Source organism: Giraffa tippelskirchi, chromosome 4 (assembly GCF_054371585.1).
Source record: "Giraffa tippelskirchi isolate mGirTip1 chromosome 4, T2T-mGirTip1v1.2.pri, whole genome shotgun sequence".
Classification (NCBI taxonomy): Eukaryota; Metazoa; Chordata; class Mammalia; order Artiodactyla; family Giraffidae; genus Giraffa; species Giraffa tippelskirchi.
Genome location: NC_137278.1, coordinates 102,634,527 through 102,702,613, shown reverse-complemented (window position 1 = coordinate 102,702,613; position 68,087 = coordinate 102,634,527).

The following is a 68,087-nucleotide window of genomic DNA, read 5'->3' as shown; positions in this document are numbered from 1 at the left end:
GGAGGGAGGAAAGGCAGCCCCAGAGATTGGGTTTTTAGGCCTCCCTCGCACAGCAAGTGTGGGGCTCTGCAGACGCCAGTGCAAGAGGCCTGCAAACAGGCACTCACTTCCCGAGCCGAGAAAGGCCTAGTTTCGCGAGCTCTCTCCTGCAGAGCTAACGTGACGGAAGAGCTGTGTGGAGGGAACCTTGGTGTTCTGGGCAGTGTGGGAACCCTAGGCATGCACGTACACCTAGCGGACATTGCCCCTGAAAACTGACTTCCCAACTACCACTTCCCAGCCAGATTTGACTTTCAGCCAGAAGGCGGCCGGGCAGGCTCTCTTCCTTGGAGGGAGGAAAGGCCGCCCCAGAGAGTGAGTTTTCAGGCCTCCCGCGCGCAGGCAACGCGGAGCTGGGAAACGCCCGGTCCAGAGGTCTGCGAGCAAGTCCTCACTTCCCGAGTCAAGAAAGGCCTAGTTTCGCGAGCTCTCTCCTGCAGAGCTAACGTGACGGTAGAGCTGTGTGGAGGGAGCCTTGATGTTCCCGGGCAGTATAGGGGCTGTACACATACACGTGCACCCAGCGGCTATGGCCCCTGAAAACTGATTTCCCAGGCAGCACTTCCCAGCCCAATGTTACTTTCAGCTTGAAGGCGGCCGGGCAGGCTCTCTTCCTTGGAGGGAGGAAAGGCAGCCCCAGAGAGTGAGTTTTCAGGCCTCCCGCGCGCAGGCAACGTGGAGCTCTGGAAACGCCCGGTCCATAGGTCTGCGAGCAGGTCCTCACCTCCCGAGTCAAGAAAGGCCTAGTTTCGCGAGCTCTCTCCTGCAGAGCCAACGTGAAGAAAGAGCTGTGTGGAGGGAGCCTTGATGTTCCCGGGCAGTGTGGGAGGCCTAGCTGTAAACGTGCAGCCAGCGGCCATGGCCCCTGAAAACTGACTTCCCAGGTAGCATTTCCCAGCCCAATGTGACTTTCAGCTTGAAGGTGGCCGAGCAGGCTGTCCTCCTTGGAGGGAGGAAAGGCAGCCCCAGAGATTGGGTTTTTAGGCCTCCCTCGCACAGCAAGTGTGGGGCTCTGCAGACGCCAGTGCAAGAGGCCTGCAAACAGGCACTCACTTCCCGAGCCGAGAAAGGCCTAGTTTCGCGAGCTCTCTCCTGCAGAGCTAACGTGACGGAAGAGCTGTGTGGAGGGAACCTTGGTGTTCTGGGCAGTGTGGGAACCCTAGGCATGCACGTACACCTAGCGGACATTGCCCCTGAAAACTGACTTCCCAACTACCACTTCCCAGCCAGATTTGACTTTCAGCCAGAAGGCGGCCGGGCAGGCTCTCTTCCTTGGAGGGAGGAAAGGCCGCCCCAGAGAGTGAGTTTTCAGGCCTCCCGCGCGCAGGCAACGCGGAGCTGGGAAACGCCCGGTCCAGAGGTCTGCGAGCAAGTCCTCACTTCCCGAGTCAAGAAAGGCCTAGTTTCGCGAGCTCTCTCCTGCAGAGCTAACGTGACGGTAGAGCTGTGTGGAGGGAGCCTTGATGTTCCCGGGCAGTATAGGGGCTGTACACATACACGTGCACCCAGCGGCTATGGCCCCTGAAAACTGATTTCCCAGGCAGCACTTCCCAGCCCAATGTTACTTTCAGCTTGAAGGCGGCCGGGCAGGCTCTCTTCCTTGGAGGGAGGAAAGGCAGCCCCAGAGAGTGAGTTTTCAGGCCTCCCGCGCGCAGGCAACGTGGAGCTCTGGAAACGCCCGGTCCATAGGTCTGCGAGCAGGTCCTCACCTCCCGAGTCAAGAAAGGCCTAGTTTCGCGAGCTCTCTCCTGCAGAGCCAACGTGAAGAAAGAGCTGTGTGGAGGGAGCCTTGATGTTCCCGGGCAGTGTGGGAGGCCTAGCTGTAAACGTGCAGCCAGCGGCCATGGCCCCTGAAAACTGACTTCCCAGGTAGCATTTCCCAGCCCAATGTGACTTTCAGCTTGAAGGTGGCCGAGCAGGCTGTCCTCCTTGGAGGGAGGAAAGGCAGCCCCAGAGATTGGGTTTTTAGGCCTCCCTCGCACAGCAAGTGTGGGGCTCTGCAGACGCCAGTGCAAGAGGCCTGCAAACAGGCACTCACTTCCCGAGCCGAGAAAGGCCTAGTTTCGCGAGCTCTCTCCTGCAGAGCTAACGTGACGGAAGAGCTGTGTGGAGGGAACCTTGGTGTTCTGGGCAGTGTGGGAACCCTAGGCATGCACGTACACCTAGCGGACATTGCCCCTGAAAACTGACTTCCCAACTACCACTTCCCAGCCAGATTTGACTTTCAGCCAGAAGGCGGCCGGGCAGGCTCTCTTCCTTGGAGGGAGGAAAGGCCGCCCCAGAGAGTGAGTTTTCAGGCCTCCCGCGCGCAGGCAACGCGGAGCTGGGAAACGCCCGGTCCAGAGGTCTGCGAGCAAGTCCTCACTTCCCGAGTCAAGAAAGGCCTAGTTTCGCGAGCTCTCTCCTGCAGAGCTAACGTGACGGTAGAGCTGTGTGGAGGGAGCCTTGATGTTCCCGGGCAGTATAGGGGCTGTACACATACACGTGCACCCAGCGGCTATGGCCCCTGAAAACTGATTTCCCAGGCAGCACTTCCCAGCCCAATGTTACTTTCAGCTTGAAGGCGGCCGGGCAGGCTCTCTTCCTTGGAGGGAGGAAAGGCAGCCCCAGAGAGTGAGTTTTCAGGCCTCCCGCGCGCAGGCAACGTGGAGCTCTGGAAACGCCCGGTCCATAGGTCTGCGAGCAGGTCCTCACCTCCCGAGTCAAGAAAGGCCTAGTTTCGCGAGCTCTCTCCTGCAGAGTCAACGTGAAGAAAGAGCTGTGTGGAGGGAGCCTTGATGTTCCCGGGCAGTGTGGGAGGCCTAGCTGTAAACGTGCAGCCAGCGGCCATGGCCCCTGAAAACTGACTTCCCAGGTAGCATTTCCCAGCCCAATGTGACTTTCAGCTTGAAGGTGGCCGAGCAGGCTGTCCTCCTTGGAGGGAGGAAAGGCAGCCCCAGAGATTGGGTTTTTAAGCCTCCCTCGCACAGCAAGTGTGGGGCTCTGCAGACGCCAGTGCAAGAGGCCTGCAAACAGGCACTCACTTCCCGAGCCGAGAAAGGCCTAGTTTCGCGAGCTCTCTCCTGCACAGCTAAAGGGACGGAAGAGCTGTGTGGAGGGAACCTTGGTGTTCTGGGCAGTGTGGGAACCCTAGGCATGCACGTACACCTAGCGGACATTGCCCCTGAAAACTGACTTCCCAACTACCACTTCCCAGCCAGATTTGACTTTCAGCCAGAAGGCGGCCGGGCAGGCTCTCTTCCTTGGAGGGAGGAAAGGCCGCCCCAGAGAGTGAGTTTTCAGGCCTCCCGCGCGCAGGCAACGCGGAGCTGGGAAACGCCCGGTCCAGAGGTCTGCGAGCAAGTCCTCACTTCCCGAGTCAAGAAAGGCCTAGTTTCGCGAGCTCTCTCCTGCAGAGCTAACGTGACGGTAGAGCTGTGTGGAGGGAGCCTTGATGTTCCCGGGCAGTATAGGGGCTGTACACATACACGTGCACCCAGCGGCTATGGCCCCTGAAAACTGATTTCCCAGGCAGCACTTCCCAGCCCAATGTTACTTTCAGCTTGAAGGCGGCCGGGCAGGCTCTCTTCCTTGGAGGGAGGAAAGGCAGCCCCAGAGAGTGAGTTTTCAGGCCTCCCGCGCGCAGGCAACGTGGAGCTCTGGAAACGCCCGGTCCATAGGTCTGCGAGCAGGTCCTCACCTCCCGAGTCAAGAAAGGCCTAGTTTCGCGAGCTCTCTCCTGCAGAGCCAACGTGAAGAAAGAGCTGTGTGGAGGGAGCCTTGATGTTCCCGGGCAGTGTGGGAGGCCTAGCTGTAAACGTGCAGCCAGCGGCCATGGCCCCTGAAAACTGACTTCCCAGGTAGCATTTCCCAGCCCAATGTGACTTTCAGCTTGAAGGTGGCCGAGCAGGCTGTCCTCCTTGGAGGGAGGAAAGGCAGCCCCAGAGATTGGGTTTTTAGGCCTCCCTCGCACAGCAAGTGTGGGGCTCTGCAGACGCTAGTGCAAGAGGCCTGCAAACAGGCACTCACTTCCCGAGCCGAGAAAGGCCTAGTTTCGCGAGCTCTCTCCTGCACAGCTAAAGGGACGGAAGAGCTGTGTGGAGGGAACCTTGGTGTTCTGGGCAGTGTGGGAACCCTAGGCATGCACGTACACCTAGCGGACATTGCCCCTGAAAACTGACTTCCCAACTACCACTTCCCAGCCAGATTTGACTTTCAGCCAGAAGGCGGCCGGGCAGGCTCTCTTCCTTGGAGGGAGGAAAGGCAGCCCCAGAGAGTGAGTTTTCAGGCCTCCCGCGCGCAGGCAACGTGGAGCTCTGGAAACGCCCGGTCCATAGGCCTGCGAGCAGGTCCTCACCTCCCGAGTCAAGAAAGGCCTAGTTTCGCGAGCTCTCTCCTGCAGAGCCAACGTGAAGAAAGAGCTGTGTGGAGGGAGCCTTGATGTTCCCGGGCAGTGTGGGAGGCCTAGCTGTAAACGTGCAGCCAGCGGCCATGGCCCCTGAAAACTGACTTCCCAGGTAGCATTTCCCAGCCCAATGTGACTTTCAGCTTGAAGGTGGCCGAGCAGGCTGTCCTCCTTGGAGGGAGGAAAGGCAGCCCCAGAGATTGGGTTTTTAGGCCTCCCTCGCACAGCAAGTGTGGGGCTCTGCAGACGCCAGTGCAAGAGGCCTGCAAACAGGCACTCACTTCCCGAGCCGAGAAAGGCCTAGTTTCGCGAGCTCTCTCCTGCAGAGCTAACGTGACGGAAGAGCTGTGTGGAGGGAACCTTGGTGTTCTGGGCAGTGTGGGAACCCTAGGCATGCACGTACACCTAGCGGACATTGCCCCTGAAAACTGACTTCCCAACTACCACTTCCCAGCCAGATTTGACTTTCAGCCAGAAGGCGGCCGGGCAGGCTCTCTTCCTTGGAGGGAGGAAAGGCCGCCCCAGAGAGTGAGTTTTCAGGCCTCCCGCGCGCAGGCAACGCGGAGCTGGGAAACGCCCGGTCCAGAGGTCTGCGAGCAAGTCCTCACTTCCCGAGTCAAGAAAGGCCTAGTTTCGCGAGCTCTCTCCTGCAGAGCTAACGTGACGGTAGAGCTGTGTGGAGGGAGCCTTGATGTTCCCGGGCAGTATAGGGGCTGTACACATACACGTGCACCCAGCGGCTATGGCCCCTGAAAACTGATTTCCCAGGCAGCACTTCCCAGCCCAATGTTACTTTCAGCTTGAAGGCGGCCGGGCAGGCTCTCTTCCTTGGAGGGAGGAAAGGCAGCCCCAGAGAGTGAGTTTTCAGGCCTCCCGCGCGCAGGCAACGTGGAGCTCTGGAAACGCCCGGTCCATAGGTCTGCGAGCAGGTCCTCACCTCCCGAGTCAAGAAAGGCCTAGTTTCGCGAGCTCTCTCCTGCAGAGCCAACGTGAAGAAAGAGCTGTGTGGAGGGAGCCTTGATGTTCCCGGGCAGTGTGGGAGGCCTAGCTGTAAACGTGCAGCCAGCGGCCATGGCCCCTGAAAACTGACTTCCCAGGTAGCATTTCCCAGCCCAATGTGACTTTCAGCTTGAAGGTGGCCGAGCAGGCTGTCCTCCTTGGAGGGAGGAAAGGCAGCCCCAGAGATTGGGTTTTTAGGCCTCCCTCGCACAGCAAGTGTGGGGCTCTGCAGACGCCAGTGCAAGAGGCCTGCAAACAGGCACTCACTTCCCGAGCCGAGAAAGGCCTAGTTTCGCGAGCTCTCTCCTGCAGAGCTAACGTGACGGAAGAGCTGTGTGGAGGGAACCTTGGTGTTCTGGGCAGTGTGGGAACCCTAGGCATGCACGTACACCTAGCGGACATTGCCCCTGAAAACTGACTTCCCAACTACCACTTCCCAGCCAGATTTGACTTTCAGCCAGAAGGCGGCCGGGCAGGCTCTCTTCCTTGGAGGGAGGAAAGGCCGCCCCAGAGAGTGAGTTTTCAGGCCTCCCGCGCGCAGGCAACGCGGAGCTGGGAAACGCCCGGTCCAGAGGTCTGCGAGCAAGTCCTCACTTCCCGAGTCAAGAAAGGCCTAGTTTCGCGAGCTCTCTCCTGCAGAGCTAACGTGACGGTAGAGCTGTGTGGAGGGAGCCTTGATGTTCCCGGGCAGTATAGGGGCTGTACACATACACGTGCACCCAGCGGCTATGGCCCCTGAAAACTGATTTCCCAGGCAGCACTTCCCAGCCCAATGTTACTTTCAGCTTGAAGGCGGCCGGGCAGGCTCTCTTCCTTGGAGGGAGGAAAGGCAGCCCCAGAGAGTGAGTTTTCAGGCCTCCCGCGCGCAGGCAACGTGGAGCTCTGGAAACGCCCGGTCCATAGGTCTGCGAGCAGGTCCTCACCTCCCGAGTCAAGAAAGGCCTAGTTTCGCGAGCTCTCTCCTGCAGAGCCAACGTGAAGAAAGAGCTGTGTGGAGGGAGCCTTGATGTTCCCGGGCAGTGTGGGAGGCCTAGCTGTAAACGTGCAGCCAGCGGCCATGGCCCCTGAAAACTGACTTCCCAGGTAGCATTTCCCAGCCCAATGTGACTTTCAGCTTGAAGGTGGCCGAGCAGGCTGTCCTCCTTGGAGGGAGGAAAGGCAGCCCCAGAGATTGGGTTTTTAGGCCTCCCTCGCACAGCAAGTGTGGGGCTCTGCAGACGCCAGTGCAAGAGGCCTGCAAACAGGCACTCACTTCCCGAGCCGAGAAAGGCCTAGTTTCGCGAGCTCTCTCCTGCAGAGCTAACGTGACGGAAGAGCTGTGTGGAGGGAACCTTGGTGTTCTGGGCAGTGTGGGAACCCTAGGCATGCACGTACACCTAGCGGACATTGCCCCTGAAAACTGACTTCCCAACTACCACTTCCCAGCCAGATTTGACTTTCAGCCAGAAGGCGGCCGGGCAGGCTCTCTTCCTTGGAGGGAGGAAAGGCCGCCCCAGAGAGTGAGTTTTCAGGCCTCCCGCGCGCAGGCAACGCGGAGCTGGGAAACGCCCGGTCCAGAGGTCTGCGAGCAAGTCCTCACTTCCCGAGTCAAGAAAGGCCTAGTTTCGCGAGCTCTCTCCTGCAGAGCTAACGTGACGGTAGAGCTGTGTGGAGGGAGCCTTGATGTTCCCGGGCAGTATAGGGGCTGTACACATACACGTGCACCCAGCGGCTATGGCCCCTGAAAACTGATTTCCCAGGCAGCACTTCCCAGCCCAATGTTACTTTCAGCTTGAAGGCGGCCGGGCAGGCTCTCTTCCTTGGAGGGAGGAAAGGCAGCCCCAGAGAGTGAGTTTTCAGGCCTCCCGCGCGCAGGCAACGTGGAGCTCTGGAAACGCCCGGTCCATAGGTCTGCGAGCAGGTCCTCACCTCCCGAGTCAAGAAAGGCCTAGTTTCGCGAGCTCTCTCCTGCAGAGCCAACGTGAAGAAAGAGCTGTGTGGAGGGAGCCTTGATGTTCCCGGGCAGTGTGGGAGGCCTAGCTGTAAACGTGCAGCCAGCGGCCATGGCCCCTGAAAACTGACTTCCCAGGTAGCATTTCCCAGCCCAATGTGACTTTCAGCTTGAAGGTGGCCGAGCAGGCTGTCCTCCTTGGAGGGAGGAAAGGCAGCCCCAGAGATTGGGTTTTTAAGCCTCCCTCGCACAGCAAGTGTGGGGCTCTGCAGACGCCAGTGCAAGAGGCCTGCAAACAGGCACTCACTTCCCGAGCCGAGAAAGGCCTAGTTTCGCGAGCTCTCTCCTGCACAGCTAAAGGGACGGAAGAGCTGTGTGGAGGGAACCTTGGTGTTCTGGGCAGTGTGGGAACCCTAGGCATGCACGTACACCTAGCGGACATTGCCCCTGAAAACTGACTTCCCAACTACCACTTCCCAGCCAGATTTGACTTTCAGCCAGAAGGCGGCCGGGCAGGCTCTCTTCCTTGGAGGGAGGAAAGGCCGCCCCAGAGAGTGAGTTTTCAGGCCTCCCGCGCGCAGGCAACGCGGAGCTGGGAAACGCCCGGTCCAGAGGTCTGCGAGCAAGTCCTCACTTCCCGAGTCAAGAAAGGCCTAGTTTCGCGAGCTCTCTCCTGCAGAGCTAACGTGACGGTAGAGCTGTGTGGAGGGAGCCTTGATGTTCCCGGGCAGTATAGGGGCTGTACACATACACGTGCACCCAGCGGCTATGGCCCCTGAAAACTGATTTCCCAGGCAGCACTTCCCAGCCCAATGTTACTTTCAGCTTGAAGGCGGCCGGGCAGGCTCTCTTCCTTGGAGGGAGGAAAGGCAGCCCCAGAGAGTGAGTTTTCAGGCCTCCCGCGCGCAGGCAACGTGGAGCTCTGGAAACGCCCGGTCCATAGGTCTGCGAGCAGGTCCTCACCTCCCGAGTCAAGAAAGGCCTAGTTTCGCGAGCTCTCTCCTGCAGAGCCAACGTGAAGAAAGAGCTGTGTGGAGGGAGCCTTGATGTTCCCGGGCAGTGTGGGAGGCCTAGCTGTAAACGTGCAGCCAGCGGCCATGGCCCCTGAAAACTGACTTCCCAGGTAGCATTTCCCAGCCCAATGTGACTTTCAGCTTGAAGGTGGCCGAGCAGGCTGTCCTCCTTGGAGGGAGGAAAGGCAGCCCCAGAGATTGGGTTTTTAGGCCTCCCTCGCACAGCAAGTGTGGGGCTCTGCAGACGCTAGTGCAAGAGGCCTGCAAACAGGCACTCACTTCCCGAGCCGAGAAAGGCCTAGTTTCGCGAGCTCTCTCCTGCACAGCTAAAGGGACGGAAGAGCTGTGTGGAGGGAACCTTGGTGTTCTGGGCAGTGTGGGAACCCTAGGCATGCACGTACACCTAGCGGACATTGCCCCTGAAAACTGACTTCCCAACTACCACTTCCCAGCCAGATTTGACTTTCAGCCAGAAGGCGGCCGGGCAGGCTCTCTTCCTTGGAGGGAGGAAAGGCAGCCCCAGAGAGTGAGTTTTCAGGCCTCCCGCGCGCAGGCAACGTGGAGCTCTGGAAACGCCCGGTCCATAGGCCTGCGAGCAGGTCCTCACCTCCCGAGTCAAGAAAGGCCTAGTTTCGCGAGCTCTCTCCTGCAGAGCCAACGTGAAGAAAGAGCTGTGTGGAGGGAGCCTTGATGTTCCCGGGCAGTGTGGGAGGCCTAGCTGTAAACGTGCAGCCAGCGGCCATGGCCCCTGAAAACTGACTTCCCAGGTAGCATTTCCCAGCCCAATGTGACTTTCAGCTTGAAGGTGGCCGAGCAGGCTGTCCTCCTTGGAGGGAGGAAAGGCAGCCCCAGAGATTGGGTTTTTAGGCCTCCCTCGCACAGCAAGTGTGGGGCTCTGCAGACGCCAGTGCAAGAGGCCTGCAAACAGGCACTCACTTCCCGAGCCGAGAAAGGCCTAGTTTCGCGAGCTCTCTCCTGCAGAGCTAACGTGACGGAAGAGCTGTGTGGAGGGAACCTTGGTGTTCTGGGCAGTGTGGGAACCCTAGGCATGCACGTACACCTAGCGGACATTGCCCCTGAAAACTGACTTCCCAACTACCACTTCCCAGCCAGATTTGACTTTCAGCCAGAAGGCGGCCGGGCAGGCTCTCTTCCTTGGAGGGAGGAAAGGCCGCCCCAGAGAGTGAGTTTTCAGGCCTCCCGCGCGCAGGCAACGCGGAGCTGGGAAACGCCCGGTCCAGAGGTCTGCGAGCAAGTCCTCACTTCCCGAGTCAAGAAAGGCCTAGTTTCGCGAGCTCTCTCCTGCAGAGCTAACGTGACGGTAGAGCTGTGTGGAGGGAGCCTTGATGTTCCCGGGCAGTATAGGGGCTGTACACATACACGTGCACCCAGCGGCTATGGCCCCTGAAAACTGATTTCCCAGGCAGCACTTCCCAGCCCAATGTTACTTTCAGCTTGAAGGCGGCCGGGCAGGCTCTCTTCCTTGGAGGGAGGAAAGGCAGCCCCAGAGAGTGAGTTTTCAGGCCTCCCGCGCGCAGGCAACGTGGAGCTCTGGAAACGCCCGGTCCATAGGTCTGCGAGCAGGTCCTCACCTCCCGAGTCAAGAAAGGCCTAGTTTCGCGAGCTCTCTCCTGCAGAGCCAACGTGAAGAAAGAGCTGTGTGGAGGGAGCCTTGATGTTCCCGGGCAGTGTGGGAGGCCTAGCTGTAAACGTGCAGCCAGCGGCCATGGCCCCTGAAAACTGACTTCCCAGGTAGCATTTCCCAGCCCAATGTGACTTTCAGCTTGAAGGTGGCCGAGCAGGCTGTCCTCCTTGGAGGGAGGAAAGGCAGCCCCAGAGATTGGGTTTTTAGGCCTCCCTCGCACAGCAAGTGTGGGGCTCTGCAGACGCCAGTGCAAGAGGCCTGCAAACAGGCACTCACTTCCCGAGCCGAGAAAGGCCTAGTTTCGCGAGCTCTCTCCTGCAGAGCTAACGTGACGGAAGAGCTGTGTGGAGGGAACCTTGGTGTTCTGGGCAGTGTGGGAACCCTAGGCATGCACGTACACCTAGCGGACATTGCCCCTGAAAACTGACTTCCCAACTACCACTTCCCAGCCAGATTTGACTTTCAGCCAGAAGGCGGCCGGGCAGGCTCTCTTCCTTGGAGGGAGGAAAGGCCGCCCCAGAGAGTGAGTTTTCAGGCCTCCCGCGCGCAGGCAACGCGGAGCTGGGAAACGCCCGGTCCAGAGGTCTGCGAGCAAGTCCTCACTTCCCGAGTCAAGAAAGGCCTAGTTTCGCGAGCTCTCTCCTGCAGAGCTAACGTGACGGTAGAGCTGTGTGGAGGGAGCCTTGATGTTCCCGGGCAGTATAGGGGCTGTACACATACACGTGCACCCAGCGGCTATGGCCCCTGAAAACTGATTTCCCAGGCAGCACTTCCCAGCCCAATGTTACTTTCAGCTTGAAGGCGGCCGGGCAGGCTCTCTTCCTTGGAGGGAGGAAAGGCAGCCCCAGAGAGTGAGTTTTCAGGCCTCCCGCGCGCAGGCAACGTGGAGCTCTGGAAACGCCCGGTCCATAGGTCTGCGAGCAGGTCCTCACCTCCCGAGTCAAGAAAGGCCTAGTTTCGCGAGCTCTCTCCTGCAGAGCCAACGTGAAGAAAGAGCTGTGTGGAGGGAGCCTTGATGTTCCCGGGCAGTGTGGGAGGCCTAGCTGTAAACGTGCAGCCAGCGGCCATGGCCCCTGAAAACTGACTTCCCAGGTAGCATTTCCCAGCCCAATGTGACTTTCAGCTTGAAGGTGGCCGAGCAGGCTGTCCTCCTTGGAGGGAGGAAAGGCAGCCCCAGAGATTGGGTTTTTAGGCCTCCCTCGCACAGCAAGTGTGGGGCTCTGCAGACGCCAGTGCAAGAGGCCTGCAAACAGGCACTCACTTCCCGAGCCGAGAAAGGCCTAGTTTCGCGAGCTCTCTCCTGCAGAGCTAACGTGACGGAAGAGCTGTGTGGAGGGAACCTTGGTGTTCTGGGCAGTGTGGGAACCCTAGGCATGCACGTACACCTAGCGGACATTGCCCCTGAAAACTGACTTCCCAACTACCACTTCCCAGCCAGATTTGACTTTCAGCCAGAAGGCGGCCGGGCAGGCTCTCTTCCTTGGAGGGAGGAAAGGCCGCCCCAGAGAGTGAGTTTTCAGGCCTCCCGCGCGCAGGCAACGTGGAGCTGGGAAACGCCCGGTCCAGAGGTCTGCGAGCAAGTCCTCACTTCCCGAGTCAAGAAAGGCCTAGTTTCGCGAGCTCTCTCCTGCAGAGCTAACGTGACGGTAGAGCTGTGTGGAGGGAGCCTTGATGTTCCCGGGCAGTATAGGGGCTGTACACATACACGTGCACCCAGCGGCTATGGCCCCTGAAAACTGATTTCCCAGGCAGCACTTCCCAGCCCAATGTTACTTTCAGCTTGAAGGCGGCCGGGCAGGCTCTCTTCCTTGGAGGGAGGAAAGGCAGCCCCAGAGAGTGAGTTTTCAGGCCTCCCGCGCGCAGGCAACGTGGAGCTCTGGAAACGCCCGGTCCATAGGTCTGCGAGCAGGTCCTCACCTCCCGAGTCAAGAAAGGCCTAGTTTCGCGAGCTCTCTCCTGCAGAGCCAACGTGAAGAAAGAGCTGTGTGGAGGGAGCCTTGATGTTCCCGGGCAGTGTGGGAGGCCTAGCTGTAAACGTGCAGCCAGCGGCCATGGCCCCTGAAAACTGACTTCCCAGGTAGCATTTCCCAGCCCAATGTGACTTTCAGCTTGAAGGTGGCCGAGCAGGCTGTCCTCCTTGGAGGGAGGAAAGGCAGCCCCAGAGATTGGGTTTTTAGGCCTCCCTCGCACAGCAAGTGTGGGGCTCTGCAGACGCCAGTGCAAGAGGCCTGCAAACAGGCACTCACTTCCCGAGCCGAGAAAGGCCTAGTTTCGCGAGCTCTCTCCTGCAGAGCTAACGTGACGGAAGAGCTGTGTGGAGGGAACCTTGGTGTTCTGGGCAGTGTGGGAACCCTAGGCATGCACGTACACCTAGCGGACATTGCCCCTGAAAACTGACTTCCCAACTACCACTTCCCAACCAGATTTGACTTTCAGCCAGAAGGCGGCCGGGCAGGCTCTCTTCCTTGGAGGGAGGAAAGGCCGCCCCAGAGAGTGAGTTTTCAGGCCTCCCGCGCGCAGGCAACGCGGAGCTGGGAAACGCCCGGTCCAGAGGTCTGCGAGCAACTCCTCACTTCCCGAGTCAAGAAAGGCCTAGTTTCGCGAGCTCTCTCCTGCAGAGCTAACGTGACGGTAGAGCTGTGTGGAGGGAGCCTTGATGTTCCCGGGCAGTATAGGGGCTGTACACATACACGTGCACCCAGCGGCTATGGCCCCTGAAAACTGATTTCCCAGGCAGCACTTCCCAGCCCAATGTTACTTTCAGCTTGAAGGCGGCCGGGCAGGCTCTCTTCCTTGGAGGGAGGAAAGGCAGCCCCAGAGAGTGAGTTTTCAGGCCTCCCGCGCGCAGGCAACGTGGAGCTCTGGAAACGCCCGGTCCATAGGTCTGCGAGCAGGTCCTCACCTCCCGAGTCAAGAAAGGCCTAGTTTCGCGAGCTCTCTCCTGCAGAGCCAACGTGAAGAAAGAGCTGTGTGGAGGGAGCCTTGATGTTCCCGGGCAGTGTGGGAGGCCTAGCTGTAAACGTGCAGCCAGCGGCCATGGCCCCTGAAAACTGACTTCCCAGGTAGCATTTCCCAGCCCAATGGGACTTTCAGCTTGAAGGTGGCCGAGCAGGCTGTCCTCCTTGGAGGGAGGAAAGGCAGCCCCAGAGATTGGGTTTTTAGGCCTCCCTCGCACAGCAAGTGTGGGGCTCTGCAGACGCCAGTGCAAGAGGCCTGCAAACAGGCACTCACTTCCCGAGCCGAGAAAGGCCTAGTTTCGCGAGCTCTCTCCTGCAGAGCTAACGTGACGGAAGAGCTGTGTGGAGGGAACCTTGGTGTTCTGGGCAGTGTGGGAACCCTAGGCATGCACGTACACCTAGCGGACATTGCCCCTGAAAACTGACTTCCCAACTACCACTTCCCAGCCAGATTTGACTTTCAGCCAGAAGGCGGCCGGGCAGGCTCTCTTCCTTGGAGGGAGGAAAGGCCGCCCCAGAGAGTGAGTTTTCAGGCCTCCCGCGCGCAGGCAACGCGGAGCTGGGAAACGCCCGGTCCAGAGGTCTGCGAGCAAGTCCTCACTTCCCGAGTCAAGAAAGGCCTAGTTTCGCGAGCTCTCTCCTGCAGAGCTAACGTGACGGTAGAGCTGTGTGGAGGGAGCCTTGATGTTCCCGGGCAGTATAGGGGCTGTACACATACACGTGCACCCAGCGGCTATGGCCCCTGAAAACTGATTTCCCAGGCAGCACTTCCCAGCCCAATGTTACTTTCAGCTTGAAGGCGGCCGGGCAGGCTCTCTTCCTTGGAGGGAGGAAAGGCAGCCCCAGAGAGTGAGTTTTCAGGCCTCCCGCGCGCAGGCAACGTGGAGCTCTGGAAACGCCCGGTCCATAGGTCTGCGAGCAGGTCCTCACCTCCCGAGTCAAGAAAGGCCTAGTTTCGCGAGCTCTCTCCTGCAGAGCCAACGTGAAGAAAGAGCTGTGTGGAGGGAGCCTTGATGTTCCCGGGCAGTGTGGGAGGCCTAGCTGTAAACGTGCAGCCAGCGGCCATGGCCCCTGAAAACTGACTTCCCAGGTAGCATTTCCCAGCCCAATGTGACTTTCAGCTTGAAGGTGGCCGAGCAGGCTGTCCTCCTTGGAGGGAGGAAAGGCAGCCCCAGAGATTGGGTTTTTAGGCCTCCCTCGCACAGCAAGTGTGGGGCTCTGCAGACGCCAGTGCAAGAGGCCTGCAAACAGGCACTCACTTCCCGAGCCGAGAAAGGCCTAGTTTCGCGAGCTCTCTCCTGCAGAGCTAACGTGACGGAAGAGCTGTGTGGAGGGAACCTTGGTGTTCTGGGCAGTGTGGGAACCCTAGGCATGCACGTACACCTAGCGGACATTGCCCCTGAAAACTGACTTCCCAACTACCACTTCCCAGCCAGATTTGACTTTCAGCCAGAAGGCGGCCGGGCAGGCTCTCTTCCTTGGAGGGAGGAAAGGCCGCCCCAGAGAGTGAGTTTTCAGGCCTCCCGCGCGCAGGCAACGTGGAGCTGGGAAACGCCCGGTCCAGAGGTCTGCGAGCAAGTCCTCACTTCCCGAGTCAAGAAAGGCCTAGTTTCGCGAGCTCTCTCCTGCAGAGCTAACGTGACGGTAGAGCTGTGTGGAGGGAGCCTTGATGTTCCCGGGCAGTATAGGGGCTGTACACATACACGTGCACCCAGCGGCTATGGCCCCTGAAAACTGATTTCCCAGGCAGCACTTCCCAGCCCAATGTTACTTTCAGCTTGAAGGCGGCCGGGCAGGCTCTCTTCCTTGGAGGGAGGAAAGGCAGCCCCAGAGAGTGAGTTTTCAGGCCTCCCGCGCGCAGGCAACGTGGAGCTCTGGAAACGCCCGGTCCATAGGTCTGCGAGCAGGTCCTCACCTCCCGAGTCAAGAAAGGCCTAGTTTCGCGAGCTCTCTCCTGCAGAGCCAACGTGAAGAAAGAGCTGTGTGGAGGGAGCCTTGATGTTCCCGGGCAGTGTGGGAGGCCTAGCTGTAAACGTGCAGCCAGCGGCCATGGCCCCTGAAAACTGACTTCCCAGGTAGCATTTCCCAGCCCAATGTGACTTTCAGCTTGAAGGTGGCCGAGCAGGCTGTCCTCCTTGGAGGGAGGAAAGGCAGCCCCAGAGATTGGGTTTTTAGGCCTCCCTCGCACAGCAAGTGTGGGGCTCTGCAGACGCCAGTGCAAGAGGCCTGCAAACAGGCACTCACTTCCCGAGCCGAGAAAGGCCTAGTTTCGCGAGCTCTCTCCTGCACAGCTAAAGGGACGGAAGAGCTGTGTGGAGGGAACCTTGGTGTTCTGGGCAGTGTGGGAACCCTAGGCATGCACGTACACCTAGCGGACATTGCCCCTGAAAACTGACTTCCCAACTACCACTTCCCAGCCAGATTTGACTTTCAGCCAGAAGGCGGCCGGGCAGGCTCTCTTCCTTGGAGGGAGGAAAGGCAGCCCCAGAGAGTGAGTTTTCAGGCCTCCCGCGCGCAGGCAACGTGGAGCTCTGGAAACGCCCGGTCCATAGGCCTGCGAGCAGGTCCTCACCTCCCGAGTCAAGAAAGGCCTAGTTTCGCGAGCTCTCTCCTGCAGAGCCAACGTGAAGAAAGAGCTGTGTGGAGGGAGCCTTGATGTTCCCGGGCAGTGTGGGAGGCCTAGCTGTAAACGTGCAGCCAGCGGCCATGGCCCCTGAAAACTGACTTCCCAGGTAGCATTTCCCAGCCCAATGTGACTTTCAGCTTGAAGGTGGCCGAGCAGGCTGTCCTCCTTGGAGGGAGGAAAGGCAGCCCCAGAGATTGGGTTTTTAGGCCTCCCTCGCACAGCAAGTGTGGGGCTCTGCAGACGCCAGTGCAAGAGGCCTGCAAACAGGCACTCACTTCCCGAGCCGAGAAAGGCCTAGTTTCGCGAGCTCTCTCCTGCAGAGCTAACGTGACGGAAGAGCTGTGTGGAGGGAACCTTGGTGTTCTGGGCAGTGTGGGAACCCTAGGCATGCACGTACACCTAGCGGACATTGCCCCTGAAAACTGACTTCCCAACTACCACTTCCCAGCCAGATTTGACTTTCAGCCAGAAGGCGGCCGGGCAGGCTCTCTTCCTTGGAGGGAGGAAAGGCCGCCCCAGAGAGTGAGTTTTCAGGCCTCCCGCGCGCAGGCAACGCGGAGCTGGGAAACGCCCGGTCCAGAGGTCTGCGAGCAAGTCCTCACTTCCCGAGTCAAGAAAGGCCTAGTTTCGCGAGCTCTCTCCTGCAGAGCTAACGTGACGGTAGAGCTGTGTGGAGGGAGCCTTGATGTTCCCGGGCAGTATAGGGGCTGTACACATACACGTGCACCCAGCGGCTATGGCCCCTGAAAACTGATTTCCCAGGCAGCACTTCCCAGCCCAATGTTACTTTCAGCTTGAAGGCGGCCGGGCAGGCTCTCTTCCTTGGAGGGAGGAAAGGCAGCCCCAGAGAGTGAGTTTTCAGGCCTCCCGCGCGCAGGCAACGTGGAGCTCTGGAAACGCCCGGTCCATAGGTCTGCGAGCAGGTCCTCACCTCCCGAGTCAAGAAAGGCCTAGTTTCGCGAGCTCTCTCCTGCAGAGCCAACGTGAAGAAAGAGCTGTGTGGAGGGAGCCTTGATGTTCCCGGGCAGTGTGGGAGGCCTAGCTGTAAACGTGCAGCCAGCGGCCATGGCCCCTGAAAACTGACTTCCCAGGTAGCATTTCCCAGCCCAATGTGACTTTCAGCTTGAAGGTGGCCGAGCAGGCTGTCCTCCTTGGAGGGAGGAAAGGCAGCCCCAGAGATTGGGTTTTTAGGCCTCCCTCGCACAGCAAGTGTGGGGCTCTGCAGACGCCAGTGCAAGAGGCCTGCAAACAGGCACTCACTTCCCGAGCCGAGAAAGGCCTAGTTTCGCGAGCTCTCTCCTGCAGAGCTAACGTGACGGAAGAGCTGTGTGGAGGGAACCTTGGTGTTCTGGGCAGTGTGGGAACCCTAGGCATGCACGTACACCTAGCGGACATTGCCCCTGAAAACTGACTTCCCAACTACCACTTCCCAGCCAGATTTGACTTTCAGCCAGAAGGCGGCCGGGCAGGCTCTCTTCCTTGGAGGGAGGAAAGGCCGCCCCAGAGAGTGAGTTTTCAGGCCTCCCGCGCGCAGGCAACGCGGAGCTGGGAAACGCCCGGTCCAGAGGTCTGCGAGCAAGTCCTCACTTCCCGAGTCAAGAAAGGCCTAGTTTCGCGAGCTCTCTCCTGCAGAGCTAACGTGACGGTAGAGCTGTGTGGAGGGAGCCTTGATGTTCCCGGGCAGTATAGGGGCTGTACACATACACGTGCACCCAGCGGCTATGGCCCCTGAAAACTGATTTCCCAGGCAGCACTTCCCAGCCCAATGTTACTTTCAGCTTGAAGGCGGCCGGGCAGGCTCTCTTCCTTGGAGGGAGGAAAGGCAGCCCCAGAGAGTGAGTTTTCAGGCCTCCCGCGCGCAGGCAACGTGGAGCTCTGGAAACGCCCGGTCCATAGGTCTGCGAGCAGGTCCTCACCTCCCGAGTCAAGAAAGGCCTAGTTTCGCGAGCTCTCTCCTGCAGAGCCAACGTGAAGAAAGAGCTGTGTGGAGGGAGCCTTGATGTTCCCGGGCAGTGTGGGAGGCCTAGCTGTAAACGTGCAGCCAGCGGCCATGGCCCCTGAAAACTGACTTCCCAGGTAGCATTTCCCAGCCCAATGTGACTTTCAGCTTGAAGGTGGCCGAGCAGGCTGTCCTCCTTGGAGGGAGGAAAGGCAGCCCCAGAGATTGGGTTTTTAGGCCTCCCTCGCACAGCAAGTGTGGGGCTCTGCAGACGCCAGTACAAGAGGCCTGCAAACAGGCACTCACTTCCCGAGCCGAGAAAGGCCTAGTTTCGCGAGCTCTCTCCTGCAGAGCTAACGTGACGGAAGAGCTGTGTGGAGGGAACCTTGGTGTTCTGGGCAGTGTGGGAACCCTAGGCATGCACGTACACCTAGCGGACATTGCCCCTGAAAACTGACTTCCCAACTACCACTTCCCAGCCAGATTTGACTTTCAGCCAGAAGGCGGCCGGGCAGGCTCTCTTCCTTGGAGGGAGGAAAGGCCGCCCCAGAGAGTGAGTTTTCAGGCCTCCCGCGCGCAGGCAACGCGGAGCTGGGAAACGCCCGGTCCAGAGGTCTGCGAGCAAGTCCTCACTTCCCGAGTCAAGAAAGGCCTAGTTTCGCGAGCTCTCTCCTGCAGAGCTAACGTGACGGTAGAGCTGTGTGGAGGGAGCCTTGATGTTCCCGGGCAGTATAGGGGCTGTACACATACACGTGCACCCAGCGGCTATGGCCCCTGAAAACTGATTTCCCAGGCAGCACTTCCCAGCCCAATGTTACTTTCAGCTTGAAGGCGGCCGGGCAGGCTCTCTTCCTTGGAGGGAGGAAAGGCAGCCCCAGAGAGTGAGTTTTCAGGCCTCCCGCGCGCAGGCAACGTGGAGCTCTGGAAACGCCCGGTCCATAGGTCTGCGAGCAGGTCCTCACCTCCCGAGTCAAGAAAGGCCTAGTTTCGCGAGCTCTCTCCTGCAGAGCCAACGTGAAGAAAGAGCTGTGTGGAGGGAGCCTTGATGTTCCCGGGCAGTGTGGGAGGCCTAGCTGTAAACGTGCAGCCAGCGGCCATGGCCCCTGAAAACTGACTTCCCAGGTAGCATTTCCCAGCCCAATGTGACTTTCAGCTTGAAGGTGGCCGAGCAGGCTGTCCTCCTTGGAGGGAGGAAAGGCAGCCCCAGAGATTGGGTTTTTAGGCCTCCCTCGCACAGCAAGTGTGGGGCTCTGCAGACGCCAGTGCAAGAGGCCTGCAAACAGGCACTCACTTCCCGAGCCGAGAAAGGCCTAGTTTCGCGAGCTCTCTCCTGCAGAGCTAACGTGACGGAAGAGCTGTGTGGAGGGAACCTTGGTGTTCTGGGCAGTGTGGGAACCCTAGGCATGCACGTACACCTAGCGGACATTGCCCCTGAAAACTGACTTCCCAACTACCACTTCCCAGCCAGATTTGACTTTCAGCCAGAAGGCGGCCGGGCAGGCTCTCTTCCTTGGAGGGAGGAAAGGCCGCCCCAGAGAGTGAGTTTTCAGGCCTCCCGCGCGCAGGCAACGTGGAGCTGGGAAACGCCCGGTCCAGAGGTCTGCGAGCAAGTCCTCACTTCCCGAGTCAAGAAAGGCCTAGTTTCGCGAGCTCTCTCCTGCAGAGCTAACGTGACGGTAGAGCTGTGTGGAGGGAGCCTTGATGTTCCCGGGCAGTATAGGGGCTGTACACATACACGTGCACCCAGCGGCTATGGCCCCTGAAAACTGATTTCCCAGGCAGCACTTCCCAGCCCAATGTTACTTTCAGCTTGAAGGCGGCCGGGCAGGCTCTCTTCCTTGGAGGGAGGAAAGGCAGCCCCAGAGAGTGAGTTTTCAGGCCTCCCGCGCGCAGGCAACGTGGAGCTCTGGAAACGCCCGGTCCATAGGTCTGCGAGCAGGTCCTCACCTCCCGAGTCAAGAAAGGCCTAGTTTCGCGAGCTCTCTCCTGCAGAGCCAACGTGAAGAAAGAGCTGTGTGGAGGGAGCCTTGATGTTCCCGGGCAGTGTGGGAGGCCTAGCTGTAAACGTGCAGCCAGCGGCCATGGCCCCTGAAAACTGACTTCCCAGGTAGCATTTCCCAGCCCAATGTGACTTTCAGCTTGAAGGTGGCCGAGCAGGCTGTCCTCCTTGGAGGGAGGAAAGGCAGCCCCAGAGATTGGGTTTTTAGGCCTCCCTCGCACAGCAAGTGTGGGGCTCTGCAGACGCCAGTGCAAGAGGCCTGCAAACAGGCACTCACTTCCCGAGCCGAGAAAGGCCTAGTTTCGCGAGCTCTCTCCTGCAGAGCTAACGTGACGGAAGAGCTGTGTGGAGGGAACCTTGGTGTTCTGGGCAGTGTGGGAACCCTAGGCATGCACGTACACCTAGCGGACATTGCCCCTGAAAACTGACTTCCCAACTACCACTTCCCAGCCAGATTTGACTTTCAGCCAGAAGGCGGCCGGGCAGGCTCTCTTCCTTGGAGGGAGGAAAGGCCGCCCCAGAGAGTGAGTTTTCAGGCCTCCCGCGCGCAGGCAACGCGGAGCTGGGAAACGCCCGGTCCAGAGGTCTGCGAGCAAGTCCTCACTTCCCGAGTCAAGAAAGGCCTAGTTTCGCGAGCTCTCTCCTGCAGAGCTAACGTGACGGTAGAGCTGTGTGGAGGGAGCCTTGATGTTCCCGGGCAGTATAGGGGCTGTACACATACACGTGCACCCAGCGGCTATGGCCCCTGAAAACTGATTTCCCAGGCAGCACTTCCCAGCCCAATGTTACTTTCAGCTTGAAGGCGGCCGGGCAGGCTCTCTTCCTTGGAGGGAGGAAAGGCAGCCCCAGAGAGTGAGTTTTCAGGCCTCCCGCGCGCAGGCAACGTGGAGCTCTGGAAACGCCCGGTCCATAGGTCTGCGAGCAGGTCCTCACCTCCCGAGTCAAGAAAGGCCTAGTTTCGCGAGCTCTCTCCTGCAGAGCCAACGTGAAGAAAGAGCTGTGTGGAGGGAGCCTTGATGTTCCCGGGCAGTGTGGGAGGCCTAGCTGTAAACGTGCAGCCAGCGGCCATGGCCCCTGAAAACTGACTTCCCAGGTAGCATTTCCCAGCCCAATGTGACTTTCAGCTTGAAGGTGGCCGAGCAGGCTGTCCTCCTTGGAGGGAGGAAAGGCAGCCCCAGAGATTGGGTTTTTAGGCCTCCCTCGCACAGCAAGTGTGGGGCTCTGCAGACGCCAGTGCAAGAGGCCTGCAAACAGGCACTCACTTCCCGAGCCGAGAAAGGCCTAGTTTCGCGAGCTCTCTCCTGCAGAGCTAACGTGACGGAAGAGCTGTGTGGAGGGAACCTTGGTGTTCTGGGCAGTGTGGGAACCCTAGGCATGCACGTACACCTAGCGGACATTGCCCCTGAAAACTGACTTCCCAACTACCACTTCCCAGCCAGATTTGACTTTCAGCCAGAAGGCGGCCGGGCAGGCTCTCTTCCTTGGAGGGAGGAAAGGCCGCCCCAGAGAGTGAGTTTTCAGGCCTCCCGCGCGCAGGCAACGTGGAGCTGGGAAACGCCCGGTCCAGAGGTCTGCGAGCAAGTCCTCACTTCCCGAGTCAAGAAAGGCCTAGTTTCGCGAGCTCTCTCCTGCAGAGCTAACGTGACGGTAGAGCTGTGTGGAGGGAGCCTTGATGTTCCCGGGCAGTATAGGGGCTGTACACATACACGTGCACCCAGCGGCTATGGCCCCTGAAAACTGATTTCCCAGGCAGCACTTCCCAGCCCAATGTTACTTTCAGCTTGAAGGCGGCCGGGCAGGCTCTCTTCCTTGGAGGGAGGAAAGGCAGCCCCAGAGAGTGAGTTTTCAGGCCTCCCGCGCGCAGGCAACGTGGAGCTCTGGAAACGCCCGGTCCATAGGTCTGCGAGCAGGTCCTCACCTCCCGAGTCAAGAAAGGCCTAGTTTCGCGAGCTCTCTCCTGCAGAGCCAACGTGAAGAAAGAGCTGTGTGGAGGGAGCCTTGATGTTCCCGGGCAGTGTGGGAGGCCTAGCTGTAAACGTGCAGCCAGCGGCCATGGCCCCTGAAAACTGACTTCCCAGGTAGCATTTCCCAGCCCAATGTGACTTTCAGCTTGAAGGTGGCCGAGCAGGCTGTCCTCCTTGGAGGGAGGAAAGGCAGCCCCAGAGATTGGGTTTTTAGGCCTCCCTCGCACAGCAAGTGTGGGGCTCTGCAGACGCCAGTGCAAGAGGCCTGCAAACAGGCACTCACTTCCCGAGCCGAGAAAGGCCTAGTTTCGCGAGCTCTCTCCTGCAGAGCTAACGTGACGGAAGAGCTGTGTGGAGGGAACCTTGGTGTTCTGGGCAGTGTGGGAACCCTAGGCATGCACGTACACCTAGCGGACATTGCCCCTGAAAACTGACTTCCCAACTACCACTTCCCAGCCAGATTTGACTTTCAGCCAGAAGGCGGCCGGGCAGGCTCTCTTCCTTGGAGGGAGGAAAGGCCGCCCCAGAGAGTGAGTTTTCAGGCCTCCCGCGCGCAGGCAACGCGGAGCTGGGAAACGCCCGGTCCAGAGGTCTGCGAGCAAGTCCTCACTTCCCGAGTCAAGAAAGGCCTAGTTTCGCGAGCTCTCTCCTGCAGAGCTAACGTGACGGTAGAGCTGTGTGGAGGGAGCCTTGATGTTCCCGGGCAGTATAGGGGCTGTACACATACACGTGCACCCAGCGGCTATGGCCCCTGAAAACTGATTTCCCAGGCAGCACTTCCCAGCCCAATGTTACTTTCAGCTTGAAGGCGGCCGGGCAGGCTCTCTTCCTTGGAGGGAGGAAAGGCAGCCCCAGAGAGTGAGTTTTCAGGCCTCCCGCGCGCAGGCAACGTGGAGCTCTGGAAACGCCCGGTCCATAGGTCTGCGAGCAGGTCCTCACCTCCCGAGTCAAGAAAGGCCTAGTTTCGCGAGCTCTCTCCTGCAGAGTCAACGTGAAGAAAGAGCTGTGTGGAGGGAGCCTTGATGTTCCCGGGCAGTGTGGGAGGCCTAGCTGTAAACGTGCAGCCAGCGGCCATGGCCCCTGAAAACTGACTTCCCAGGTAGCATTTCCCAGCCCAATGTGACTTTCAGCTTGAAGGTGGCCGAGCAGGCTGTCCTCCTTGGAGGGAGGAAAGGCAGCCCCAGAGATTGGGTTTTTAAGCCTCCCTCGCACAGCAAGTGTGGGGCTCTGCAGACGCCAGTGCAAGAGGCCTGCAAACAGGCACTCACTTCCCGAGCCGAGAAAGGCCTAGTTTCGCGAGCTCTCTCCTGCACAGCTAAAGGGACGGAAGAGCTGTGTGGAGGGAACCTTGGTGTTCTGGGCAGTGTGGGAACCCTAGGCATGCACGTACACCTAGCGGACATTGCCCCTGAAAACTGACTTCCCAACTACCACTTCCCAGCCAGATTTGACTTTCAGCCAGAAGGCGGCCGGGCAGGCTCTCTTCCTTGGAGGGAGGAAAGGCCGCCCCAGAGAGTGAGTTTTCAGGCCTCCCGCGCGCAGGCAACGCGGAGCTGGGAAACGCCCGGTCCAGAGGTCTGCGAGCAAGTCCTCACTTCCCGAGTCAAGAAAGGCCTAGTTTCGCGAGCTCTCTCCTGCAGAGCTAACGTGACGGTAGAGCTGTGTGGAGGGAGCCTTGATGTTCCCGGGCAGTATAGGGGCTGTACACATACACGTGCACCCAGCGGCTATGGCCCCTGAAAACTGATTTCCCAGGCAGCACTTCCCAGCCCAATGTTACTTTCAGCTTGAAGGCGGCCGGGCAGGCTCTCTTCCTTGGAGGGAGGAAAGGCAGCCCCAGAGAGTGAGTTTTCAGGCCTCCCGCGCGCAGGCAACGTGGAGCTCTGGAAACGCCCGGTCCATAGGTCTGCGAGCAGGTCCTCACCTCCCGAGTCAAGAAAGGCCTAGTTTCGCGAGCTCTCTCCTGCAGAGCCAACGTGAAGAAAGAGCTGTGTGGAGGGAGCCTTGATGTTCCCGGGCAGTGTGGGAGGCCTAGCTGTAAACGTGCAGCCAGCGGCCATGGCCCCTGAAAACTGACTTCCCAGGTAGCATTTCCCAGCCCAATGTGACTTTCAGCTTGAAGGTGGCCGAGCAGGCTGTCCTCCTTGGAGGGAGGAAAGGCAGCCCCAGAGATTGGGTTTTTAGGCCTCCCTCGCACAGCAAGTGTGGGGCTCTGCAGACGCCAGTGCAAGAGGCCTGCAAACAGGCACTCACTTCCCGAGCCGAGAAAGGCCTAGTTTCGCGAGCTCTCTCCTGCACAGCTAAAGGGACGGAAGAGCTGTGTGGAGGGAACCTTGGTGTTCTGGGCAGTGTGGGAACCCTAGGCATGCACGTACACCTAGCGGACATTGCCCCTGAAAACTGACTTCCCAACTACCACTTCCCAGCCAGATTTGACTTTCAGCCAGAAGGCGGCCGGGCAGGCTCTCTTCCTTGGAGGGAGGAAAGGCAGCCCCAGAGAGTGAGTTTTCAGGCCTCCCGCGCGCAGGCAACGTGGAGCTCTGGAAACGCCCGGTCCATAGGCCTGCGAGCAGGTCCTCACCTCCCGAGTCAAGAAAGGCCTAGTTTCGCGAGCTCTCTCCTGCAGAGCCAACGTGAAGAAAGAGCTGTGTGGAGGGAGCCTTGATGTTCCCGGGCAGTGTGGGAGGCCTAGCTGTAAACGTGCAGCCAGCGGCCATGGCCCCTGAAAACTGACTTCCCAGGTAGCATTTCCCAGCCCAATGTGACTTTCAGCTTGAAGGTGGCCGAGCAGGCTGTCCTCCTTGGAGGGAGGAAAGGCAGCCCCAGAGATTGGGTTTTTAGGCCTCCCTCGCACAGCAAGTGTGGGGCTCTGCAGACGCCAGTGCAAGAGGCCTGCAAACAGGCACTCACTTCCCGAGCCGAGAAAGGCCTAGTTTCGCGAGCTCTCTCCTGCAGAGCTAACGTGACGGAAGAGCTGTGTGGAGGGAACCTTGGTGTTCTGGGCAGTGTGGGAACCCTAGGCATGCACGTACACCTAGCGGACATTGCCCCTGAAAACTGACTTCCCAACTACCACTTCCCAGCCAGATTTGACTTTCAGCCAGAAGGCGGCCGGGCAGGCTCTCTTCCTTGGAGGGAGGAAAGGCCGCCCCAGAGAGTGAGTTTTCAGGCCTCCCGCGCGCAGGCAACGCGGAGCTGGGAAACGCCCGGTCCAGAGGTCTGCGAGCAAGTCCTCACTTCCCGAGTCAAGAAAGGCCTAGTTTCGCGAGCTCTCTCCTGCAGAGCTAACGTGACGGTAGAGCTGTGTGGAGGGAGCCTTGATGTTCCCGGGCAGTATAGGGGCTGTACACATACACGTGCACCCAGCGGCTATGGCCCCTGAAAACTGATTTCCCAGGCAGCACTTCCCAGCCCAATGTTACTTTCAGCTTGAAGGCGGCCGGGCAGGCTCTCTTCCTTGGAGGGAGGAAAGGCAGCCCCAGAGAGTGAGTTTTCAGGCCTCCCGCGCGCAGGCAACGTGGAGCTCTGGAAACGCCCGGTCCATAGGTCTGCGAGCAGGTCCTCACCTCCCGAGTCAAGAAAGGCCTAGTTTCGCGAGCTCTCTCCTGCAGAGCCAACGTGAAGAAAGAGCTGTGTGGAGGGAGCCTTGATGTTCCCGGGCAGTGTGGGAGGCCTAGCTGTAAACGTGCAGCCAGCGGCCATGGCCCCTGAAAACTGACTTCCCAGGTAGCATTTCCCAGCCCAATGTGACTTTCAGCTTGAAGGTGGCCGAGCAGGCTGTCCTCCTTGGAGGGAGGAAAGGCAGCCCCAGAGATTGGGTTTTTAGGCCTCCCTCGCACAGCAAGTGTGGGGCTCTGCAGACGCCAGTGCAAGAGGCCTGCAAACAGGCACTCACTTCCCGAGCCGAGAAAGGCCTAGTTTCGCGAGCTCTCTCCTGCAGAGCTAACGTGACGGAAGAGCTGTGTGGAGGGAACCTTGGTGTTCTGGGCAGTGTGGGAACCCTAGGCATGCACGTACACCTAGCGGACATTGCCCCTGAAAACTGACTTCCCAACTACCACTTCCCAGCCAGATTTGACTTTCAGCCAGAAGGCGGCCGGGCAGGCTCTCTTCCTTGGAGGGAGGAAAGGCCGCCCCAGAGAGTGAGTTTTCAGGCCTCCCGCGCGCAGGCAACGCGGAGCTGGGAAACGCCCGGTCCAGAGGTCTGCGAGCAAGTCCTCACTTCCCGAGTCAAGAAAGGCCTAGTTTCGCGAGCTCTCTCCTGCAGAGCTAACGTGACGGTAGAGCTGTGTGGAGGGAGCCTTGATGTTCCCGGGCAGTATAGGGGCTGTACACATACACGTGCACCCAGCGGCTATGGCCCCTGAAAACTGATTTCCCAGGCAGCACTTCCCAGCCCAATGTTACTTTCAGCTTGAAGGCGGCCGGGCAGGCTCTCTTCCTTGGAGGGAGGAAAGGCAGCCCCAGAGAGTGAGTTTTCAGGCCTCCCGCGCGCAGGCAACGTGGAGCTCTGGAAACGCCCGGTCCATAGGTCTGCGAGCAGGTCCTCACCTCCCGAGTCAAGAAAGGCCTAGTTTCGCGAGCTCTCTCCTGCAGAGCCAACGTGAAGAAAGAGCTGTGTGGAGGGAGCCTTGATGTTCCCGGGCAGTGTGGGAGGCCTAGCTGTAAACGTGCAGCCAGCGGCCATGGCCCCTGAAAACTGACTTCCCAGGTAGCATTTCCCAGCCCAATGTGACTTTCAGCTTGAAGGTGGCCGAGCAGGCTGTCCTCCTTGGAGGGAGGAAAGGCAGCCCCAGAGATTGGGTTTTTAGGCCTCCCTCGCACAGCAAGTGTGGGGCTCTGCAGACGCCAGTGCAAGAGGCCTGCAAACAGGCACTCACTTCCCGAGCCGAGAAAGGCCTAGTTTCGCGAGCTCTCTCCTGCAGAGCTAACGTGACGGAAGAGCTGTGTGGAGGGAACCTTGGTGTTCTGGGCAGTGTGGGAACCCTAGGCATGCACGTACACCTAGCGGACATTGCCCCTGAAAACTGACTTCCCAACTACCACTTCCCAGCCAGATTTGACTTTCAGCCAGAAGGCGGCCGGGCAGGCTCTCTTCCTTGGAGGGAGGAAAGGCCGCCCCAGAGAGTGAGTTTTCAGGCCTCCCGCGCGCAGGCAACGCGGAGCTGGGAAACGCCCGGTCCAGAGGTCTGCGAGCAAGTCCTCACTTCCCGAGTCAAGAAAGGCCTAGTTTCGCGAGCTCTCTCCTGCAGAGCTAACGTGACGGTAGAGCTGTGTGGAGGGAGCCTTGATGTTCCCGGGCAGTATAGGGGCTGTACACATACACGTGCACCCAGCGGCTATGGCCCCTGAAAACTGATTTCCCAGGCAGCACTTCCCAGCCCAATGTTACTTTCAGCTTGAAGGCGGCCGGGCAGGCTCTCTTCCTTGGAGGGAGGAAAGGCAGCCCCAGAGAGTGAGTTTTCAGGCCTCCCGCGCGCAGGCAACGTGGAGCTCTGGAAACGCCCGGTCCATAGGTCTGCGAGCAGGTCCTCACCTCCCGAGTCAAGAAAGGCCTAGTTTCGCGAGCTCTCTCCTGCAGAGCCAACGTGAAGAAAGAGCTGTGTGGAGGGAGCCTTGATGTTCCCGGGCAGTGTGGGAGGCCTAGCTGTAAACGTGCAGCCAGCGGCCATGGCCCCTGAAAACTGACTTCCCAGGTAGCATTTCCCAGCCCAATGTGACTTTCAGCTTGAAGGTGGCCGAGCAGGCTGTCCTCCTTGGAGGGAGGAAAGGCAGCCCCAGAGATTGGGTTTTTAGGCCTCCCTCGCACAGCAAGTGTGGGGCTCTGCAGACGCCAGTGCAAGAGGCCTGCAAACAGGCACTCACTTCCCGAGCCGAGAAAGGCCTAGTTTCGCGAGCTCTCTCCTGCAGAGCTAACGTGACGGAAGAGCTGTGTGGAGGGAACCTTGGTGTTCTGGGCAGTGTGGGAACCCTAGGCATGCACGTACACCTAGCGGACATTGCCCCTGAAAACTGACTTCCCAACTACCACTTCCCAGCCAGATTTGACTTTCAGCCAGAAGGCGGCCGGGCAGGCTCTCTTCCTTGGAGGGAGGAAAGGCCGCCCCAGAGAGTGAGTTTTCAGGCCTCCCGCGCGCAGGCAACGCGGAGCTGGGAAACGCCCGGTCCAGAGGTCTGCGAGCAAGTCCTCACTTCCCGAGTCAAGAAAGGCCTAGTTTCGCGAGCTCTCTCCTGCAGAGCTAACGTGACGGTAGAGCTGTGTGGAGGGAGCCTTGATGTTCCCGGGCAGTATAGGGGCTGTACACATACACGTGCACCCAGCGGCTATGGCCCCTGAAAACTGATTTCCCAGGCAGCACTTCCCAGCCCAATGTTACTTTCAGCTTGAAGGCGGCCGGGCAGGCTCTCTTCCTTGGAGGGAGGAAAGGCAGCCCCAGAGAGTGAGTTTTCAGGCCTCCCGCGCGCAGGCAACGTGGAGCTCTGGAAACGCCCGGTCCATAGGTCTGCGAGCAGGTCCTCACCTCCCGAGTCAAGAAAGGCCTAGTTTCGCGAGCTCTCTCCTGCAGAGCCAACGTGAAGAAAGAGCTGTGTGGAGGGAGCCTTGATGTTCCCGGGCAGTGTGGGAGGCCTAGCTGTAAACGTGCAGCCAGCGGCCATGGCCCCTGAAAACTGACTTCCCAGGTAGCATTTCCCAGCCCAATGTGACTTTCAGCTTGAAGGTGGCCGAGCAGGCTGTCCTCCTTGGAGGGAGGAAAGGCAGCCCCAGAGATTGGGTTTTTAGGCCTCCCTCGCACAGCAAGTGTGGGGCTCTGCAGACGCCAGTGCAAGAGGCCTGCAAACAGGCACTCACTTCCCGAGCCGAGAAAGGCCTAGTTTCGCGAGCTCTCTCCTGCAGAGCTAACGTGACGGAAGAGCTGTGTGGAGGGAACCTTGGTGTTCTGGGCAGTGTGGGAACCCTAGGCATGCACGTACACCTAGCGGACATTGCCCCTGAAAACTGACTTCCCAACTACCACTTCCCAGCCAGATTTGACTTTCAGCCAGAAGGCGGCCGGGCAGGCTCTCTTCCTTGGAGGGAGGAAAGGCCGCCCCAGAGAGTGAGTTTTCAGGCCTCCCGCGCGCAGGCAACGCGGAGCTGGGAAACGCCCGGTCCAGAGGTCTGCGAGCAAGTCCTCACTTCCCGAGTCAAGAAAGGCCTAGTTTCGCGAGCTCTCTCCTGCAGAGCTAACGTGACGGTAGAGCTGTGTGGAGGGAGCCTTGATGTTCCCGGGCAGTATAGGGGCTGTACACATACACGTGCACCCAGCGGCTATGGCCCCTGAAAACTGATTTCCCAGGCAGCACTTCCCAGCCCAATGTTACTTTCAGCTTGAAGGCGGCCGGGCAGGCTCTCTTCCTTGGAGGGAGGAAAGGCAGCCCCAGAGAGTGAGTTTTCAGGCCTCCCGCGCGCAGGCAACGTGGAGCTCTGGAAACGCCCGGTCCATAGGTCTGCGAGCAGGTCCTCACCTCCCGAGTCAAGAAAGGCCTAGTTTCGCGAGCTCTCTCCTGCAGAGCCAACGTGAAGAAAGAGCTGTGTGGAGGGAGCCTTGATGTTCCCGGGCAGTGTGGGAGGCCTAGCTGTAAACGTGCAGCCAGCGGCCATGGCCCCTGAAAACTGACTTCCCAGGTAGCATTTCCCAGCCCAATGTGACTTTCAGCTTGAAGGTGGCCGAGCAGGCTGTCCTCCTTGGAGGGAGGAAAGGCAGCCCCAGAGATTGGGTTTTTAGGCCTCCCTCGCACAGCAAGTGTGGGGCTCTGCAGACGCCAGTGCAAGAGGCCTGCAAACAGGCACTCACTTCCCGAGCCGAGAAAGGCCTAGTTTCGCGAGCTCTCTCCTGCAGAGCTAACGTGACGGAAGAGCTGTGTGGAGGGAACCTTGGTGTTCTGGGCAGTGTGGGAACCCTAGGCATGCACGTACACCTAGCGGACATTGCCCCTGAAAACTGACTTCCCAACTACCACTTCCCAGCCAGATTTGACTTTCAGCCAGAAGGCGGCCGGGCAGGCTCTCTTCCTTGGAGGGAGGAAAGGCCGCCCCAGAGAGTGAGTTTTCAGGCCTCCCGCGCGCAGGCAACGCGGAGCTGGGAAACGCCCGGTCCAGAGGTCTGCGAGCAAGTCCTCACTTCCCGAGTCAAGAAAGGCCTAGTTTCGCGAGCTCTCTCCTGCAGAGCTAACGTGACGGTAGAGCTGTGTGGAGGGAGCCTTGATGTTCCCGGGCAGTATAGGGGCTGTACACATACACGTGCACCCAGCGGCTATGGCCCCTGAAAACTGATTTCCCAGGCAGCACTTCCCAGCCCAATGTTACTTTCAGCTTGAAGGCGGCCGGGCAGGCTCTCTTCCTTGGAGGGAGGAAAGGCAGCCCCAGAGAGTGAGTTTTCAGGCCTCCCGCGCGCAGGCAACGTGGAGCTCTGGAAACGCCCGGTCCATAGGTCTGCGAGCAGGTCCTCACCTCCCGAGTCAAGAAAGGCCTAGTTTCGCGAGCTCTCTCCTGCAGAGCCAACGTGAAGAAAGAGCTGTGTGGAGGGAGCCTTGATGTTCCCGGGCAGTGTGGGAGGCCTAGCTGTAAACGTGCAGCCAGCGGCCATGGCCCCTGAAAACTGACTTCCCAGGTAGCATTTCCCAGCCCAATGTGACTTTCAGCTTGAAGGTGGCCGAGCAGGCTGTCCTCCTTGGAGGGAGGAAAGGCAGCCCCAGAGATTGGGTTTTTAGGCCTCCCTCGCACAGCAAGTGTGGGGCTCTGCAGACGCCAGTGCAAGAGGCCTGCAAACAGGCACTCACTTCCCGAGCCGAGAAAGGCCTAGTTTCGCGAGCTCTCTCCTGCAGAGCTAACGTGACGGAAGAGCTGTGTGGAGGGAACCTTGGTGTTCTGGGCAGTGTGGGAACCCTAGGCATGCACGTACACCTAGCGGACATTGCCCCTGAAAACTGACTTCCCAACTACCACTTCCCAGCCAGATTTGACTTTCAGCCAGAAGGCGGCCGGGCAGGCTCTCTTCCTTGGAGGGAGGAAAGGCCGCCCCAGAGAGTGAGTTTTCAGGCCTCCCGCGCGCAGGCAACGCGGAGCTGGGAAACGCCCGGTCCAGAGGTCTGCGAGCAAGTCCTCACTTCCCGAGTCAAGAAAGGCCTAGTTTCGCGAGCTCTCTCCTGCAGAGCTAACGTGACGGTAGAGCTGTGTGGAGGGAGCCTTGATGTTCCCGGGCAGTATAGGGGCTGTACACATACACGTGCACCCAGCGGCTATGGCCCCTGAAAACTGATTTCCCAGGCAGCACTTCCCAGCCCAATGTTACTTTCAGCTTGAAGGCGGCCGGGCAGGCTCTCTTCCTTGGAGGGAGGAAAGGCAGCCCCAGAGAGTGAGTTTTCAGGCCTCCCGCGCGCAGGCAACGTGGAGCTCTGGAAACGCCCGGTCCATAGGTCTGCGAGCAGGTCCTCACCTCCCGAGTCAAGAAAGGCCTAGTTTCGCGAGCTCTCTCCTGCAGAGCCAACGTGAAGAAAGAGCTGTGTGGAGGGAGCCTTGATGTCCCCGGGCAGTGTGGGAGGCCTAGCTGTAAACGTGCAGCCAGCGGCCATGGCCCCTGAAAACTGACTTCCCAGGTAGCATTTCCCAGCCCAATGTGACTTTCAGCTTGAAGGTGGCCGAGCAGGCTGTCCTCCTTGGAGGGAGGAAAGGCAGCCCCAGAGATTGGGTTTTTAGGCCTCCCTCGCACAGCAAGTGTGGGGCTCTGCAGACGCCAGTGCAAGAGGCCTGCAAACAGGCACTCACTTCCCGAGCCGAGAAAGGCCTAGTTTCGCGAGCTCTCTCCTGCACAGCTAAAGGGACGGAAGAGCTGTGTGGAGGGAACCTTGGTGTTCTGGGCAGTGTGGGAACCCTAGGCATGCACGTACACCTAGCGGACATTGCCCCTGAAAACTGACTTCCCAACTACCACTTCCCAGCCAGATTTGACTTTCAGCCAGAAGGCGGCCGGGCAGGCTCTCTTCCTTGGAGGGAGGAAAGGCAGCCCCAGAGAGTGAGTTTTCAGGCCTCCCGCGCGCAGGCAACGTGGAGCTCTGGAAACGCCCGGTCCATAGGCCTGCGAGCAGGTCCTCACCTCCCGAGTCAAGAAAGGCCTAGTTTCGCGAGCTCTCTCCTGCAGAGCCAACGTGAAGAAAGAGCTGTGTGGAGGGAGCCTTGATGTTCCCGGGCAGTGTGGGAGGCCTAGCTGTAAACGTGCAGCCAGCGGCCATGGCCCCTGAAAACTGACTTCCCAGGTAGCATTTCCCAGCCCAATGTGACTTTCAGCTTGAAGGTGGCCGAGCAGGCTGTCCTCCTTGGAGGGAGGAAAGGCAGCCCCAGAGATTGGGTTTTTAGGCCTCCCTCGCACAGCAAGTGTGGGGCTCTGCAGACGCCAGTGCAAGAGGCCTGCAAACAGGCACTCACTTCCCGAGCCGAGAAAGGCCTAGTTTCGCGAGCTCTCTCCTGCAGAGCTAACGTGACGGAAGAGCTGTGTGGAGGGAACCTTGGTGTTCTGGGCAGTGTGGGAACCCTAGGCATGCACGTACACCTAGCGGACATTGCCCCTGAAAACTGACTTCCCAACTACCACTTCCCAGCCAGATTTGACTTTCAGCCAGAAGGCGGCCGGGCAGGCTCTCTTCCTTGGAGGGAGGAAAGGCCGCCCCAGAGAGTGAGTTTTCAGGCCTCCCGCGCGCAGGCAACGCGGAGCTGGGAAACGCCCGGTCCAGAGGTCTGCGAGCAAGTCCTCACTTCCCGAGTCAAGAAAGGCCTAGTTTCGCGAGCTCTCTCCTGCAGAGCTAACGTGACGGTAGAGCTGTGTGGAGGGAGCCTTGATGTTCCCGGGCAGTATAGGGGCTGTACACATACACGTGCACCCAGCGGCTATGGCCCCTGAAAACTGATTTCCCAGGCAGCACTTCCCAGCCCAATGTTACTTTCAGCTTGAAGGCGGCCGGGCAGGCTCTCTTCCTTGGAGGGAGGAAAGGCAGCCCCAGAGAGTGAGTTTTCAGGCCTCCCGCGCGCAGGCAACGTGGAGCTCTGGAAACGCCCGGTCCATAGGTCTGCGAGCAGGTCCTCACCTCCCGAGTCAAGAAAGGCCTAGTTTCGCGAGCTCTCTCCTGCAGAGCCAACGTGAAGAAAGAGCTGTGTGGAGGGAGCCTTGATGTTCCCGGGCAGTGTGGGAGGCCTAGCTGTAAACGTGCAGCCAGCGGCCATGGCCCCTGAAAACTGACTTCCCAGGTAGCATTTCCCAGCCCAATGTGACTTTCAGCTTGAAGGTGGCCGAGCAGGCTGTCCTCCTTGGAGGGAGGAAAGGCAGCCCCAGAGATTGGGTTTTTAGGCCTCCCTCGCACAGCAAGTGTGGGGCTCTGCAGACGCCAGTGCAAGAGGCCTGCAAACAGGCACTCACTTCCCGAGCCGAGAAAGGCCTAGTTTCGCGAGCTCTCTCCTGCAGAGCTAACGTGACGGAAGAGCTGTGTGGAGGGAACCTTGGTGTTCTGGGCAGTGTGGGAACCCTAGGCATGCACGTACACCTAGCGGACATTGCCCCTGAAAACTGACTTCCCAACTACCACTTCCCAGCCAGATTTGACTTTCAGCCAGAAGGCGGCCGGGCAGGCTCTCTTCCTTGGAGGGAGGAAAGGCCGCCCCAGAGAGTGAGTTTTCAGGCCTCCCGCGCGCAGGCAACGCGGAGCTGGGAAACGCCCGGTCCAGAGGTCTGCGAGCAAGTCCTCACTTCCCGAGTCAAGAAAGGCCTAGTTTCGCGAGCTCTCTCCTGCAGAGCTAACGTGACGGTAGAGCTGTGTGGAGGGAGCCTTGATGTTCCCGGGCAGTATAGGGGCTGTACACATACACGTGCACCCAGCGGCTATGGCCCCTGAAAACTGATTTCCCAGGCAGCACTTCCCAGCCCAATGTTACTTTCAGCTTGAAGGCGGCCGGGCAGGCTCTCTTCCTTGGAGGGAGGAAAGGCAGCCCCAGAGAGTGAGTTTTCAGGCCTCCCGCGCGCAGGCAACGTGGAGCTCTGGAAACGCCCGGTCCATAGGTCTGCGAGCAGGTCCTCACCTCCCGAGTCAAGAAAGGCCTAGTTTCGCGAGCTCTCTCCTGCAGAGCCAACGTGAAGAAAGAGCTGTGTGGAGGGAGCCTTGATGTTCCCGGGCAGTGTGGGAGGCCTAGCTGTAAACGTGCAGCCAGCGGCCATGGCCCCTGAAAACTGACTTCCCAGGTAGCATTTCCCAGCCCAATGTGACTTTCAGCTTGAAGGTGGCCGAGCAGGCTGTCCTCCTTGGAGGGAGGAAAGGCAGCCCCAGAGATTGGGTTTTTAGGCCTCCCTCGCACAGCAAGTGTGGGGCTCTGCAGACGCCAGTGCAAGAGGCCTGCAAACAGGCACTCACTTCCCGAGCCGAGAAAGGCCTAGTTTCGCGAGCTCTCTCCTGCAGAGCTAACGTGACGGAAGAGCTGTGTGGAGGGAACCTTGGTGTTCTGGGCAGTGTGGGAACCCTAGGCATGCACGTACACCTAGCGGACATTGCCCCTGAAAACTGACTTCCCAACTACCACTTCCCAGCCAGATTTGACTTTCAGCCAGAAGGCGGCCGGGCAGGCTCTCTTCCTTGGAGGGAGGAAAGGCCGCCCCAGAGAGTGAGTTTTCAGGCCTCCCGCGCGCAGGCAACGTGGAGCTGGGAAACGCCCGGTCCAGAGGTCTGCGAGCAAGTCCTCACTTCCCGAGTCAAGAAAGGCCTAGTTTCGCGAGCTCTCTCCTGCAGAGCTAACGTGACGGTAGAGCTGTGTGGAGGGAGCCTTGATGTTCCCGGGCAGTATAGGGGCTGTACACATACACGTGCACCCAGCGGCTATGGCCCCTGAAAACTGATTTCCCAGGCAGCACTTCCCAGCCCAATGTTACTTTCAGCTTGAAGGCGGCCGGGCAGGCTCTCTTCCTTGGAGGGAGGAAAGGCAGCCCCAGAGAGTGAGTTTTCAGGCCTCCCGCGCGCAGGCAACGTGGAGCTCTGGAAACGCCCGGTCCATAGGTCTGCGAGCAGGTCCTCACCTCCCGAGTCAAGAAAGGCCTAGTTTCGCGAGCTCTCTCCTGCAGAGCCAACGTGAAGAAAGAGCTGTGTGGAGGGAGCCTTGATGTTCCCGGGCAGTGTGGGAGGCCTAGCTGTAAACGTGCAGCCAGCGGCCATGGCCCCTGAAAACTGACTTCCCAGGTAGCATTTCCCAGCCCAATGTGACTTTCAGCTTGAAGGTGGCCGAGCAGGCTGTCCTCCTTGGAGGGAGGAAAGGCAGCCCCAGAGATTGGGTTTTTAGGCCTCCCTCGCACAGCAAGTGTGGGGCTCTGCAGACGCCAGTGCAAGAGGCCTGCAAACAGGCACTCACTTCCCGAGCCGAGAAAGGCCTAGTTTCGCGAGCTCTCTCCTGCAGAGCTAACGTGACGGAAGAGCTGTGTGGAGGGAACCTTGGTGTTCTGGGCAGTGTGGGAACCCTAGGCATGCACGTACACCTAGCGGACATTGCCCCTGAAAACTGACTTCCCAACTACCACTTCCCAGCCAGATTTGACTTTCAGCCAGAAGGCGGCCGGGCAGGCTCTCTTCCTTGGAGGGAGGAAAGGCCGCCCCAGAGAGTGAGTTTTCAGGCCTCCCGCGCGCAGGCAACGCGGAGCTGGGAAACGCCCGGTCCAGAGGTCTGCGAGCAAGTCCTCACTTCCCGAGTCAAGAAAGGCCTAGTTTCGCGAGCTCTCTCCTGCAGAGCTAACGTGACGGTAGAGCTGTGTGGAGGGAGCCTTGATGTTCCCGGGCAGTATAGGGGCTGTACACATACACGTGCACCCAGCGGCTATGGCCCCTGAAAACTGATTTCCCAGGCAGCACTTCCCAGCCCAATGTTACTTTCAGCTTGAAGGCGGCCGGGCAGGCTCTCTTCCTTGGAGGGAGGAAAGGCAGCCCCAGAGAGTGAGTTTTCAGGCCTCCCGCGCGCAGGCAACGTGGAGCTCTGGAAACGCCCGGTCCATAGGTCTGCGAGCAGGTCCTCACCTCCCGAGTCAAGAAAGGCCTAGTTTCGCGAGCTCTCTCCTGCAGAGCCAACGTGAAGAAAGAGCTGTGTGGAGGGAGCCTTGATGTTCCCGGGCAGTGTGGGAGGCCTAGCTGTAAACGTGCAGCCAGCGGCCATGGCCCCTGAAAACTGACTTCCCAGGTAGCATTTCCCAGCCCAATGTGACTTTCAGCTTGAAGGTGGCCGAGCAGGCTGTCCTCCTTGGAGGGAGGAAAGGCAGCCCCAGAGATTGGGTTTTTAGGCCTCCCTCGCACAGCAAGTGTGGGGCTCTGCAGACGCCAGTGCAAGAGGCCTGCAAACAGGCACTCACTTCCCGAGCCGAGAAAGGCCTAGTTTCGCGAGCTCTCTCCTGCAGAGCTAACGTGACGGAAGAGCTGTGTGGAGGGAACCTTGGTGTTCTGGGCAGTGTGGGAACCCTAGGCATGCACGTACACCTAGCGGACATTGCCCCTGAAAACTGACTTCCCAACTACCACTTCCCAGCCAGATTTGACTTTCAGCCAGAAGGCGGCCGGGCAGGCTCTCTTCCTTGGAGGGAGGAAAGGCCGCCCCAGAGAGTGAGTTTTCAGGCCTCCCGCGCGCAGGCAACGTGGAGCTGGGAAACGCCCGGTCCAGAGGTCTGCGAGCAAGTCCTCACTTCCCGAGTCAAGAAAGGCCTAGTTTCGCGAGCTCTCTCCTGCAGAGCTAACGTGACGGTAGAGCTGTGTGGAGGGAGCCTTGATGTTCCCGGGCAGTATAGGGGCTGTACACATACACGTGCACCCAGCGGCTATGGCCCCTGAAAACTGATTTCCCAGGCAGCACTTCCCAGCCCAATGTTACTTTCAGCTTGAAGGCGGCCGGGCAGGCTCTCTTCCTTGGAGGGAGGAAAGGCAGCCCCAGAGAGTGAGTTTTCAGGCCTCCCGCGCGCAGGCAACGTGGAGCTCTGGAAACGCCCGGTCCATAGGTCTGCGAGCAGGTCCTCACCTCCCGAGTCAAGAAAGGCCTAGTTTCGCGAGCTCTCTCCTGCAGAGCCAACGTGAAGAAAGAGCTGTGTGGAGGGAGCCTTGATGTTCCCGGGCAGTGTGGGAGGCCTAGCTGTAAACGTGCAGCCAGCGGCCATGGCCCCTGAAAACTGACTTCCCAGGTAGCATTTCCCAGCCCAATGTGACTTTCAGCTTGAAGGTGGCCGAGCAGGCTGTCCTCCTTGGAGGGAGGAAAGGCAGCCCCAGAGATTGGGTTTTTAGGCCTCCCTCGCACAGCAAGTGTGGGGCTCTGCAGACGCCAGTGCAAGAGGCCTGCAAACAGGCACTCACTTCCCGAGCCGAGAAAGGCCTAGTTTCGCGAGCTCTCTCCTGCAGAGCTAACGTGACGGAAGAGCTGTGTGGAGGGAACCTTGGTGTTCTGGGCAGTGTGGGAACCCTAGGCATGCACGTACACCTAGCGGACATTGCCCCTGAAAACTGACTTCCCAACTACCACTTCCCAGCCAGATTTGACTTTCAGCCAGAAGGCGGCCGGGCAGGCTCTCTTCCTTGGAGGGAGGAAAGGCCGCCCCAGAGAGTGAGTTTTCAGGCCTCCCGCGCGCAGGCAACGCGGAGCTGGGAAACGCCCGGTCCAGAGGTCTGCGAGCAAGTCCTCACTTCCCGAGTCAAGAAAGGCCTAGTTTCGCGAGCTCTCTCCTGCAGAGCTAACGTGACGGTAGAGCTGTGTGGAGGGAGCCTTGATGTTCCCGGGCAGTATAGGGGCTGTACACATACACGTGCACCCAGCGGCTATGGCCCCTGAAAACTGATTTCCCAGGCAGCACTTCCCAGCCCAATGTTACTTTCAGCTTGAAGGCGGCCGGGCAGGCTCTCTTCCTTGGAGGGAGGAAAGGCAGCCCCAGAGAGTGAGTTTTCAGGCCTCCCGCGCGCAGGCAACGTGGAGCTCTGGAAACGCCCGGTCCATAGGTCTGCGAGCAGGTCCTCACCTCCCGAGTCAAGAAAGGCCTAGTTTCGCGAGCTCTCTCCTGCAGAGTCAACGTGAAGAAAGAGCTGTGTGGAGGGAGCCTTGATGTTCCCGGGCAGTGTGGGAGGCCTAGCTGTAAACGTGCAGCCAGCGGCCATGGCCCCTGAAAACTGACTTCCCAGGTAGCATTTCCCAGCCCAATGTGACTTTCAGCTTGAAGGTGGCCGAGCAGGCTGTCCTCCTTGGAGGGAGGAAAGGCAGCCCCAGAGATTGGGTTTTTAAGCCTCCCTCGCACAGCAAGTGTGGGGCTCTGCAGACGCCAGTGCAAGAGGCCTGCAAACAGGCACTCACTTCCCGAGCCGAGAAAGGCCTAGTTTCGCGAGCTCTCTCCTGCACAGCTAAAGGGACGGAAGAGCTGTGTGGAGGGAACCTTGGTGTTCTGGGCAGTGTGGGAACCCTAGGCATGCACGTACACCTAGCGGACATTGCCCCTGAAAACTGACTTCCCAACTACCACTTCCCAGCCAGATTTGACTTTCAGCCAGAAGGCGGCCGGGCAGGCTCTCTTCCTTGGAGGGAGGAAAGGCCGCCCCAGAGAGTGAGTTTTCAGGCCTCCCGCGCGCAGGCAACGCGGAGCTGGGAAACGCCCGGTCCAGAGGTCTGCGAGCAAGTCCTCACTTCCCGAGTCAAGAAAGGCCTAGTTTCGCGAGCTCTCTCCTGCAGAGCTAACGTGACGGTAGAGCTGTGTGGAGGGAGCCTTGATGTTCCCGGGCAGTATAGGGGCTGTACACATACACGTGCACCCAGCGGCTATGGCCCCTGAAAACTGATTTCCCAGGCAGCACTTCCCAGCCCAATGTTACTTTCAGCTTGAAGGCGGCCGGGCAGGCTCTCTTCCTTGGAGGGAGGAAAGGCAGCCCCAGAGAGTGAGTTTTCAGGCCTCCCGCGCGCAGGCAACGTGGAGCTCTGGAAACGCCCGGTCCATAGGTCTGCGAGCAGGTCCTCACCTCCCGAGTCAAGAAAGGCCTAGTTTCGCGAGCTCTCTCCTGCAGAGCCAACGTGAAGAAAGAGCTGTGTGGAGGGAGCCTTGATGTTCCCGGGCAGTGTGGGAGGCCTAGCTGTAAACGTGCAGCCAGCGGCCATGGCCCCTGAAAACTGACTTCCCAGGTAGCATTTCCCAGCCCAATGTGACTTTCAGCTTGAAGGTGGCCGAGCAGGCTGTCCTCCTTGGAGGGAGGAAAGGCAGCCCCAGAGATTGGGTTTTTAGGCCTCCCTCGCACAGCAAGTGTGGGGCTCTGCAGACGCCAGTGCAAGAGGCCTGCAAACAGGCACTCACTTCCCGAGCCGAGAAAGGCCTAGTTTCGCGAGCTCTCTCCTGCACAGCTAAAGGGACGGAAGAGCTGTGTGGAGGGAACCTTGGTGTTCTGGGCAGTGTGGGAACCCTAGGCATGCACGTACACCTAGCGGACATTGCCCCTGAAAACTGACTTCCCAACTACCACTTCCCAGCCAGATTTGACTTTCAGCCAGAAGGCGGCCGGGCAGGCTCTCTTCCTTGGAGGGAGGAAAGGCAGCCCCAGAGAGTGAGTTTTCAGGCCTCCCGCGCGCAGGCAACGTGGAGCTCTGGAAACGCCCGGTCCATAGGCCTGCGAGCAGGTCCTCACCTCCCGAGTCAAGAAAGGCCTAGTTTCGCGAGCTCTCTCCTGCAGAGCCAACGTGAAGAAAGAGCTGTGTGGAGGGAGCCTTGATGTTCCCGGGCAGTGTGGGAGGCCTAGCTGTAAACGTGCAGCCAGCGGCCATGGCCCCTGAAAACTGACTTCCCAGGTAGCATTTCCCAGCCCAATGTGACTTTCAGCTTGAAGGTGGCCGAGCAGGCTGTCCTCCTTGGAGGGAGGAAAGGCAGCCCCAGAGATTGGGTTTTTAGGCCTCCCTCGCACAGCAAGTGTGGGGCTCTGCAGACGCCAGTGCAAGAGGCCTGCAAACAGGCACTCACTTCCCGAGCCGAGAAAGGCCTAGTTTCGCGAGCTCTCTCCTGCAGAGCTAACGTGACGGAAGAGCTGTGTGGAGGGAACCTTGGTGTTCTGGGCAGTGTGGGAACCCTAGGCATGCACGTACACCTAGCGGACATTGCCCCTGAAAACTGACTTCCCAACTACCACTTCCCAGCCAGATTTGACTTTCAGCCAGAAGGCGGCCGGGCAGGCTCTCTTCCTTGGAGGGAGGAAAGGCCGCCCCAGAGAGTGAGTTTTCAGGCCTCCCGCGCGCAGGCAACGCGGAGCTGGGAAACGCCCGGTCCAGAGGTCTGCGAGCAAGTCCTCACTTCCCGAGTCAAGAAAGGCCTAGTTTCGCGAGCTCTCTCCTGCAGAGCTAACGTGACGGTAGAGCTGTGTGGAGGGAGCCTTGATGTTCCCGGGCAGTATAGGGGCTGTACACATACACGTGCACCCAGCGGCTATGGCCCCTGAAAACTGATTTCCCAGGCAGCACTTCCCAGCCCAATGTTACTTTCAGCTTGAAGGCGGCCGGGCAGGCTCTCTTCCTTGGAGGGAGGAAAGGCAGCCCCAGAGAGTGAGTTTTCAGGCCTCCCGCGCGCAGGCAACGTGGAGCTCTGGAAACGCCCGGTCCATAGGTCTGCGAGCAGGTCCTCACCTCCCGAGTCAAGAAAGGCCTAGTTTCGCGAGCTCTCTCCTGCAGAGCCAACGTGAAGAAAGAGCTGTGTGGAGGGAGCCTTGATGTTCCCGGGCAGTGTGGGAGGCCTAGCTGTAAACGTGCAGCCAGCGGCCATGGCCCCTGAAAACTGACTTCCCAGGTAGCATTTCCCAGCCCAATGTGACTTTCAGCTTGAAGGTGGCCGAGCAGGCTGTCCTCCTTGGAGGGAGGAAAGGCAGCCCCAGAGATTGGGTTTTTAGGCCTCCCTCGCACAGCAAGTGTGGGGCTCTGCAGACGCCAGTGCAAGAGGCCTGCAAACAGGCACTCACTTCCCGAGCCGAGAAAGGCCTAGTTTCGCGAGCTCTCTCCTGCAGAGCTAACGTGACGGAAGAGCTGTGTGGAGGGAACCTTGGTGTTCTGGGCAGTGTGGGAACCCTAGGCATGCACGTACACCTAGCGGACATTGCCCCTGAAAACTGACTTCCCAACTACCACTTCCCAGCCAGATTTGACTTTCAGCCAGAAGGCGGCCGGGCAGGCTCTCTTCCTTGGAGGGAGGAAAGGCCGCCCCAGAGAGTGAGTTTTCAGGCCTCCCGCGCGCAGGCAACGCGGAGCTGGGAAACGCCCGGTCCAGAGGTCTGCGAGCAAGTCCTCACTTCCCGAGTCAAGAAAGGCCTAGTTTCGCGAGCTCTCTCCTGCAGAGCTAACGTGACGGTAGAGCTGTGTGGAGGGAGCCTTGATGTTCCCGGGCAGTATAGGGGCTGTACACATACACGTGCACCCAGCGGCTATGGCCCCTGAAAACTGATTTCCCAGGCAGCACTTCCCAGCCCAATGTTACTTTCAGCTTGAAGGCGGCCGGGCAGGCTCTCTTCCTTGGAGGGAGGAAAGGCAGCCCCAGAGAGTGAGTTTTCAGGCCTCCCGCGCGCAGGCAACGTGGAGCTCTGGAAACGCCCGGTCCATAGGTCTGCGAGCAGGTCCTCACCTCCCGAGTCAAGAAAGGCCTAGTTTCGCGAGCTCTCTCCTGCAGAGCCAACGTGAAGAAAGAGCTGTGTGGAGGGAGCCTTGATGTTCCCGGGCAGTGTGGGAGGCCTAGCTGTAAACGTGCAGCCAGCGGCCATGGCCCCTGAAAACTGACTTCCCAGGTAGCATTTCCCAGCCCAATGTGACTTTCAGCTTGAAGGTGGCCGAGCAGGCTGTCCTCCTTGGAGGGAGGAAAGGCAGCCCCAGAGATTGGGTTTTTAGGCCTCCCTCGCACAGCAAGTGTGGGGCTCTGCAGACGCCAGTGCAAGAGGCCTGCAAACAGGCACTCACTTCCCGAGCCGAGAAAGGCCTAGTTTCGCGAGCTCTCTCCTGCAGAGCTAACGTGACGGAAGAGCTGTGTGGAGGGAACCTTGGTGTTCTGGGCAGTGTGGGAACCCTAGGCATGCACGTACACCTAGCGGACATTGCCCCTGAAAACTGACTTCCCAACTACCACTTCCCAGCCAGATTTGACTTTCAGCCAGAAGGCGGCCGGGCAGGCTCTCTTCCTTGGAGGGAGGAAAGGCCGCCCCAGAGAGTGAGTTTTCAGGCCTCCCGCGCGCAGGCAACGCGGAGCTGGGAAACGCCCGGTCCAGAGGTCTGCGAGCAAGTCCTCACTTCCCGAGTCAAGAAAGGCCTAGTTTCGCGAGCTCTCTCCTGCAGAGCTAACGTGACGGTAGAGCTGTGTGGAGGGAGCCTTGATGTTCCCGGGCAGTATAGGGGCTGTACACATACACGTGCACCCAGCGGCTATGGCCCCTGAAAACTGATTTCCCAGGCAGCACTTCCCAGCCCAATGTTACTTTCAGCTTGAAGGCGGCCGGGCAGGCTCTCTTCCTTGGAGGGAGGAAAGGCAGCCCCAGAGAGTGAGTTTTCAGGCCTCCCGCGCGCAGGCAACGTGGAGCTCTGGAAACGCCCGGTCCATAGGTCTGCGAGCAGGTCCTCACCTCCCGAGTCAAGAAAGGCCTAGTTTCGCGAGCTCTCTCCTGCAGAGCCAACGTGAAGAAAGAGCTGTGTGGAGGGAGCCTTGATGTTCCCGGGCAGTGTGGGAGGCCTAGCTGTAAACGTGCAGCCAGCGGCCATGGCCCCTGAAAACTGACTTCCCAGGTAGCATTTCCCAGCCCAATGTGACTTTCAGCTTGAAGGTGGCCGAGCAGGCTGTCCTCCTTGGAGGGAGGAAAGGCAGCCCCAGAGATTGGGTTTTTAGGCCTCCCTCGCACAGCAAGTGTGGGGCTCTGCAGACGCCAGTGCAAGAGGCCTGCAAACAGGCACTCACTTCCCGAGCCGAGAAAGGCCTAGTTTCGCGAGCTCTCTCCTGCAGAGCTAACGTGACGGAAGAGCTGTGTGGAGGGAACCTTGGTGTTCTGGGCAGTGTGGGAACCCTAGGCATGCACGTACACCTAGCGGACATTGCCCCTGAAAACTGACTTCCCAACTACCACTTCCCAGCCAGATTTGACTTTCAGCCAGAAGGCGGCCGGGCAGGCTCTCTTCCTTGGAGGGAGGAAAGGCCGCCCCAGAGAGTGAGTTTTCAGGCCTCCCGCGCGCAGGCAACGCGGAGCTGGGAAACGCCCGGTCCAGAGGTCTGCGAGCAAGTCCTCACTTCCCGAGTCAAGAAAGGCCTAGTTTCGCGAGCTCTCTCCTGCAGAGCTAACGTGACGGTAGAGCTGTGTGGAGGGAGCCTTGATGTTCCCGGGCAGTATAGGGGCTGTACACATACACGTGCACCCAGCGGCTATGGCCCCTGAAAACTGATTTCCCAGGCAGCACTTCCCAGCCCAATGTTACTTTCAGCTTGAAGGCGGCCGGGCAGGCTCTCTTCCTTGGAGGGAGGAAAGGCAGCCCCAGAGAGTGAGTTTTCAGGCCTCCCGCGCGCAGGCAACGTGGAGCTCTGGAAACGCCCGGTCCATAGGTCTGCGAGCAGGTCCTCACCTCCCGAGTCAAGAAAGGCCTAGTTTCGCGAGCTCTCTCCTGCAGAGCCAACGTGAAGAAAGAGCTGTGTGGAGGGAGCCTTGATGTTCCCGGGCAGTGTGGGAGGCCTAGCTGTAAACGTGCAGCCAGCGGCCATGGCCCCTGAAAACTGACTTCCCAGGTAGCATTTCCCAGCCCAATGTGACTTTCAGCTTGAAGGTGGCCGAGCAGGCTGTCCTCCTTGGAGGGAGGAAAGGCAGCCCCAGAGATTGGGTTTTTAGGCCTCCCTCGCACAGCAAGTGTGGGGCTCTGCAGACGCCAGTGCAAGAGGCCTGCAAACAGGCACTCACTTCCCGAGCCGAGAAAGGCCTAGTTTCGCGAGCTCTCTCCTGCAGAGCTAACGTGACGGAAGAGCTGTGTGGAGGGAACCTTGGTGTTCTGGGCAGTGTGGGAACCCTAGGCATGCACGTACACCTAGCGGACATTGCCCCTGAAAACTGACTTCCCAACTACCACTTCCCAGCCAGATTTGACTTTCAGCCAGAAGGCGGCCGGGCAGGCTCTCTTCCTTGGAGGGAGGAAAGGCCGCCCCAGAGAGTGAGTTTTCAGGCCTCCCGCGCGCAGGCAACGCGGAGCTGGGAAACGCCCGGTCCAGAGGTCTGCGAGCAAGTCCTCACTTCCCGAGTCAAGAAAGGCCTAGTTTCGCGAGCTCTCTCCTGCAGAGCTAACGTGACGGTAGAGCTGTGTGGAGGGAGCCTTGATGTTCCCGGGCAGTATAGGGGCTGTACACATACACGTGCACCCAGCGGCTATGGCCCCTGAAAACTGATTTCCCAGGCAGCACTTCCCAGCCCAATGTTACTTTCAGCTTGAAGGCGGCCGGGCAGGCTCTCTTCCTTGGAGGGAGGAAAGGCAGCCCCAGAGAGTGAGTTTTCAGGCCTCCCGCGCGCAGGCAACGTGGAGCTCTGGAAACGCCCGGTCCATAGGTCTGCGAGCAGGTCCTCACCTCCCGAGTCAAGAAAGGCCTAGTTTCGCGAGCTCTCTCCTGCAGAGCCAACGTGAAGAAAGAGCTGTGTGGAGGGAGCCTTGATGTTCCCGGGCAGTGTGGGAGGCCTAGCTGTAAACGTGCAGCCAGCGGCCATGGCCCCTGAAAACTGACTTCCCAGGTAGCATTTCCCAGCCCAATGTGACTTTCAGCTTGAAGGTGGCCGAGCAGGCTGTCCTCCTTGGAGGGAGGAAAGGCAGCCCCAGAGATTGGGTTTTTAGGCCTCCCTCGCACAGCAAGTGTGGGGCTCTGCAGACGCCAGTGCAAGAGGCCTGCAAACAGGCACTCACTTCCCGAGCCGAGAAAGGCCTAGTTTCGCGAGCTCTCTCCTGCAGAGCTAACGTGACGGAAGAGCTGTGTGGAGGGAACCTTGGTGTTCTGGGCAGTGTGGGAACCCTAGGCATGCACGTACACCTAGCGGACATTGCCCCTGAAAACTGACTTCCCAACTACCACTTCCCAGCCAGATTTGACTTTCAGCCAGAAGGCGGCCGGGCAGGCTCTCTTCCTTGGAGGGAGGAAAGGCCGCCCCAGAGAGTGAGTTTTCAGGCCTCCCGCGCGCAGGCAACGCGGAGCTGGGAAACGCCCGGTCCAGAGGTCTGCGAGCAAGTCCTCACTTCCCGAGTCAAGAAAGGCCTAGTTTCGCGAGCTCTCTCCTGCAGAGCTAACGTGACGGTAGAGCTGTGTGGAGGGAGCCTTGATGTTCCCGGGCAGTATAGGGGCTGTACACATACACGTGCACCCAGCGGCTATGGCCCCTGAAAACTGATTTCCCAGGCAGCACTTCCCAGCCCAATGTTACTTTCAGCTTGAAGGCGGCCGGGCAGGCTCTCTTCCTTGGAGGGAGGAAAGGCAGCCCCAGAGAGTGAGTTTTCAGGCCTCCCGCGCGCAGGCAACGTGGAGCTCTGGAAACGCCCGGTCCATAGGTCTGCGAGCAGGTCCTCACCTCCCGAGTCAAGAAAGGCCTAGTTTCGCGAGCTCTCTCCTGCAGAGCCAACGTGAAGAAAGAGCTGTGTGGAGGGAGCCTTGATGTCCCCGGGCAGTGTGGGAGGCCTAGCTGTAAACGTGCAGCCAGCGGCCATGGCCCCTGAAAACTGACTTCCCAGGTAGCATTTCCCAGCCCAATGTGACTTTCAGCTTGAAGGTGGCCGAGCAGGCTGTCCTCCTTGGAGGGAGGAAAGGCAGCCCCAGAGATTGGGTTTTTAGGCCTCCCTCGCACAGCAAGTGTGGGGCTCTGCAGACGCCAGTGCAAGAGGCCTGCAAACAGGCACTCACTTCCCGAGCCGAGAAAGGCCTAGTTTCGCGAGCTCTCTCCTGCACAGCTAAAGGGACGGAAGAGCTGTGTGGAGGGAACCTTGGTGTTCTGGGCAGTGTGGGAACCCTAGGCATGCACGTACACCTAGCGGACATTGCCCCTGAAAACTGACTTCCCAACTACCACTTCCCAGCCAGATTTGACTTTCAGCCAGAAGGCGGCCGGGCAGGCTCTCTTCCTTGGAGGGAGGAAAGGCAGCCCCAGAGAGTGAGTTTTCAGGCCTCCCGCGCGCAGGCAACGTGGAGCTCTGGAAACGCCCGGTCCATAGGCCTGCGAGCAGGTCCTCACCTCCCGAGTCAAGAAAGGCCTAGTTTCGCGAGCTCTCTCCTGCAGAGCCAACGTGAAGAAAGAGCTGTGTGGAGGGAGCCTTGATGTTCCCGGGCAGTGTGGGAGGCCTAGCTGTAAACGTGCAGCCAGCGGCCATGGCCCCTGAAAACTGACTTCCCAGGTAGCATTTCCCAGCCCAATGTGACTTTCAGCTTGAAGGTGGCCGAGCAGGCTGTCCTCCTTGGAGGGAGGAAAGGCAGCCCCAGAGATTGGGTTTTTAGGCCTCCCTCGCACAGCAAGTGTGGGGCTCTGCAGACGCCAGTGCAAGAGGCCTGCAAACAGGCACTCACTTCCCGAGCCGAGAAAGGCCTAGTTTCGCGAGCTCTCTCCTGCAGAGCTAACGTGACGGAAGAGCTGTGTGGAGGGAACCTTGGTGTTCTGGGCAGTGTGGGAACCCTAGGCATGCACGTACACCTAGCGGACATTGCCCCTGAAAACTGACTTCCCAACTACCACTTCCCAGCCAGATTTGACTTTCAGCCAGAAGGCGGCCGGGCAGGCTCTCTTCCTTGGAGGGAGGAAAGGCCGCCCCAGAGAGTGAGTTTTCAGGCCTCCCGCGCGCAGGCAACGCGGAGCTGGGAAACGCCCGGTCCAGAGGTCTGCGAGCAAGTCCTCACTTCCCGAGTCAAGAAAGGCCTAGTTTCGCGAGCTCTCTCCTGCAGAGCTAACGTGACGGTAGAGCTGTGTGGAGGGAGCCTTGATGTTCCCGGGCAGTATAGGGGCTGTACACATACACGTGCACCCAGCGGCTATGGCCCCTGAAAACTGATTTCCCAGGCAGCACTTCCCAGCCCAATGTTACTTTCAGCTTGAAGGCGGCCGGGCAGGCTCTCTTCCTTGGAGGGAGGAAAGGCAGCCCCAGAGAGTGAGTTTTCAGGCCTCCCGCGCGCAGGCAACGTGGAGCTCTGGAAACGCCCGGTCCATAGGTCTGCGAGCAGGTCCTCACCTCCCGAGTCAAGAAAGGCCTAGTTTCGCGAGCTCTCTCCTGCAGAGCCAACGTGAAGAAAGAGCTGTGTGGAGGGAGCCTTGATGTTCCCGGGCAGTGTGGGAGGCCTAGCTGTAAACGTGCAGCCAGCGGCCATGGCCCCTGAAAACTGACTTCCCAGGTAGCATTTCCCAGCCCAATGTGACTTTCAGCTTGAAGGTGGCCGAGCAGGCTGTCCTCCTTGGAGGGAGGAAAGGCAGCCCCAGAGATTGGGTTTTTAGGCCTCCCTCGCACAGCAAGTGTGGGGCTCTGCAGACGCCAGTGCAAGAGGCCTGCAAACAGGCACTCACTTCCCGAGCCGAGAAAGGCCTAGTTTCGCGAGCTCTCTCCTGCAGAGCTAACGTGACGGAAGAGCTGTGTGGAGGGAACCTTGGTGTTCTGGGCAGTGTGGGAACCCTAGGCATGCACGTACACCTAGCGGACATTGCCCCTGAAAACTGACTTCCCAACTACCACTTCCCAGCCAGATTTGACTTTCAGCCAGAAGGCGGCCGGGCAGGCTCTCTTCCTTGGAGGGAGGAAAGGCCGCCCCAGAGAGTGAGTTTTCAGGCCTCCCGCGCGCAGGCAACGCGGAGCTGGGAAACGCCCGGTCCAGAGGTCTGCGAGCAAGTCCTCACTTCCCGAGTCAAGAAAGGCCTAGTTTCGCGAGCTCTCTCCTGCAGAGCTAACGTGACGGTAGAGCTGTGTGGAGGGAGCCTTGATGTTCCCGGGCAGTATAGGGGCTGTACACATACACGTGCACCCAGCGGCTATGGCCCCTGAAAACTGATTTCCCAGGCAGCACTTCCCAGCCCAATGTTACTTTCAGCTTGAAGGCGGCCGGGCAGGCTCTCTTCCTTGGAGGGAGGAAAGGCAGCCCCAGAGAGTGAGTTTTCAGGCCTCCCGCGCGCAGGCAACGTGGAGCTCTGGAAACGCCCGGTCCATAGGTCTGCGAGCAGGTCCTCACCTCCCGAGTCAAGAAAGGCCTAGTTTCGCGAGCTCTCTCCTGCAGAGCCAACGTGAAGAAAGAGCTGTGTGGAGGGAGCCTTGATGTTCCCGGGCAGTGTGGGAGGCCTAGCTGTAAACGTGCAGCCAGCGGCCATGGCCCCTGAAAACTGACTTCCCAGGTAGCATTTCCCAGCCCAATGTGACTTTCAGCTTGAAGGTGGCCGAGCAGGCTGTCCTCCTTGGAGGGAGGAAAGGCAGCCCCAGAGATTGGGTTTTTAGGCCTCCCTCGCACAGCAAGTGTGGGGCTCTGCAGACGCCAGTGCAAGAGGCCTGCAAACAGGCACTCACTTCCCGAGCCGAGAAAGGCCTAGTTTCGCGAGCTCTCTCCTGCAGAGCTAACGTGACGGAAGAGCTGTGTGGAGGGAACCTTGGTGTTCTGGGCAGTGTGGGAACCCTAGGCATGCACGTACACCTAGCGGACATTGCCCCTGAAAACTGACTTCCCAACTACCACTTCCCAGCCAGATTTGACTTTCAGCCAGAAGGCGGCCGGGCAGGCTCTCTTCCTTGGAGGGAGGAAAGGCCGCCCCAGAGAGTGAGTTTTCAGGCCTCCCGCGCGCAGGCAACGCGGAGCTGGGAAACGCCCGGTCCAGAGGTCTGCGAGCAAGTCCTCACTTCCCGAGTCAAGAAAGGCCTAGTTTCGCGAGCTCTCTCCTGCAGAGCTAACGTGACGGTAGAGCTGTGTGGAGGGAGCCTTGATGTTCCCGGGCAGTATAGGGGCTGTACACATACACGTGCACCCAGCGGCTATGGCCCCTGAAAACTGATTTCCCAGGCAGCACTTCCCAGCCCAATGTTACTTTCAGCTTGAAGGCGGCCGGGCAGGCTCTCTTCCTTGGAGGGAGGAAAGGCAGCCCCAGAGAGTGAGTTTTCAGGCCTCCCGCGCGCAGGCAACGTGGAGCTCTGGAAACGCCCGGTCCATAGGTCTGCGAGCAGGTCCTCACCTCCCGAGTCAAGAAAGGCCTAGTTTCGCGAGCTCTCTCCTGCAGAGCCAACGTGAAGAAAGAGCTGTGTGGAGGGAGCCTTGATGTTCCCGGGCAGTGTGGGAGGCCTAGCTGTAAACGTGCAGCCAGCGGCCATGGCCCCTGAAAACTGACTTCCCAGGTAGCATTTCCCAGCCCAATGTGACTTTCAGCTTGAAGGTGGCCGAGCAGGCTGTCCTCCTTGGAGGGAGGAAAGGCAGCCCCAGAGATTGGGTTTTTAGGCCTCCCTCGCACAGCAAGTGTGGGGCTCTGCAGACGCCAGTGCAAGAGGCCTGCAAACAGGCACTCACTTCCCGAGCCGAGAAAGGCCTAGTTTCGCGAGCTCTCTCCTGCAGAGCTAACGTGACGGAAGAGCTGTGTGGAGGGAACCTTGGTGTTCTGGGCAGTGTGGGAACCCTAGGCATGCACGTACACCTAGCGGACATTGCCCCTGAAAACTGACTTCCCAACTACCACTTCCCAGCCAGATTTGACTTTCAGCCAGAAGGCGGCCGGGCAGGCTCTCTTCCTTGGAGGGAGGAAAGGCCGCCCCAGAGAGTGAGTTTTCAGGCCTCCCGCGCGCAGGCAACGCGGAGCTGGGAAACGCCCGGTCCAGAGGTCTGCGAGCAAGTCCTCACTTCCCGAGTCAAGAAAGGCCTAGTTTCGCGAGCTCTCTCCTGCAGAGCTAACGTGACGGTAGAGCTGTGTGGAGGGAGCCTTGATGTTCCCGGGCAGTATAGGGGCTGTACACATACACGTGCACCCAGCGGCTATGGCCCCTGAAAACTGATTTCCCAGGCAGCACTTCCCAGCCCAATGTTACTTTCAGCTTGAAGGCGGCCGGGCAGGCTCTCTTCCTTGGAGGGAGGAAAGGCAGCCCCAGAGAGTGAGTTTTCAGGCCTCCCGCGCGCAGGCAACGTGGAGCTCTGGAAACGCCCGGTCCATAGGTCTGCGAGCAGGTCCTCACCTCCCGAGTCAAGAAAGGCCTAGTTTCGCGAGCTCTCTCCTGCAGAGCCAACGTGAAGAAAGAGCTGTGTGGAGGGAGCCTTGATGTCCCCGGGCAGTGTGGGAGGCCTAGCTGTAAACGTGCAGCCAGCGGCCATGGCCCCTGAAAACTGACTTCCCAGGTAGCATTTCCCAGCCCAATGTGACTTTCAGCTTGAAGGTGGCCGAGCAGGCTGTCCTCCTTGGAGGGAGGAAAGGCAGCCCCAGAGATTGGGTTTTTAGGCCTCCCTCGCACAGCAAGTGTGGGGCTCTGCAGACGCCAGTGCAAGAGGCCTGCAAACAGGCACTCACTTCCCGAGCCGAGAAAGGCCTAGTTTCGCGAGCTCTCTCCTGCACAGCTAAAGGGACGGAAGAGCTGTGTGGAGGGAACCTTGGTGTTCTGGGCAGTGTGGGAACCCTAGGCATGCACGTACACCTAGCGGACATTGCCCCTGAAAACTGACTTCCCAACTACCACTTCCCAGCCAGATTTGACTTTCAGCCAGAAGGCGGCCGGGCAGGCTCTCTTCCTTGGAGGGAGGAAAGGCCGCCCCAGAGAGTGAGTTTTCAGGCCTCCCGCGCGCAGGCAACCTGGAGCTGGGAAACGCCCGGTCCAGAGGTCTGCGAGCAAGTCCTCACTTCCCGAGTCAAGAAAGGCCTAGTTTCGCGAGCTCTCTCCTGCAGAGCTAACGTGACGGTAGAGCTGTGTGGAGGGAGCCTTGATGTTCCCGGGCAGTATAGGGGCTGTACACATACACGTGCACCCAGCGGCTATGGCCCCTGAAAACTGATTTCCCAGGCAGCACTTCCCAGCCCAATGTTACTTTCAGCTTGAAGGCGGCCGGGCAGGCTCTCTTCCTTGGAGGGAGGAAAGGCAGCCCCAGAGAGTGAGTTTTCAGGCCTCCCGCGCGCAGGCAACGTGGAGCTCTGGAAACGCCCGGTCCATAGGCCTGCGAGCAGGTCCTCACCTCCCGAGTCAAGAAAGGCCTAGTTTCGCGAGCTCTCTCCTGCAGAGCCAACGTGAAGAAAGAGCTGTGTGGAGGGAGCCTTGATGTTCCCGGGCAGTGTGGGAGGCCTAGCTGTAAACGTGCAGCCAGCGGCCATGGCCCCTGAAAACTGACTTCCCAGGTAGCATTTCCCAGCCCAATGTGACTTTCAGCTTGAAGGTGGCCGAGCAGGCTGTCCTCCTTGGAGGGAGGAAAGGCAGCCCCAGAGATTGGGTTTTTAGGCCTCCCTCGCACAGCAAGTGTGGGGCTCTGCAGACGCCAGTGCAAGAGGCCTGCAAACAGGCACTCACTTCCCGAGCCGAGAAAGGCCTAGTTTCGCGAGCTCTCTCCTGCAGAGCTAACGTGACGGAAGAGCTGTGTGGAGGGAACCTTGGTGTTCTGGGCAGTGTGGGAACCCTAGGCATGCACGTACACCTAGCGGACATTGCCCCTGAAAACTGACTTCCCAACTACCACTTCCCAGCCAGATTTGACTTTCAGCCAGAAGGCGGCCGGGCAGGCTCTCTTCCTTGGAGGGAGGAAAGGCCGCCCCAGAGAGTGAGTTTTCAGGCCTCCCGCGCGCAGGCAACGTGGAGCTGGGAAACGCCCGGTCCAGAGGTCTGCGAGCAAGTCCTCACTTCCCGAGTCAAGAAAGGCCTAGTTTCGCGAGCTCTCTCCTGCAGAGCTAACGTGACGGTAGAGCTGTGTGGAGGGAGCCTTGATGTTCCCGGGCAGTATAGGGGCTGTACACATACACGTGCACCCAGCGGCTATGGCCCCTGAAAACTGATTTCCCAGGCAGCACTTCCCAGCCCAATGTTACTTTCAGCTTGAAGGCGGCCGGGCAGGCTCTCTTCCTTGGAGGGAGGAAAGGCAGCCCCAGAGAGTGAGTTTTCAGGCCTCCCGCGCGCAGGCAACGTGGAGCTCTGGAAACGCCCGGTCCATAGGTCTGCGAGCAGGTCCTCACCTCCCGAGTCAAGAAAGGCCTAGTTTCGCGAGCTCTCTCCTGCAGAGCCAACGTGAAGAAAGAGCTGTGTGGAGGGAGCCTTGATGTTCCCGGGCAGTGTGGGAGGCCTAGCTGTAAACGTGCAGCCAGCGGCCATGGCCCCTGAAAACTGACTTCCCAGGTAGCATTTCCCAGCCCAATGTGACTTTCAGCTTGAAGGTGGCCGAGCAGGCTGTCCTCCTTGGAGGGAGGAAAGGCAGCCCCAGAGATTGGGTTTTTAGGCCTCCCTCGCACAGCAAGTGTGGGGCTCTGCAGACGCCAGTGCAAGAGGCCTGCAAACAGGCACTCACTTCCCGAGCCGAGAAAGGCCTAGTTTCGCGAGCTCTCTCCTGCACAGCTAAAGGGACGGAAGAGCTGTGTGGAGGGAACCTTGGTGTTCTGGGCAGTGTGGGAACCCTAGGCATGCACGTACACCTAGCGGACATTGCCCCTGAAAACTGACTTCCCAACTACCACTTCCCAGCCAGATTTGACTTTCAGCCAGAAGGCGGCCGGGCAGGCTCTCTTCCTTGGAGGGAGGAAAGGCCGCCCCAGAGAGTGAGTTTTCAGGCCTCCCGCGCGCAGGCAACGTGGAGCTGGGAAACGCCCGGTCCAGAGGTCTGCGAGCAAGTCCTCACTTCCCGAGTCAAGAAAGGCCTAGTTTCGCGAGCTCTCTCCTGCAGAGCTAACGTGACGGTAGAGCTGTGTGGAGGGAGCCTTGATGTTCCCGGGCAGTATAGGGGCTGTACACATACACGTGCACCCAGCGGCTATGGCCCCTGAAAACTGATTTCCCAGGCAGCACTTCCCAGCCCAATGTTACTTTCAGCTTGAAGGCGGCCGGGCAGGCTCTCTTCCTTGGAGGGAGGAAAGGCAGCCCCAGAGAGTGAGTTTTCAGGCCTCCCGCGCGCAGGCAACGTGGAGCTCTGGAAACGCCCGGTCCATAGGCCTGCGAGCAGGTCCTCACCTCCCGAGTCAAGAAAGGCCTAGTTTCGCGAGCTCTCTCCTGCAGAGCCAACGTGAAGAAAGAGCTGTGTGGAGGGAGCCTTGATGTTCCCGGGCAGTGTGGGAGGCCTAGCTGTAAACGTGCAGCCAGCGGCCATGGCCCCTGAAAACTGACTTCCCAGGTAGCATTTCCCAGCCCAATGTGACTTTCAGCTTGAAGGTGGCCGAGCAGGCTGTCCTCCTTGGAGGGAGGAAAGGCAGCCCCAGAGATTGGGTTTTTAGGCCTCCCTCGCACAGCAAGTGTGGGGCTCTGCAGACGCCAGTACAAGAGGCCTGCAAACAGGCACTCACTTCCCGAGCCGAGAAAGGCCTAGTTTCGCGAGCTCTCTCCTGCAGAGCTAACGTGACGGAAGAGCTGTGTGGAGGGAACCTTGGTGTTCTGGGCAGTGTGGGAACCCTAGGCATGCACGTACACCTAGCGGACATTGCCCCTGAAAACTGACTTCCCAACTACCACTTCCCAGCCAGATTTGACTTTCAGCCAGAAGGCGGCCGGGCAGGCTCTCTTCCTTGGAGGGAGGAAAGGCCGCCCCAGAGAGTGAGTTTTCAGGCCTCCCGCGCGCAGGCAACGTGGAGCTGGGAAACGCCCGGTCCAGAGGTCTGCGAGCAAGTCCTCACTTCCCGAGTCAAGAAAGGCCTAGTTTCGCGAGCTCTCTCCTGCAGAGCTAACGTGACGGTAGAGCTGTGTGGAGGGAGCCTTGATGTTCCCGGGCAGTATAGGGGCTGTACACATACACGTGCACCCAGCGGCTATGGCCCCTGAAAACTGATTTCCCAGGCAGCACTTCCCAGCCCAATGTTACTTTCAGCTTGAAGGCGGCCGGGCAGGCTCTCTTCCTTGGAGGGAGGAAAGGCAGCCCCAGAGAGTGAGTTTTCAGGCCTCCCGCGCGCAGGCAACGTGGAGCTCTGGAAACGCCCGGTCCATAGGTCTGCGAGCAGGTCCTCACCTCCCGAGTCAAGAAAGGCCTAGTTTCGCGAGCTCTCTCCTGCAGAGCCAACGTGAAGAAAGAGCTGTGTGGAGGGAGCCTTGATGTTCCCGGGCAGTGTGGGAGGCCTAGCTGTAAACGTGCAGCCAGCGGCCATGGCCCCTGAAAACTGACTTCCCAGGTAGCATTTCCCAGCCCAATGTGACTTTCAGCTTGAAGGTGGCCGAGCAGGCTGTCCTCCTTGGAGGGAGGAAAGGCAGCCCCAGAGATTGGGTTTTTAGGCCTCCCTCGCACAGCAAGTGTGGGGCTCTGCAGACGCCAGTGCAAGAGGCCTGCAAACAGGCACTCACTTCCCGAGCCGAGAAAGGCCTAGTTTCGCGAGCTCTCTCCTGCAGAGCTAACGTGACGGAAGAGCTGTGTGGAGGGAACCTTGGTGTTCTGGGCAGTGTGGGAACCCTAGGCATGCACGTACACCTAGCGGACATTGCCCCTGAAAACTGACTTCCCAACTACCACTTCCCAGCCAGATTTGACTTTCAGCCAGAAGGCGGCCGGGCAGGCTCTCTTCCTTGGAGGGAGGAAAGGCCGCCCCAGAGAGTGAGTTTTCAGGCCTCCCGCGCGCAGGCAACGCGGAGCTGGGAAACGCCCGGTCCAGAGGTCTGCGAGCAAGTCCTCACTTCCCGAGTCAAGAAAGGCCTAGTTTCGCGAGCTCTCTCCTGCAGAGCTAACGTGACGGTAGAGCTGTGTGGAGGGAGCCTTGATGTTCCCGGGCAGTATAGGGGCTGTACACATACACGTGCACCCAGCGGCTATGGCCCCTGAAAACTGATTTCCCAGGCAGCACTTCCCAGCCCAATGTTACTTTCAGCTTGAAGGCGGCCGGGCAGGCTCTCTTCCTTGGAGGGAGGAAAGGCAGCCCCAGAGAGTGAGTTTTCAGGCCTCCCGCGCGCAGGCAACGTGGAGCTCTGGAAACGCCCGGTCCATAGGTCTGCGAGCAGGTCCTCACCTCCCGAGTCAAGAAAGGCCTAGTTTCGCGAGCTCTCTCCTGCAGAGCCAACGTGAAGAAAGAGCTGTGTGGAGGGAGCCTTGATGTTCCCGGGCAGTGTGGGAGGCCTAGCTGTAAACGTGCAGCCAGCGGCCATGGCCCCTGAAAACTGACTTCCCAGGTAGCATTTCCCAGCCCAATGTGACTTTCAGCTTGAAGGTGGCCGAGCAGGCTGTCCTCCTTGGAGGGAGGAAAGGCAGCCCCAGAGATTGGGTTTTTAGGCCTCCCTCGCACAGCAAGTGTGGGGCTCTGCAGACGCCAGTGCAAGAGGCCTGCAAACAGGCACTCACTTCCCGAGCCGAGAAAGGCCTAGTTTCGCGAGCTCTCTCCTGCAGAGCTAACGTGACGGAAGAGCTGTGTGGAGGGAACCTTGGTGTTCTGGGCAGTGTGGGAACCCTAGGCATGCACGTACACCTAGCGGACATTGCCCCTGAAAACTGACTTCCCAACTACCACTTCCCAGCCAGATTTGACTTTCAGCCAGAAGGCGGCCGGGCAGGCTCTCTTCCTTGGAGGGAGGAAAGGCCGCCCCAGAGAGTGAGTTTTCAGGCCTCCCGCGCGCAGGCAACGCGGAGCTGGGAAACGCCCGGTCCAGAGGTCTGCGAGCAAGTCCTCACTTCCCGAGTCAAGAAAGGCCTAGTTTCGCGAGCTCTCTCCTGCAGAGCTAACGTGACGGTAGAGCTGTGTGGAGGGAGCCTTGATGTTCCCGGGCAGTATAGGGGCTGTACACATACACGTGCACCCAGCGGCTATGGCCCCTGAAAACTGATTTCCCAGGCAGCACTTCCCAGCCCAATGTTACTTTCAGCTTGAAGGCGGCCGGGCAGGCTCTCTTCCTTGGAGGGAGGAAAGGCAGCCCCAGAGAGTGAGTTTTCAGGCCTCCCGCGCGCAGGCAACGTGGAGCTCTGGAAACGCCCGGTCCATAGGTCTGCGAGCAGGTCCTCACCTCCCGAGTCAAGAAAGGCCTAGTTTCGCGAGCTCTCTCCTGCAGAGCCAACGTGAAGAAAGAGCTGTGTGGAGGGAGCCTTGATGTTCCCGGGCAGTGTGGGAGGCCTAGCTGTAAACGTGCAGCCAGCGGCCATGGCCCCTGAAAACTGACTTCCCAGGTAGCATTTCCCAGCCCAATGTGACTTTCAGCTTGAAGGTGGCCGAGCAGGCTGTCCTCCTTGGAGGGAGGAAAGGCAGCCCCAGAGATTGGGTTTTTAGGCCTCCCTCGCACAGCAAGTGTGGGGCTCTGCAGACGCCAGTGCAAGAGGCCTGCAAACAGGCACTCACTTCCCGAGCCGAGAAAGGCCTAGTTTCGCGAGCTCTCTCCTGCAGAGCTAACGTGACGGAAGAGCTGTGTGGAGGGAACCTTGGTGTTCTGGGCAGTGTGGGAACCCTAGGCATGCACGTACACCTAGCGGACATTGCCCCTGAAAACTGACTTCCCAACTACCACTTCCCAGCCAGATTTGACTTTCAGCCAGAAGGCGGCCGGGCAGGCTCTCTTCCTTGGAGGGAGGAAAGGCCGCCCCAGAGAGTGAGTTTTCAGGCCTCCCGCGCGCAGGCAACGCGGAGCTGGGAAACGCCCGGTCCAGAGGTCTGCGAGCAAGTCCTCACTTCCCGAGTCAAGAAAGGCCTAGTTTCGCGAGCTCTCTCCTGCAGAGCTAACGTGACGGTAGAGCTGTGTGGAGGGAGCCTTGATGTTCCCGGGCAGTATAGGGGCTGTACACATACACGTGCACCCAGCGGCTATGGCCCCTGAAAACTGATTTCCCAGGCAGCACTTCCCAGCCCAATGTTACTTTCAGCTTGAAGGCGGCCGGGCAGGCTCTCTTCCTTGGAGGGAGGAAAGGCAGCCCCAGAGAGTGAGTTTTCAGGCCTCCCGCGCGCAGGCAACGTGGAGCTCTGGAAACGCCCGGTCCATAGGCCTGCGAGCAGGTCCTCACCTCCCGAGTCAAGAAAGGCCTAGTTTCGCGAGCTCTCTCCTGCAGAGCCAACGTGAAGAAAGAGCTGTGTGGAGGGAGCCTTGATGTTCCCGGGCAGTGTGGGAGGCCTAGCTGTAAACGTGCAGCCAGCGGCCATGGCCCCTGAAAACTGACTTCCCAGGTAGCATTTCCCAGCCCAATGTGACTTTCAGCTTGAAGGTGGCCGAGCAGGCTGTCCTCCTTGGAGGGAGGAAAGGCAGCCCCAGAGATTGGGTTTTTAGGCCTCCCTCGCACAGCAAGTGTGGGGCTCTGCAGACGCCAGTACAAGAGGCCTGCAAACAGGCACTCACTTCCCGAGCCGAGAAAGGCCTAGTTTCGCGAGCTCTCTCCTGCAGAGCTAACGTGACGGAAGAGCTGTGTGGAGGGAACCTTGGTGTTCTGGGCAGTGTGGGAACCCTAGGCATGCACGTACACCTAGCGGACATTGCCCCTGAAAACTGACTTCCCAACTACCACTTCCCAGCCAGATTTGACTTTCAGCCAGAAGGCGGCCGGGCAGGCTCTCTTCCTTGGAGGGAGGAAAGGCCGCCCCAGAGAGTGAGTTTTCAGGCCTCCCGCGCGCAGGCAACGTGGAGCTGGGAAACGCCCGGTCCAGAGGTCTGCGAGCAAGTCCTCACTTCCCGAGTCAAGAAAGGCCTAGTTTCGCGAGCTCTCTCCTGCAGAGCTAACGTGACGGTAGAGCTGTGTGGAGGGAGCCTTGATGTTCCCGGGCAGTATAGGGGCTGTACACATACACGTGCACCCAGCGGCTATGGCCCCTGAAAACTGATTTCCCAGGCAGCACTTCCCAGCCCAATGTTACTTTCAGCTTGAAGGCGGCCGGGCAGGCTCTCTTCCTTGGAGGGAGGAAAGGCAGCCCCAGAGAGTGAGTTTTCAGGCCTCCCGCGCGCAGGCAACGTGGAGCTCTGGAAACGCCCGGTCCATAGGCCTGCGAGCAGGTCCTCACCTCCCGAGTCAAGAAAGGCCTAGTTTCGCGAGCTCTCTCCTGCAGAGCCAACGTGAAGAAAGAGCTGTCTGGAGGGAGCCTTGATGTTCCCGGGCAGTGTGGGAGGCCTAGCTGTAAACGTGCAGCCAGCGGCCATGGCCCCTGAAAACTGACTTCCCAGGTAGCATTTCCCAGCCCAATGTGACTTTCAGCTTGAAGGTGGCCGAGCAGGCTGTCCTCCTTGGAGGGAGGAAAGGCAGCCCCAGAGATTGGGTTTTTAGGCCTCCCTCGCACAGCAAGTGTGGGGCTCTGCAGACGCCAGTGCAAGAGGCCTGCAAACAGGCACTCACTTCCCGAGCCGAGAAAGGCCTAGTTTCGCGAGCTCTCTCCTGCAGAGCTAACGTGACGGAAGAGCTGTGTGGAGGGAACCTTGGTGTTCTGGGCAGTGTGGGAACCCTAGGCATGCACGTACACCTAGCGGACATTGCCCCTGAAAACTGACTTCCCAACTACCACTTCCCAGCCAGATTTGACTTTCAGCCAGAAGGCGGCCGGGCAGGCTCTCTTCCTTGGAGGGAGGAAAGGCCGCCCCAGAGAGTGAGTTTTCAGGCCTCCCGCGCGCAGGCAACGCGGAGCTGGGAAACGCCCGGTCCAGAGGTCTGCGAGCAAGTCCTCACTTCCCGAGTCAAGAAAGGCCTAGTTTCGCGAGCTCTCTCCTGCAGAGCTAACGTGACGGTAGAGCTGTGTGGAGGGAGCCTTGATGTTCCCGGGCAGTATAGGGGCTGTACACATACACGTGCACCCAGCGGCTATGGCCCCTGAAAACTGATTTCCCAGGCAGCACTTCCCAGCCCAATGTTACTTTCAGCTTGAAGGCGGCCGGGCAGGCTCTCTTCCTTGGAGGGAGGAAAGGCAGCCCCAGAGAGTGAGTTTTCAGGCCTCCCGCGCGCAGGCAACGTGGAGCTCTGGAAACGCCCGGTCCATAGGTCTGCGAGCAGGTCCTCACCTCCCGAGTCAAGAAAGGCCTAGTTTCGCGAGCTCTCTCCTGCAGAGCCAACGTGAAGAAAGAGCTGTGTGGAGGGAGCCTTGATGTTCCCGGGCAGTGTGGGAGGCCTAGCTGTAAACGTGCAGCCAGCGGCCATGGCCCCTGAAAACTGACTTCCCAGGTAGCATTTCCCAGCCCAATGTGACTTTCAGCTTGAAGGTGGCCGAGCAGGCTGTCCTCCTTGGAGGGAGGAAAGGCAGCCCCAGAGATTGGGTTTTTAAGCCTCCCTCGCACAGCAAGTGTGGGGCTCTGCAGACGCCAGTGCAAGAGGCCTGCAAACAGGCACTCACTTCCCGAGCCGAGAAAGGCCTAGTTTCGCGAGCTCTCTCCTGCAGAGCTAACGTGACGGAAGAGCTGTGTGGAGGGAACCTTGGTGTTCTGGGCAGTGTGGGAACCCTAGGCATGCACGTACACCTAGCGGACATTGCCCCTGAAAACTGACTTCCCAACTACCACTTCCCAGCCAGATTTGACTTTCAGCCAGAAGGCGGCCGGGCAGGCTCTCTTCCTTGGAGGGAGGAAAGGCCGCCCCAGAGAGTGAGTTTTCAGGCCTCCCGCGCGCAGGCAACGTGGAGCTGGGAAACGCCCGGTCCAGAGGTCTGCGAGCAAGTCCTCACTTCCCGAGTCAAGAAAGGCGTAGTTTCGCGAGCTCTCTCCTGCAGAGCTAACGTGACGGTAGAGCTGTGTGGAGGGAGCCTTGATGTTCCCGGGCAGTATAGGGGCTGTACACATACACGTGCACCCAGCGGCTATGGCCCCTGAAAACTGATTTCCCAGGCAGCACTTCCCAGCCCAATGTTACTTTCAGCTTGAAGGCGGCCGGGCAGGCTCTCTTCCTTGGAGGGAGGAAAGGCAGCCCCAGAGAGTGAGTTTTCAGGCCTCCCGCGCGCAGGCAACGTGGAGCTCTGGAAACGCCCGGTCCATAGGCCTGCGAGCAGGTCCTCACCTCCCGAGTCAAGAAAGGCCTAGTTTCGCGAGCTCTCTCCTGCAGAGCCAACGTGAAGAAAGAGCTGTGTGGAGGGAGCCTTGATGTTCCCGGGCAGTGTGGGAGGCCTAGCTGTAAACGTGCAGCCAGCGGCCATGGCCCCTGAAAACTGACTTCCCAGGTAGCATTTCCCAGCCCAATGTGACTTTCAGCTTGAAGGTGGCCGAGCAGGCTGTCCTCCTTGGAGGGAGGAAAGGCAGCCCCAGAGATTGGGTTTTTAGGCCTCCCTCGCACAGCAAGTGTGGGGCTCTGCAGACGCCAGTGCAAGAGGCCTGCAAACAGGCACTCACTTCCCGAGCCGAGAAAGGCCTAGTTTCGCGAGCTCTCTCCTGCAGAGCTAACGTGACGGAAGAGCTGTGTGGAGGGAACCTTGGTGTTCTGGGCAGTGTGGGAACCCTAGGCATGCACGTACACCTAGCGGACATTGCCCCTGAAAACTGACTTCCCAACTACCACTTCCCAGCCAGATTTGACTTTCAGCCAGAAGGCGGCCGGGCAGGCTCTCTTCCTTGGAGGGAGGAAAGGCCGCCCCAGAGAGTGAGTTTTCAGGCCTCCCGCGCGCAGGCAACGCGGAGCTGGGAAACGCCCGGTCCAGAGGTCTGCGAGCAAGTCCTCACTTCCCGAGTCAAGAAAGGCCTAGTTTCGCGAGCTCTCTCCTGCAGAGCTAACGTGACGGTAGAGCTGTGTGGAGGGAGCCTTGATGTTCCCGGGCAGTATAGGGGCTGTACACATACACGTGCACCCAGCGGCTATGGCCCCTGAAAACTGATTTCCCAGGCAGCACTTCCCAGCCCAATGTTACTTTCAGCTTGAAGGCGGCCGGGCAGGCTCTCTTCCTTGGAGGGAGGAAAGGCAGCCCCAGAGAGTGAGTTTTCAGGCCTCCCGCGCGCAGGCAACGTGGAGCTCTGGAAACGCCCGGTCCATAGGTCTGCGAGCAGGTCCTCACCTCCCGAGTCAAGAAAGGCCTAGTTTCGCGAGCTCTCTCCTGCAGAGCCAACGTGAAGAAAGAGCTGTGTGGAGGGAGCCTTGATGTTCCCGGGCAGTGTGTGAGGCCTAGCTGTAAACGTGCAGCCAGCGGCCATGGCCCCTGAAAACTGACTTCCCAGGTAGCATTTCCCAGCCCAATGTGACTTTCAGCTTGAAGGTGGCCGAGCAGGCTGTCCTCCTTGGAGGGAGGAAAGGCAGCCCCAGAGATTGGGTTTTTAAGCCTCCCTCGCACAGCAAGTGTGGGGCTCTGCAGACGCCAGTGCAAGAGGCCTGCAAACAGGCACTCACTTCCCGAGCCGAGAAAGGCCTAGTTTCGCGAGCTCTCTCCTGCAGAGCTAACGTGACGGAAGAGCTGTGTGGAGGGAACCTTGGTGTTCTGGGCAGTGTGGGAACCCTAGGCATGCACGTACACCTAGCGGACATTGCCCCTGAAAACTGACTTCCCAACTACCACTTCCCAGCCAGATTTGACTTTCAGCCAGAAGGCGGCCGGGCAGGCTCTCTTCCTTGGAGGGAGGAAAGGCCGCCCCAGAGAGTGAGTTTTCAGGCCTCCCGCGCGCAGGCAACGTGGAGCTGGGAAACGCCCGGTCCAGAGGTCTGCGAGCAAGTCCTCACTTCCCGAGTCAAGAAAGGCGTAGTTTCGCGAGCTCTCTCCTGCAGAGCTAACGTGACGGTAGAGCTGTGTGGAGGGAGCCTTGATGTTCCCGGGCAGTATAGGGGCTGTACACATACACGTGCACCCAGCGGCTATGGCCCCTGAAAACTGATTTCCCAGGCAGCACTTCCCAGCCCAATGTTACTTTCAGCTTGAAGGCGGCCGGGCAGGCTCTCTTCCTTGGAGGGAGGAAAGGCAGCCCCAGAGAGTGAGTTTTCAGGCCTCCCGCGCGCAGGCAACGTGGAGCTCTGGAAACGCCCGGTCCATAGGCCTGTGAGCAGGTCCTCACCTCCCGAGTCAAGAAAGGCCTAGTTTCGCGAGCTCTCTCCTGCAGAGCCAACGTGAAGAAAGAGCTGTGTGGAGGGAGCCTTGATGTTCCCGGGCAGTGTGGGAGGCCTAGCTGTAAACGTGCAGCCAGCGGCCATGGCCCCTGAAAACTGACTTCCCAGGTAGCATTTCCCAGCCCAATGTGACTTTCAGCTTGAAGGTGGCCGAGCAGGCTGTCCTCCTTGGAGGGAGGAAAGGCAGCCCCAGAGATTGGGTTTTTAGGCCTCCCTCGCACAGCAAGTGTGGGGCTCTGCAGACGCCAGTACAAGAGGCCTGCAAACAGGCACTCACTTCCCGAGCCGAGAAAGGCCTAGTTTCGCGAGCTCTCTCCTGCACAGCTAACGTGACGGAAGAGCTGTGTGGAGGGAACCTTGGTGTTCTGGGCAGTGTGGGAACCCTAGGCATGCACGTACACCTAGCGGACATTGCCCCTGAAAACTGACTTCCCAACTACCACTTCCCAGCCAGATTTGACTTTCAGCCAGAAGGCGGCCGGGCAGGCTCTCTTCCTTGGAGGGAGGAAAGGCCGCCCCAGAGAGTGAGTTTTCAGGCCTCCCGCGCGCAGGCAACGCGGAGCTGGGAAACGCCCGGTCCAGAGGTCTGCGAGCAAGTCCTCACTTCCCGAGTCAAGAAAGGCCTAGTTTCGCGAGCTCTCTCCTGCAGAGCTAACGTGACGGTAGAGCTGTGTGGAGGGAGCCTTGATGTTCCCGGGCAGTATAGGGGCTGTACACATACACGTGCACCCAGCGGCTATGGCCCCTGAAAACTGATTTCCCAGGCAGCACTTCCCAGCCCAATGTTACTTTCAGCTTGAAGGCGGCCGGGCAGGCTCTCTTCCTTGGAGGGAGGAAAGGCAGCCCCAGAGAGTGAGTTTTCAGGCCTCCCGCGCGCAGGCAACGTGGAGCTCTGGAAACGCCCGGTCCATAGGCCTGCGAGCAGGTCCTCACCTCCCGAGTCAAGAAAGGCCTAGTTTCGCGAGCTCTCTCCTGCAGAGCCAACGTGAAGAAAGAGCTGTGTGGAGGGAACCTTGGTGTTCTGGGCAGTGTGGGAACCCTAGGCATGCACGTACACCTAGCGGACATTGCCCCTGAAAACTGACTTCCCAACTACCACTTCCCAGCCAGATTTGACTTTCAGCCAGAAGGCGGCCGGGCAGGCTCTCTTCCTTGGAGGGAGGAAAGGCCGCCCCAGAGAGTGAGTTTTCAGGCCTCCCGCGCGCAGGCAACGCGGAGCTGGGAAACGCCCGGTCCAGAGGTCTGCGAGCAAGTCCTCACTTCCCGAGTCAAGAAAGGCCTAGTTTCGCGAGCTCTCTCCTGCAGAGCTAACGTGACGGTAGAGCTGTGTGGAGGGAGCCTTGATGTTCCCGGGCAGTATAGGGGCTGTACACATACACGTGCACCCAGCGGCTATGGCCCCTGAAAACTGATTTCCCAGGCAGCACTTCCCAGCCCAATGTTACTTTCAGCTTGAAGGCGGCCGGGCAGGCTCTCTTCCTTGGAGGGAGGAAAGGCAGCCCCAGAGAGTGAGTTTTCAGGCCTCCCGCGCGCAGGCAACGTGGAGCTCTGGAAACGCCCGGTCCATAGGTCTGCGAGCAGGTCCTCACCTCCCGAGTCAAGAAAGGCCTAGTTTCGCGAGCTCTCTCCTGCAGAGCCAACGTGAAGAAAGAGCTGTGTGGAGGGAGCCTTGATGTTCCCGGGCAGTGTGGGAGGCCTAGCTGTAAACGTGCAGCCAGCGGCCATGGCCCCTGAAAACTGACTTCCCAGGTAGCATTTCCCAGCCCAATGTGACTTTCAGCTTGAAGGTGGCCGAGCAGGCTGTCCTCCTTGGAGGGAGGAAAGGCAGCCCCAGAGATTGGGTTTTTAGGCCTCCCTCGCACAGCAAGTGTGGGGCTCTGCAGACGCCAGTGCAAGAGGCCTGCAAACAGGCACTCACTTCCCGAGCCGAGAAAGGCCTAGTTTCGCGAGCTCTCTCCTGCAGAGCTAACGTGACGGAAGAGCTGTGTGGAGGGAACCTTGGTGTTCTGGGCAGTGTGGGAACCCTAGGCATGCACGTACACCTAGCGGACATTGCCCCTGAAAACTGACTTCCCAACTACCACTTCCCAGCCAGATTTGACTTTCAGCCAGAAGGCGGCCGGGCAGGCTCTCTTCCTTGGAGGGAGGAAAGGCCGCCCCAGAGAGTGAGTTTTCAGGCCTCCCGCGCGCAGGCAACGCGGAGCTGGGAAACGCCCGGTCCAGAGGTCTGCGAGCAAGTCCTCACTTCCCGAGTCAAGAAAGGCCTAGTTTCGCGAGCTCTCTCCTGCAGAGCTAACGTGACGGTAGAGCTGTGTGGAGGGAGCCTTGATGTTCCCGGGCAGTATAGGGGCTGTACACATACACGTGCACCCAGCGGCTATGGCCCCTGAAAACTGATTTCCCAGGCAGCACTTCCCAGCCCAATGTTACTTTCAGCTTGAAGGCGGCCGGGCAGGCTCTCTTCCTTGGAGGGAGGAAAGGCAGCCCCAGAGAGTGAGTTTTCAGGCCTCCCGCGCGCAGGCAACGTGGAGCTCTGGAAACGCCCGGTCCATAGGTCTGCGAGCAGGTCCTCACCTCCCGAGTCAAGAAAGGCCTAGTTTCGCGAGCTCTCTCCTGCAGAGCCAACGTGAAGAAAGAGCTGTGTGGAGGGAGCCTTGATGTTCCCGGGCAGTGTGGGAGGCCTAGCTGTAAACGTGCAGCCAGCGGCCATGGCCCCTGAAAACTGACTTCCCAGGTAGCATTTCCCAGCCCAATGTGACTTTCAGCTTGAAGGTGGCCGAGCAGGCTGTCCTCCTTGGAGGGAGGAAAGGCAGCCCCAGAGATTGGGTTTTTAGGCCTCCCTCGCACAGCAAGTGTGGGGCTCTGCAGACGCCAGTACAAGAGGCCTGCAAACAGGCACTCACTTCCCGAGCCGAGAAAGGCCTAGTTTCGCGAGCTCTCTCCTGCAGAGCTAACGTGACGGAAGAGCTGTGTGGAGGGAACCTTGGTGTTCTGGGCAGTGTGGGAACCCTAGGCATGCACGTACACCTAGCGGACATTGCCCCTGAAAACTGACTTCCCAACTACCACTTCCCAGCCAGATTTGACTTTCAGCCAGAAGGCGGCCGGGCAGGCTCTCTTCCTTGGAGGGAGGAAAGGCCGCCCCAGAGAGTGAGTTTTCAGGCCTCCCGCGCGCAGGCAACGCGGAGCTGGGAAACGCCCGGTCCAGAGGTCTGCGAGCAACTCCTCACTTCCCGAGTCAAGAAAGGCCTAGTTTCGCGAGCTCTCTCCTGCAGAGCTAACGTGACGGTAGAGCTGTGTGGAGGGAGCCTTGATGTTCCCGGGCAGTATAGGGGCTGTACACATACACGTGCACCCAGCGGCTATGGCCCCTGAAAACTGATTTCCCAGGCAGCACTTCCCAGCCCAATGTTACTTTCAGCTTGAAGGCGGCCGGGCAGGCTCTCTTCCTTGGAGGGAGGAAAGGCAGCCCCAGAGAGTGAGTTTTCAGGCCTCCCGCGCGCAGGCAACGTGGAGCTCTGGAAACGCCCGGTCCATAGGTCTGCGAGCAGGTCCTCACCTCCCGAGTCAAGAAAGGCCTAGTTTCGCGAGCTCTCTCCTGCAGAGCCAACGTGAAGAAAGAGCTGTGTGGAGGGAGCCTTGATGTTCCCGGGCAGTGTGGGAGGCCTAGCTGTAAACGTGCAGCCAGCGGCCATGGCCCCTGAAAACTGACTTCCCAGGTAGCATTTCCCAGCCCAATGTGACTTTCAGCTTGAAGGTGGCCGAGCAGGCTGTCCTCCTTGGAGGGAGGAAAGGCAGCCCCAGAGATTGGGTTTTTAGGCCTCCCTCGCACAGCAAGTGTGGGGCTCTGCAGACGCCAGTGCAAGAGGCCTGCAAACAGGCACTCACTTCCCGAGCCGAGAAAGGCCTAGTTTCGCGAGCTCTCTCCTGCAGAGCTAACGTGACGGAAGAGCTGTGTGGAGGGAACCTTGGTGTTCTGGGCAGTGTGGGAACCCTAGGCATGCACGTACACCTAGCGGACATTGCCCCTGAAAACTGACTTCCCAACTACCACTTCCCAGCCAGATTTGACTTTCAGCCAGAAGGCGGCCGGGCAGGCTCTCTTCCTTGGAGGGAGGAAAGGCCGCCCCAGAGAGTGAGTTTTCAGGCCTCCCGCGCGCAGGCAACGCGGAGCTGGGAAACGCCCGGTCCAGAGGTCTGCGAGCAAGTCCTCACTTCCCGAGTCAAGAAAGGCCTAGTTTCGCGAGCTCTCTCCTGCAGAGCTAACGTGACGGTAGAGCTGTGTGGAGGGAGCCTTGATGTTCCCGGGCAGTATAGGGGCTGTACACATACACGTGCACCCAGCGGCTATGGCCCCTGAAAACTGATTTCCCAGGCAGCACTTCCCAGCCCAATGTTACTTTCAGCTTGAAGGCGGCCGGGCAGGCTCTCTTCCTTGGAGGGAGGAAAGGCAGCCCCAGAGAGTGAGTTTTCAGGCCTCCCGCGCGCAGGCAACGTGGAGCTCTGGAAACGCCCGGTCCATAGGTCTGCGAGCAGGTCCTCACCTCCCGAGTCAAGAAAGGCCTAGTTTCGCGAGCTCTCTCCTGCAGAGCCAACGTGAAGAAAGAGCTGTGTGGAGGGAGCCTTGATGTTCCCGGGCAGTGTGGGAGGCCTAGCTGTAAACGTGCAGCCAGCGGCCATGGCCCCTGAAAACTGACTTCCCAGGTAGCATTTCCCAGCCCAATGTGACTTTCAGCTTGAAGGTGGCCGAGCAGGCTGTCCTCCTTGGAGGGAGGAAAGGCAGCCCCAGAGATTGGGTTTTTAGGCCTCCCTCGCACAGCAAGTGTGGGGCTCTGCAGACGCCAGTGCAAGAGGCCTGCAAACAGGCACTCACTTCCCGAGCCGAGAAAGGCCTAGTTTCGCGAGCTCTCTCCTGCACAGCTAAAGGGACGGAAGAGCTGTGTGGAGGGAACCTTGGTGTTCTGGGCAGTGTGGGAACCCTAGGCATGCACGTACACCTAGCGGACATTGCCCCTGAAAACTGACTTCCCAACTACCACTTCCCAGCCAGATTTGACTTTCAGCCAGAAGGCGGCCGGGCAGGCTCTCTTCCTTGGAGGGAGGAAAGGCCGCCCCAGAGAGTGAGTTTTCAGGCCTCCCGCGCGCAGGCAACGTGGAGCTGGGAAACGCCCGGTCCAGAGGTCTGCGAGCAAGTCCTCACTTCCCGAGTCAAGAAAGGCCTAGTTTCGCGAGCTCTCTCCTGCAGAGCTAACGTGACGGTAGAGCTGTGTGGAGGGAGCCTTGATGTTCCCGGGCAGTATAGGGGCTGTACACATACACGTGCACCCAGCGGCTATGGCCCCTGAAAACTGATTTCCCAGGCAGCACTTCCCAGCCCAATGTTACTTTCAGCTTGAAGGCGGCCGGGCAGGCTCTCTTCCTTGGAGGGAGGAAAGGCAGCCCCAGAGAGTGAGTTTTCAGGCCTCCCGCGCGCAGGCAACGTGGAGCTCTGGAAACGCCCGGTCCATAGGTCTGCGAGCAGGTCCTCACCTCCCGAGTCAAGAAAGGCCTAGTTTCGCGAGCTCTCTCCTGCAGAGCCAACGTGAAGAAAGAGCTGTGTGGAGGGAGCCTTGATGTTCCCGGGCAGTGTGGGAGGCCTAGCTGTAAACGTGCAGCCAGCGGCCATGGCCCCTGAAAACTGACTTCCCAGGTAGCATTTCCCAGCCCAATGTGACTTTCAGCTTGAAGGTGGCCGAGCAGGCTGTCCTCCTTGGAGGGAGGAAAGGCAGCCCCAGAGATTGGGTTTTTAGGCCTCCCTCGCACAGCAAGTGTGGGGCTCTGCAGACGCCAGTGCAAGAGGCCTGCAAACAGGCACTCACTTCCCGAGCCGAGAAAGGCCTAGTTTCGCGAGCTCTCTCCTGCAGAGCTAACGTGACGGAAGAGCTGTGTGGAGGGAACCTTGGTGTTCTGGGCAGTGTGGGAACCCTAGGCATGCACGTACACCTAGCGGACATTGCCCCTGAAAACTGACTTCCCAACTACCACTTCCCAGCCAGATTTGACTTTCAGCCAGAAGGCGGCCGGGCAGGCTCTCTTCCTTGGAGGGAGGAAAGGCCGCCCCAGAGAGTGAGTTTTCAGGCCTCCCGCGCGCAGGCAACGCGGAGCTGGGAAACGCCCGGTCCAGAGGTCTGCGAGCAAGTCCTCACTTCCCGAGTCAAGAAAGGCCTAGTTTCGCGAGCTCTCTCCTGCAGAGCTAACGTGACGGTAGAGCTGTGTGGAGGGAGCCTTGATGTTCCCGGGCAGTATAGGGGCTGTACACATACACGTGCACCCAGCGGCTATGGCCCCTGAAAACTGATTTCCCAGGCAGCACTTCCCAGCCCAATGTTACTTTCAGCTTGAAGGCGGCCGGGCAGGCTCTCTTCCTTGGAGGGAGGAAAGGCAGCCCCAGAGAGTGAGTTTTCAGGCCTCCCGCGCGCAGGCAACGTGGAGCTCTGGAAACGCCCGGTCCATAGGTCTGCGAGCAGGTCCTCACCTCCCGAGTCAAGA